Source organism: Rhipicephalus microplus, chromosome 7 (assembly GCF_043290135.1).
Source record: "Rhipicephalus microplus isolate Deutch F79 chromosome 7, USDA_Rmic, whole genome shotgun sequence".
NCBI classification, from domain to species: Eukaryota; Metazoa; Arthropoda; class Arachnida; order Ixodida; family Ixodidae; genus Rhipicephalus; species Rhipicephalus microplus.
Genome location: NC_134706.1, coordinates 35,868,813 through 35,940,901, shown reverse-complemented (window position 1 = coordinate 35,940,901; position 72,089 = coordinate 35,868,813). Strand labels below are relative to the sequence as shown.

At 47.0% G+C, this 72,089-nt stretch overlaps 2 protein-coding genes across 3 annotated transcripts in view; one reads left to right on the top strand and one right to left on the bottom strand.

Annotated features, from left to right (window-relative positions):
• The window catches only part of LOC142761682 (uncharacterized), a 17,560-nt gene extending 9,526 nt beyond the window's left edge, over window positions 1–8,034 (bottom strand). Inside the window, exon 1 of one of the 2 annotated variants that reach the window (XM_075869011.1) lies at window positions 7,878–8,034. In XM_075869011.1, coding sequence (XP_075725126.1) covers window positions 7,878–7,920 — 43 coding nt within the window. In that variant the 5' untranslated portion in view covers window positions 7,921–8,034. Of the gene's footprint in view, window positions 77–7,877 lie in introns of those variants that run through there. The other variant, XM_075869010.1, reaches the window with a different exon arrangement.
• A 16,614-nt stretch (window positions 8,035–24,648) lies between these two features.
• On the top strand, window positions 24,649–59,744 carry LOC142767745 (neprilysin-1-like). The gene is made up of 8 exons (XM_075869973.1): window positions 24,649–25,028; window positions 25,180–25,453; window positions 31,651–31,959; window positions 35,190–35,596; window positions 36,888–37,245; window positions 40,672–40,867; window positions 56,206–56,596; window positions 59,420–59,744. Exons 1-8 carry the CDS (start codon window positions 24,901–24,903, stop codon window positions 59,742–59,744), a joined length of 2,388 nt encoding a protein of 795 aa, XP_075726088.1. The 5' UTR covers window positions 24,649–24,900.
• The last annotated feature ends 12,345 nt before the right edge of the window (window positions 59,745–72,089 follow it).

The following is a 72,089-nucleotide window of genomic DNA, read 5'->3' as shown; positions in this document are numbered from 1 at the left end:
ATGGGTGCAGTGCACGATCCTATGCATACCCCCGTTTTCTGTAGATAAAAAGCGTTGTCCCATTTAATAAAAGTTGACACGACATAAAATTGTAAAAGCTCTGAAAAATATCAACTATATATCAGGGCGTCATTCAGGAACCTTATGGCACCATATTCATCAATGGACTGTTCGACTACTTCGAGCAGGTCTTTATAAGGAATCGATTAAAAAAAATCTTTATTGTCAATGGAAAATGCTTGGCAACCTTTATCAGCCTTAGTTTCTAAAAAAAGTGATTATTTCATTCGAGTTCCTTATCAGGAAGAGGTCTTTAATGGATAAACACTTAAGCTTGACTTGTAACAACAGTGCTGCCGGCTTCTGCCAGGAGTCGTATTCTGACACAATAATCCTTAGAGGAATGTCAACTTTATGGGCTTTTGCACTGAATTTAACCTATAGGTGGTTCAGTTTGCTATTTCGTGATGACTTCTCTGATTTACCAAAGTTGAGGTTCTTGCATAGCTAAATAGCTGAGGACTTTACTTTGTTTAGTGACATGCCATCGCACCGCTTGAAGACTTTGGCAACGGCACTGCTGGCTTTTTCACGAAACACCCCCGTAGGAAGCACACAGAAGCCACCTTTCTTATCAGCTGGTAGCACACATAGAGAATTGTCCGTCAGCGACGCGCTTAACCGAGAGTTTTGAACGTGCTACCTTAGAGCGGGAAACCACGTCAACACCCTCAGAAATGAGACGTGGAACTGCTTCTTCTGTTGCACACTTTGACACTTGCCTCACGAAAGTCAACAGTTCTTCGGGTCTTCTCCTGGTTTCCACTGCGAACTTGAGACCCAACGACAGAGCGTCATGAATGTAGCCCGGAAGGTTAACCTGCTCTGTCACGTGCACACGGTTGTGGCGTTCGGGAGCTTTCCTAAGGAGACGGCTCTGGAGCTGTCTCAAGCAGACCTGCCACTGAACGTCTGTCTTCTGGGTGATCAGACGGGAAAACGTGCGCAGGTTCTTGTCCAACAACGAGGGATTCGTTTATATTGCCACCCAGAGTTGTGAGCCGGCAAGCCCTGTCGAGCCAAAAAGGGAAAAGAGAACGAAGAAGTGTGGTTAGCGCCTCGTTTGAAGATACACGTTCGTGTCTTTCTGCCCAGCTGTTGCTGTCTTGTCTTCACGGCTCTTGGTGCGTGACAATATATACGCGTAACCGGGTGAAGACAAGTTGCTTGCTCGAAAGCATGCTCGTTGCCGTCTATGTGATGAATGCTCTTCTCGTTTGCGCCACAATCACAAAAACATTTCCGAGTGGCAGGCAGTCCCTTTAAGCATAGAGTTTCCTAACATCAACTAGAGAGGATTCTGTCGCTGCGATCGTTCAGCGACCGTGGGAATGATGGGTAGTACACACATTTGCCTAGTCTTCGTACTTGCGGGTGGTGAATCGTACTTGAGGCTTCGTTTATTGCGGTGCTTTGGTTTTGTTTTGAAAAAGAAAAATTCAAGCCTTTTGAGCTTCGTGACCCGATTTGGAAAGGTGAGTCTAAAAGAGCAAGGTGGTGAAGCACATTACCTGAACATTTGCTAATTTTTGTTTCGTGAGAAAACAGCACCAAGCCACACGAACACACCCGGAGCCAAAATCAGGCCGGAAGTACGAAGATTAGACAAGTGTGTGTACTACCCATCACTCCCATGCTCACCGAAGCGCCGTGTGTTGCAGCTCCCATAGACACTAGCCCCAGAGTTCCCTCTAGTGTATATTAGGAAACACTATGCCTTTAAGTGTCCGCTATGCCGTAAGTATTTCTTTTGCGAGTCAGCAACGAGCCCACTACACGTGCACTCACACAGCTGCTGTCTTTGTTTATGGTTGTGTATACAAAATGCGTGAGTCTCTAAAACACCCAATGTTTGCTAAATTCACAGATTTTGACATCCGGCGTGAATCTAAACTTCTGCCACGCAATATATGATGCCCGGGGAAGATACCTTTCCCTAGGTGACATTCATATGTGCTTTTACAAAGCAGTTTCAACAAATATTTAGGCTTGCTGGTCGAATACTGTTTATCACGCAGATTCGTCTTGAGTTCGATCCTCACTCGGACCATGAAATTTTTATTATTTATTTTATTTGCATCATTCTTGTTTATTGAGTCAGGGAGAAGATGATTTCTCGCTGGAAACCAACGACGCCGACGCCGGAATTGCTGTGAAACGATCTCGTTAATGCTGTTGCGTTAATATTGCCGCGCTCGAAACAGAGAACGAAGACGATGTGCGTGCGAACATTTTCGTGAAAAGGGACACTGAAAAAGACGACGTGCTTCTGTTTAGGTCTCTTGCTCTTGGCTCCTGCATAAAAACACACGCCGTCGGTTCTAGGACTCAACGTCTCGGTGATCTGCTTACGTTGAACCGCGACAATATTCTACTACGGAGCTATACTGGTGCTTGAAACTGCTTTGGGGAAAAAAGAAAACCCACTCTGTGCACTCTAGGCTCGAGATACCCAGTGCGCCGTGTGTCATGCCTATTGCCATATAGGCTTCATGTTAGGCACAGTAGCACGTTAACTGACGCAGTATAGTGCGTTAGAAGAGTTTAATAACACCAGGTTTCACACAATGCGATTTGGCTTGAACTTTGAAAAACTGCCCACCCACTCAAAAAGCTCAGCCATAATTCTTTATCGTCATTGATCACATTATCTCTCTATATCAGCCACAGCATCAAAAAAGGCAATATATATATATATATATATATATATATATATATATATATATATATATATATATATATATATATGTTGTAGGCGGTGTGTATCACACACATAGAGGATGTGCTTGCTCTCTGCAACCGTTTCAGCACATCCATGTCTGAATCGGAGAGAATTCGTCATCTATTGAAAGGGTTCGGCACGGACGCGTTCAATGACTTGGTCATACAAAACCCGACCACAGTCACTGACGTTGTTGCCACGTGCCAACGCCTAGAGGAACTTGAGTCCCAAGGCTTACCGCCGGACAGCGCTGAAAATACCACCACGACTGATGTCTCATTGCGTGCTAAGATCCGGGCGATTATACGGAAAGAGCTGCAATCTTTCGGCCTCTCAACGACACCAAGTCCACCACCCCCCTCCAACACTTCTTTGCGCGACGTTATCAAAGAGGAGTTGGCGTCCTTGACCGGGCCAGCGTATGTGTACTCTCCGCTACCTCGACTCCAGCCGACGTACGGGCAAGTCCTCGCTGGTTCACCACCCGTCGTACAACCGATGCCCGCACACTCGACGCCTGTCCCACTGGCTTCGTTAACTACAAGTGCGCCTAGCCAGCCTTTCCACCCACCATGGCGGCCATCTCGTCCGATCTGTCATTACTGTGGCTTCCGGGGCCACATTGCACGCTTCTGTCGGAAGCGTCAGCAGGACGAGCGTCGTGGATTCGACCCCTACGGGCGGGATGATGAGACAAGCGGCTCCGCTTTCCAACGTCATCCTTATGATCCGCCGCTACGTCGCTCACCGTCTCCAACTGCGACATCTGAGCCAACCCCTTCGTAACGCTCTACTAGACACCGCTCACCATCACCCCTCCGCCGCTCCACGTCTCCATTGCGACCTGTCTCGCAATTCACCAACCAACGCCCGGAAAACTAACCTCTGCAGCTCTTGAAAGAAAAGCTGCATCGAACGAAAAGACAGAAATTCCTCCAGGGCGTCCATACAATACGATATCTGTTTTAATAGAAGGTGTGTACGTGGACGCTTTAATAGACACTGGTGCTTGTTTGTCTATGATTGATCGTTCCTTGTGCTCACGTCTGTGAAAAGTCACCACCCCTTATGATGAACCTACACTGCTCGCTGCTCAAGGGGATGCCATTAGACCTGCCGCTATGTGCACCGCTTTTGTTTTCATAGCTGGTCTTCTCCATTTTGTGCTATTTGCCGTGCTGAATTCGTGTGCCCACCAACTTATATTAAACTGGGATTTTCTGTCTACGGCGAACGCTTCCATCTGCTGCCGAGAAAATGTTGTTCATATGATGGAAACTGACTATGCCCTTTATGCGGATGACAAGCCCGTTCGCTTGCTCGCTGCGGAAGATACCGAGCTACCACCTGATCATCAGCGAATAGTTACCATCACTTCTAATGTGATCGACTTTGGTGCCGTGTTTGCCGAACGCTGTCTCGCAAGAGGTATAGCCTTTGCTTCAGGTCTAGCGCGGTTCCACAATGGCTCCGGATTTCTCTATGCTACACACCAGACGTCTGAGAAAATTCTCATTCCTAAAGGCACCACAATGGCTTGCGTTACCGAATCCCGATTTGTCTTTGTTTCCCCGCTTATGCCAGCGTGTTCTGACTTTCCTTCTATTGGACGTTCATCAAGCGTTTCTGTTCTTGCTGCAGCTATTAGTCCAGAGCTGACCTCTTCACAGACAGATGAGTTGTTTGCCTTGCTACAAAAGCATAGGAGATTGTTTGATGCCCATTCCTCCTCTCTGGGACAGACGTCCTTTATTAGGCATCGAATCCAGACCGATGGCACTTCCATCGTACGCCGTGGACCATATCGCGTCTCTTCATCCGAGTGTGAGGTCACTGAACAAAATGTAGCCTATATGCTGCTACGGAACATTATACGTCTCTCGACGAGTCCTTGGTCATCCCCTGTTGTTATAGCAAAAAAAAAAGATGACTCCGTGCGATTTTTCGTGGACTATAGAGCACTTAATAAGATTACCCACAAGGATGTTTACCCCACGCCGCGCATAGACGATTCCTTGGATTCACTGCAAGGTGCCAAGTACTTCTCAAGCCTAGACCTGCTTTCGGGTTACTGGCAAATACCCATGCACGAGGATGACAAAGAAAAGACAGCGTTTTCAACACTAGATGGGCTGTACGAATTCAATGTCGTGCCGATCGGCCTTCGCAATGCTCAAACAACATTCGAGCAGATGATCGACACAGTCTTACGAGGCTTGAAATGGAAAACTTGCTTGTGCTATTTAGACGATAACGTTATTTTCTCGTCAACCTTCTCTCAGCACTTGCAACGACTGGACGAAGTTCTCACGTGCCTTGCAAACGCAGGCCTTCAGCTGAACACCAAAAAGTGCCGTTTTGCGAGCAAGACCATGAAAGTGTTAAGCCACATCGTAAGCAAGGACGGTATTCGTCCTGATCCAGACAAGATTTCTGCTGTCCAACACTTCCCGCGTCCTGAAAAAGCCAAAGATTTGCGCAGTTTCCTCGGCCTCGCTTCTTATTTTCGCCGATTCATTCGACACTTTGCCTCAATAGCTTCACCATTGCACAAGTTGTTCGGATCAGGCGTCACCTTTGTGTGGTCTCCTGAATGTGAAGCGGTGTTTGCGTAACTGAAGTGTGCACTCACATTCGAACCAGTCCTCTGCCATTTCGACACAACCGCGCTCCTGCATACAGACACTAGTGGTCAAGGCATTGGTGGAATTCTCCTACAGCGAGACAAATCTTCACGTGAGAAGGTCCTCGCATACGCGAGCCGTGCACGGACCCCTGCAGAAAGGATTATACCGTCACCGAACAGGAGTGCCTAGCGGTCGTATGGTCGATACAAAAGTTTCAACCTTATCTTCACGGCCGCCACTTTACTGTGGTTACGAACCATCACGCCTTGTGCTGGCTCTCGACAATCAAGAACTTGTCCGGCCGCCTTGGTCGCCGCATTCTTCGCTTACAAGAATACGACTTCACAATTACATACAAGTCGGGAAACAAACATCAAGACGCCGACGCACTTTCGCGTTGCCCGCTCTCTTCGGGGCCACTTAACGAATCCGCCACTGCCGCACTCGAGGAGCTTTCGGCCATCTCTTCCCTACATGTTTCGTCTTTAGCTACTGTGGAGCCAACTTCTCCGAGCGAGTGTGGTTTGTTCTTATCTCCCCAACGTGCTGACCCTTACTGTCGCTGCATCATAGACCGTCTTGACGGGACTTGCCGGCCCCCTAATGTCCGTCTTCGCCGACAGCTGACGCAGTTCAAGCTCAACAACCACGTCATGTACCGTCATATCTACCACCCTGATGGTCAACGCTGGGTGCCCGTTCTACCTCGCTCTCTTCGGGCTCAAGTCTTCAAGACATATCATGACGACATGTCTGCTGGACACATGGGCTTCCAGAAAACGTATGACCGCATAAGATGTCACTACTACTGGTCGGGCTTCCACCTGTGTCGCGAAGTACGTTGCCTCATGCGCCCTTTGTCATCTTCGCAAGCTGCTGACATCAACTCGATGTGGACAATTACAACCACTCCCGTATCCCCTGCAACCATTTGAGGTAGTTGGCGTTGACCTGTATGGTCCGCTTCCTATGACTGTCACGGGCAATCGATGAATAGTTACAGCTGTCGACCACCTGACCAGCTACGCCGAAACAGCTCCCGTGCCTTCTGAATCAGCTTCGGAAGTGGCTGACTTCATCCTTCGAGCAATAATCCTTCGTCACGGAGCTTCTTCTGTAATTCTGAGCGACCGTGGAAGAGTATTTCTTTCACAACTCGTCGAAGAAGTGCTCAAGGCATCCGGCACTACACACAAAACAAGCTCCAGTTACCATCCTCAGACGAACGGCCTGACTGAGCGCTTTCATCGTACACTATCAGATATGATAGCGATATATATCGAACCGGACCACAGAAACTGGGACACCATTTTGTCATTTCTCACTTTTGCGCACAACCGGTTACTCACCATTCTACCTCGTCCACGGTCGCTTCCCCTCTTCTTTCCTCGATGTTTCGTTCTTCTCTGCGCCTGTTAAACCATGTTCATCTTCAAGTGAAGAATACGTGTCTCGTCTACTTCATTGCCGCCAGCTGGCTCGCGCCAACACTGAAACCAAGCAATAGGATCGCAAGCTTGAATGTGATGCCTCTCATTGTGCCGTGTCCTTCAGCCCTGGCGACAAAGTCCTCCTTCTTACACCCATTCCCACTACCGGCCTGTGCGAGAAGTTTCAATTACGTTTTATTGGCCCCTACACTGTCTTAGAGCAAACGTCTCCTGTCAATTATAGCGTGGCACCCACTCTTCTTCCAACGGACCACCACTGGCGGCCAGCATAAATAGTCCACGTATACCACATGAAGCCTTTCATACGGCGTTCCTCTTCGCTTCAAACTGCGGCCAAGAACTGCGGTCAGGATGACTGCTTTCACGGGGGGGGGGGGGGGGGGGGGGTTAGTGTAGGCATTCATTAAGCACATCTGCTATCTTTACACATGTTCATCATCATAAGTGGTCGCCATCTTCATCTGCTGTGAGGACTTGGCTTGCCTGAGTTCTGTGCCTTGGGTGTGGTCGCTTCGTCGTGTCTTCTGGGCCTAGTAAAGGTCGCCTTCACCGTTGCTTCGCAAGATATATGTACACACACACACACACACACACACACACACACACACACACACACACACACACACACACACACACACACACACACACACACACACACACACACACACACACACACACATATATATATATATATATATATATATATATATATATATATATATATATATATATATATATATATATATATATATATATATATATATATATTGAACGAAATTTCTCAGTTGAATGAGGAATGGTGACATAGCGCATGTTCCCCTAGTCCTTAAAACTCTAATTCTACCACTCTATCACGGTTGTCATTATTGATGACGTAGGGTACCTTTCAACTGTACGTGTGATGGGCGCCCCAAGGGAGTTTACAAGGGGCTGTTGTGAGGCCGGTCCTCTTGCTCTCATTGTGACTGTGCTGCGCGTTCCGCGCAGGTCTGACATTTTTACACATAAGACACTTACCTGTGGACACAGCGCTGACAAGTGCCATCCGTAAAGGATCCATGACTTAGATCGCGAAGGATTTTTTGTGTAGCCAAACGATTTCGCTGTTCGAGCTTTATATTGGCCTACACGCTCCTTGCCCTCTCAGAATCTACCAGGGACTGGAAAGATATTTGCAATTCATATTTATCCTCATACCTTGCAAAAATTTTTTCCACGACATTGTTTCCGAGTTAATTTACTGACGTGTAGTAAACCTGCCATACGATACCAAATTTATTTCAAGCGTTATCTTTTCGTGTCGGGAGAAGTGGTGAGTGTCAATGGAGAACGCTCTTCAAAAAGTTCACGGCAGTGCGAGTCTTCACTAACTCAAATCGACTAACCGATACAACGTGTACGAAAGTCTTTTGAACTGCTCTAAGTTTAGTTTGTGGTGTCAAACTGTATGTGTTCTACGGTGACATGTATGCACGGATAAAAATCTGTTTTAACTCAGAGTTTAACTCCCAGTTGACATTTTAAACGCGAAGCATTTTTAGCGAGCTTCGGCGACTTTGACCGCATCTATCTATCTATCTATCTATCTATCTATCTATCTATCTATCTATCTATCTATCTATCTATCTATCTATCTATCTATCTATCTATCTATCTATCTATCTATCTATCTATCTATCTATCTATCTATCTATCTATCTGTCTGTCTGTCTGTCTGTCTGTCTGTCTGTCTGTCTGTCTGTCTGTCTGTCTGTCTGTCTGTCTGTCTGTCTGTCTGTCTGTCTAGCCACCTACGAATTTTAGCTCTCCTGGTCGTTTCGATAATGGGATCTGTACCAAAATTGGTATGTCATTACATGACTGCATGGAGAACGTAAAGGACAGGCCCCAACGTGGAAATCATGACATGCATGTCATGTAAGTTATGACTGCACGCCACGCTCATGGAGAGCTCGCGGTCGTTTCGCTAGCTTCACATATACCGAATTTGGTGTTACGTGACGTGAATGAGTGACGAACATGGTGTATGACTGGTGCAAACATCATAATTATGACATGCGTGTCATGTAAGACATGACTACATGCTACGCTCATAGTGCGCTCGCGTCCGTTTCGCTAGCTCGACAAATACCAAATTTGGTATCTTTTGTCGTGAATAGACGACGAAAGTAAATGACAAGTTGAAACATGATAATCATGACATGAAAGTGATCTACGGCATAATTTACGTTTGCCTCGTAACATTGTGCTGATTTTAAAGTGACATATCAACGTTCCTCATTTGTGCTTCGCATATTATAGATGGCCTCTGTTCGTGTGATCTGACAAATGTTTTGTTTTGTTTTTGCATACAAAAGTACTATATCGTAAGGTGACATGTGTTAGTGGATGACTCCATAATGATTAAGATCACCTAATTCAGTCAGTGGAGATTTCTCGTGTTTACGTGGGCTTCGGCGCGCTCGACGTATTGTTCGTCAATTTAGGTATACTTTTTCACCTTATGTGGCCGGTTATACTACGGCCTTACTTTGTGCACTCATTCAATATTCTGCCCTCACTACAAACGCTCACCGTGATAGACGTAGTTACGAATTTCATAAAAGCTGCAGGTTTGTTGAGTGGAACCTGTGAAATTTAACACCACGAACTAAATTTCGAGCACTCCAAAAGACTTCCGTACACGTTCTATCGGTTGATCGATTTGAGTAAGGGAAGACTCACACTGCCGTGAACTTTTTAAAGAGCGTTCTCCATTGACTTTCACACCTACTCCCGAGCAGAAAAGATAACATTTGAAATAAATTCGGTATCGTATGGCAGGTTTACTTCATATAGAGGTCAATTAACGCGGAAAAAATGTGGCAGGATAAAATTTTGCAAGGTATGAGGCCGTTCTAATGAACCCGGATGTACAAGTAGGTACACGTGCCTAAAAACGGGTTTCTGTGCTGGTAACCTACAAGGTGATACGTTCCTTCTGACTTGATCTCAATATTATCTAATAGACAGAGACCCGTTACAACATCATCCGTTGCATGAACATCAGCCATTACAGAACACCGAGTGGAAAAACACCTATGGTACCAATCAAAAACAATAGTTGTGACCGCTTCCTTGAGGCGTCTTTCAGGGAGGGCTGTTCTCGTGATTTCAGGGCCGAAAATGTTTGCTTGTCCTCATGGCTATAGCATAAACTTTTTGGATGACCTAATGATGCAGCACATTTACCATTTACGCAAACAACTTCGAAATGTCGATCATAAACGCACGTGCGTGTAATCGGTTTTGTCCATCATGTGTAACACTCCAGAGCGTAGCGAGTATTTTTGCAGAGGTGCGTTCACACTACTTTGATGAGAAGCAGCTCTTTGACTAGCCCGTGTAAGGCTGTCCTTCCGCGCGTCCGTACGAACGCCCCATAACGCGCTCTCCTCGCCACAGGTGTTGGAGTGGTACCAAGTAAGTGACGCCGCAACTACGCGTTGACGTCACGCTTCCCTTGCAGTGCGCGCTGACGTCACTCTCTTCCTCGCCTGCCGCGCGCTCGCCGCAGCGCCCGCAGCTGCCACCTCGTACGTTCGCCCGGCCGCAACACCTGCCGCTACCGCGGCAAGTGCTGTGGTTGTGGCTTATTGTTGATTGATTGATTTGTGGGGTTTAACGTCCCAAAACCACTATTTGATTATGAGAGACGCCGTAGTGGAGGGCTCCGGAAATTTTGACCACCTGGGGTTCTTTAACGTGCACCCAAATCTGCGTACACGGGCCTACAACATTTCCGCCTCCATCGGAAATGCAACCGCCGCAGCCGGGAATCGAACCCGCGACCTGCGGGTCAGCAGCCGAGTACCTTAGCCACCAGACCACCGTGGCGGGGCGTGGCTTATTGTTGTTTGTGTGTGAAAGCTTCATGCAGCTACCATGCATGGCACTGCACAACTACTTTAGGGCGCTATAAAGTGGCACCAGCAATGGCGCACAGGTTTTAAACACAAGTTATTTTGAGCCTTCAGCTAGCCCACCACTTCGTCTGCTACGTGGCCTTATATGGAGGGCAAACAGTGGTGCGTCGAGTTTGATCTCAGCTTACAAACCTCTTTTTGCTGACATGCGGTGCGCACAACCGAGTGAAGGAAAGAAGGAACAGGGGGGAAAGAAAGAGCAGAGATGTTACCAGTCTAGGACTGGTATGCTGCCCTACGCAGGGAAAATGGGGGGCCGATGTTTTCCTTGCGGTCATAGGCGTGCGGCGTTCTGCTCTTAGGGGCCGAATGTTCATTGCAGCCCCCTCCCCCTATCAGTCAAACATTGGGCAGCCTTAGAGCCCCTCTCCTTGCCAGTGCGTATACTTGCAGTCATTGCAAAAAAAAGCGCAAAATGAATTTTGTGAAAAATAGCTCTTCGAGTTAGGTATTAACGGAAGCGTTGGTGAAAGGGGGCATTCTGTACAGTGCTCCTCGTTCGGGATCCAGGCGTGGAGGTTGGCCTCAATTTGTATTGCAAACGCGAAGCCGTGCTGGATCACAACGGCGGGAGTGGGGAGCCATGGTGTGGCTTGTGGAAGGCGAGTGCCCGTTTTGTTACATTTTGTTGCCGATGACCATGGAGATAGGTCTTTCGGCCGAGCGTTGATGAGTATAGGGAATCCCTGAACACTGTCGTTATTTGCAACCATTGCTTCATTACAATTTCAGATGAACTCATGTGCGACGTACTTCAAAGGTGACAAGGCGTCTCACTCTTTGTTTCCAATTTCGTGCTAAATAATGTGCCGATTAAGTTTTATATTGAAGAAAGTGCATGTCCTGTAGTACAGAAGTAGTGTCGTAACTACAATGGAAAGGTTCAGTGCCCTTTCTACATATAAAACGTCAGCGCGATGTAGTCTAGCACTAGATGGGAAAGGTGAATGCTCTTTCCTAACATCTGTAGCTCTTTGCTTAATCTTTTATGAATTTTATTGGTTCGTGAAACGATCTTTATCTTTGTGAATGAACGTGCGTGCGGACTTCAGGGAAATCAGTGGCCGCGGCTCTGTACTCCACTTCAAACGTCATGCGAAACGCCATGGAAGCTAGCGAAACTTTTTGCAGCGGCTGCTTTCGCACCAACCCCGCCGCAGTGGTCTAGTGGCTGAGGTACTCGGCTGCTGACCCACAGGTCGCGGGATCAAATCCTGGCTGCGGTGGCTGCATTGTCGATGAAAGCGGAAACGTTGTAGGCCCATGTGCTCAGATTTGGGTGCACGTTAAAGAACCCCAGGTGGTCGAAATTTCCCGAGCCCTTCACTACGGCGTCTCTCATAATCATATGGTGGTTTTGGGACGTTAAACTCCACATATCAATCAATCAATGCTTTCGCACCAATAACAAGCTCAATAATTTCAACATTAGCGTTAATTGTTCCGTTCTTTCTTTGTTTTACTTTAGAAGAAGAATGTGGCAGGTCTTATGTAGCGTGGGAATCGATGTTATTGAGGGCATGCAGCGGGAAGGTGAAGGTGGCGTATGTTTCTATTGTGTGAAACATTACGCAAGGATGCTAAGGATATGTACAACTGCTATGCACACACACACATATATTGAAGAGTCGGATATGTGTTATAATAAACAGTTGTTTACAGTTGCACCTAAGGAGTCAAGCTGTTGCAGTGGCGGTGGCTCTAGCTGATTACTATAATCTAACGCTGCCATAGCCTGTCGCACCTTTGCCAGAGCCTGGCTCAAGGCAAAGGCCAGTGAAAGCGAAACACTTACTTGTCTGCGACAATCCAGCCGACAAATGGCACAGAAGGCCGTCCTCACTACTATGGACAACCCACTAGGGGTATACGTAGAGGCAGCGGTCGGTAAGTGCGTTCTTTACACCAGTCTCGTATGCCCCGCGCTACCGGAAACATAACATACATGTTCATATGTTACACAGGCACCGCTCTCGTCCTACGCAGGACGAGAGCGGTATTGTATTGATGGAGTTCGGTGGAAAGTGAGACGGGTTAACAGTCATGATACTCGAGGTAGTTGTTTATAAATCCGTAGATTTCTTGTCGCTTGGGTAAGACGCTGAGAACGACGTTATATAGACAACATATACAACTTTCGCTGTAAAAAGTTTAATGTTGCGTAATGATGCTCACATGAACATGGCTATTACCAGCAACAGAAGCGGATGATGAGTAGTACTTATACTTGTCCGTTATGATGGAGAACGCACGCACGTTTCATGAACAACTGTGCATGTGTGGAAGGGGTAATTGACCGTTCTTGAACAAGGTTATCAGGACCGTTGTCAGGGTCTTTCATCAGCTTGATACGTGTTGTTATCCAATCTATTTGTAATCTCTGAGACGATGCTCGGTGTGTAGTGGAATATTATGTTTAGTGTAGCTGTGTAAAATTAGGGATGTCTTTTATCAAATAAATGGTCTATGATGTCTCCTGTCCTGGACGCGGGAATGAGGTTTTGCCATGACCGTGTCGTAAGCGCCTGGAATATACTGCAAAAACCAGGTGTCGTTGGGGTCGCATAAATTTATGTCGAAGTCCAATGCAATGATGAGGGGCGTGGTCCTTTCTCCAGAGTTACTTGAAAGCACTGAGGTCATTTTTTGTGTAAATAAGAAGGTACGTCGATAAGAACAGTTGTAACTTTTAAGTGTTTTTAGCACCCGTAATGTGACATTTTTTTCGCATTTGGATGGAGATAAACAATATAACAGCTGCATCTTGCCGGTAAACTTACCACGAAGCAGAGCCTGGCGACTTACAAAGAGCGTTCAGCTTAGATTAAGGACGACGCAGCGAGCGATGGAAGGAAAAATGATGGGTGTAAGCTTAAATTACAAGAAGAGAGCAGGGTGGGTCAAAGAACAAACGGAGGTTAATGATATCACAGTTGCGATTAATTAATTGATTGATTGATTGATTAATTGAATAAATAATTGAATAATTGATTGATTGATTGATTGATTCATTGATTCATTCATTCATTGGTGGATGCATGGATGGATGGATGGATGGATGGATGGATGGATGGATGGATGGATGGATAAATGGATGGATGGATGGATGGATGGATGGATGGATGGATGGATGGATGGATGGTTGGATGGATGGATGGATGGATGGATGGATGGATGGATGGATGGATGGATGGATGGATGGACAGACGGACAGACGGACGGACGGACTTTATTTTATCCTTCGGAACGCGCTTTAGCACGTTGCGAAGCCAATACCACGTCGGAACAGAAAGACCAAGCCTCTCTGCTGCATGGCGGGCCTGATGAACTGCCCATAGCTGTTGTTCAACTCCGGAGTTTGCAATAGCACCCTCCCATTTGGACGGCGTGATGACTTCCCGACAGTGTAACGCAGGTCACCGCGAGAGCACATGTTTCAAAGTAGCTATACTGTGGCAGTAGCAACATGTATTAGTTGGCTGTATTTCGAGATAAATTTTGTTCGAAAGCGCGGGATTAGGGTACGCCCCGACCTGAAGAATCACGAGTGTCAGAGCCTGAGGTCTGCTTAGTTTTCTGTGCGGTGGAGGGTATTGTCTCCGTGGCATGTAAAAAATGGGGCACCCTTAAGCTCCGCCTTTAAGAGTTGAACGCGATAGCGAAATACGGCCCCTAGTGCACCATTCAACCGCTTAGTGCATGCTTATAATGTGTTTTGTTACGCACACATGCACGCACACAAACACGCACACAGTATATTGGATGAGCGTGCACTATTATCGCCGAATGGGCTCGTTTTCGTCGTGACACCTGTTGATCAAAACGCGTTAAAGGGGCCCTGAAACAATTTTTCAAGTAACCATGGAATGAGTTCACTAGAAGAGCTTATTACCTCATGAATTCAATGCCACAAAAAATTTTAAGAATTCGTCCAGTACGAATGTAGCTACAAAGGTTTGTCGCATGCTGCAATTGCATTGTGTGTTATCTCGTCCCGACAAAAGCAGTGGAAGCTAAGAAGGAAGGGGTGTCAGTGCAATTCTTGTTGTTATCATCGAACTGTTAAGGCACGAATTCTTGGCTGAAATGCCATAGTGGGCAAGTGCCATACCACTAAGGAAACAGGGAAACCCGCTCAAGCTGTTCCTCGAGCTCGAGCAATAGTGAACGTGCCAGAAGAAGAAGATTCTCGATCGCGTATGGTCGCGATCGCCTCAGGGCACTCCGTCCTGCGAGAAGACACGTCCAGCGTGCACACAGATAAATCCGAGCATTCTTGTTAGCTCGTGCTCGTGCCACGCTTGCTTGCTCTGGGGGTTTGGCTGAAATCTGAGTAGCCTCTACTGAATTTCTTCTTGGATAGGCGTATCTAAAGCCTTAGCATTGATTAGCTAGTACCCTTCTGGCTAGTCAATCCAGACAGATGCCGCTTTCTTCGCCTGGACCAGGGACTTATCTCTGGTCTGCTTCTCTTTCACCGCAGGAGCTACCAGTGGACCAGTTCCTACGCAATGGCGTCGCTTCCGTTCCTGTGGCCCTAGTCCCAAGCAACGACGGAGTCATTAAGATGAAAAACCCTAAAGTGATCCAGTCGGAACTCAAAGCAGCGACAACTCACTATCACACCATCACAGAGGTCCGGCAGTTTGGCAAGGGAGGCATTGTCTGCTTTTCTCCTGACCAGCTCTGTGTCAAAGACTTACTTAAATGCTCGATGTTCGCTACCAATCCGGTGAGCGCCTTCATTCCTCCTCACTTAGCATGCGTCAGAGGTATTGTCCGAGGCGTAGACATCAACATGACTCCAGCTGAGGTCCTAGAGATGTTCTCTGAGGCAGGTGCTATTGCAGTTTATAGATGCTCACGAGTTGTAGAACAGACAAAGATCCCTACTGAGTCTGTAATTGTCACATTTGCCGGGTCGATTCGCCCCACTGAAATCAAGGCGTGGCCTTTAATATTCAGAGTCGAACAACTGTCACCTCGTCCCCTCCAGTGTCAGAAATGTTGGCGCTATGGACACACTTTAAAAGGATGTAGGTCAGCTCCCAGATGCCGAAAATGTGGTGAGGCACATACTGCAAATGAATGCAATTGTACTGAAGAAAAGTGTTGTCTTTGTCATGAGCAGCACTGCGCAGATAACGCTAATTGCTCAGCCAAAGCGCGGGAGACTCAAATTATGGAAATTGTTGATCGCAGACGCTGTTCACGAAAGGACGCCATCGCTGAAATTCAGGCAAGAACCCAGGGATATGCTGGTGTTGCAGCCCGACATAATGCAACTTTAGAAGCTTCTCTTTCAGTGTCCATTGCAGACATGATTGAAAAAGCGATGGAGAAAGCTATAGATCGCCTGGCCACCACCCTTTGTGACTCCTTATCTCATATTGTAGCCACTCAGTTGCCGCAAATATATGGGACACCAAGAGATATGAAGGATACTTCCCAAGACAACGTAACTCTCCCACCAAGTGAAGCAGACGCAGAGTCATCTCCTTCAGGGGTACAGGCTGCAGGGCCCTCTTGTACAGACAACCAGAGGATAGGTGAAGACATACTAGAGGATGGTCAGGATTATGATGATATGGACATGGACATCAAATCACTAAAGCGCACTCGATCCCCTGTCTCCAAAAATACTGGCTCTTCAAAACATTCAAAAAACAAAAAATACCAGAAGGAGAACCTATCGAAGAGCGATTTTCTTAAAGACAGCATTTTAGATAAGGTAGTTGCCGAAACAATTCTGTCAAAATGATAGGTTCTATCAAAATTCTTCATTGGAACTGCCGATCTATTCATTCAGCTAGTACAGATTTATTGTATTTATCTTGTAAATTCAATCCAGACATTATTGCACTGCAAGAAACGTGGCTGTCAGCACATAATTCGTTTTACCTACCTAATTTCCGGTCTTTTCGCCTGGATCGCCCATCCAAAGGTGGAGGTTTAGCGTTCTTTGTCAATAATAAAATTAGTTCAAAGATCAAAACTTCGTACAAAAGTATATCCCCCGAATGTGAAATTTTCGCTTTAGACATCACTTTGCCTGGATGCTCTCCCTTCTCTCTGGTAAATCTTTACTTTCCTCTGGGTGTACAAGACACGCGATGTTTAGACATGGCTGTTAATTCGTGGTGCACAAAAAAAATTATGGTTGGAGATTTTAATTCTCACCACACTAGTTGGGGTTTTAGGACTGATCAATGTGGACAACGCTTGTGGGACTGGTCTATAGACCATAATTTATCATGCCTCAACGCTAGAACTCCCACATTTATCCGAGACCGATCCCGCTCTGCCTTAGATTTGAGTTTTATAAGCTCGGGTATTTCTAGCGTATCTTGGACTACTCTAGACTGCGCCACCAACAGTGACCACTTACCAGTACTGTTTGAAATTTCTTGCCCCATTATTCCATCTTACTCCCAAGCTCGAACCTTTATCAATTATTCCAAATTTAAAAATGAACTAGAAGTTGCTTTGACTACCACCACTGAAGACAACGATGAAAATAAAGCCATGAAATTAAGTGCGGTAATTAAAAGAACGTTCAAAAAAGCAGAATTTTCTATTGAGTCTGATACGAGAAAGCCTTGTAGTCAGTGGTGGAATTCTGAGTGCTCTCGTGATCATAGACGACGACAAGCGGCTTGGAAGCAGCTAATTCATAATCAGTCCCCCAAAAATTGGGCAGATTACAAGTTTATTGCTGCTACATTTAAGCGCACCGTGGCTAAAGCTAAAGAAGACTATGACAAAAAACATTTCGACTTTCTTTCCAAACCTAGAAATAAGAAAGCGTTATTCCGATATATGAGATCGCGCAAAATTCTGCCGTCTCTAGCTAACTCTGATTATGACAGGTTATCGACGGAAGAAATGACTAATTCGTTAGAGGCAATCGGAAGAGGTTTAGCTAACAGATTTTCGTCGACTTTGACAATCAACTGGCAAAAGTCCTCTATAAAGACTGACTACGAAAAAGTGACATTGTCCGAAATGTCAAGCGTAATTAGAAACTTACCCTCTTCGGCTCCTGGTCCTGACGGTATAACAGTTCCTATGATTAAAATTTTATTCCAGATATCACCCGGCGACGTCCTCAACCTTATAAACTATTCCTTAAGCAATGCCTGGATACCACATGACTGGAAAATAGCTAGAGTGATTCCCATATTAAAAAAACAAGGGTCAGGTTTTAACATTGACAACATCAGACCAATCTCTCTAACATCTCACCTGATCAAAATTATAGAGAGAGTTCTCAATAATAGATTAAAAGTTTGGATGGCTGACAAGCTAATATTGAAACCATTTCAAATAGGTTTTCGTAGCGAATGCTCAATTTGGTGTGCTCATGCCGACTTAGAGAGCCGAATACAGCTTGCCCGAAAAAGACGACAATACGCGGTACTAGTAACACTAGACATAGCTAAAGCTTATGATAGCGTTGAGCACTCAATTTTATTGAATTCTTTACACGAATGTGACTTTCCGCGATATATTGTTGATTGGGTAGCAGAGTTTCTAAAATCGAGAGAATTTTATTGTGCAAAGGATGGATGTCACTCATCTAAATTCAAACAGCAACGTGGAGTACCTCAAGGGGCGGTCCTATCTCCGCTGTTATTCAATGTGTTGATGAGCTCAATTCCCATTGAACGAGATATCACTGTCTACATTTATGCAGACGACATTGCATTTTTCGTTGCAGACAGTGACATTTATTCTTTGCATCAAAAATTGCAAAAGTACATGTATTCTCTTGAAATTTGGCTGCATTCAATTTCATTGTCTCTAAACATCAGTAAAAGTGCGCTCCTGGTGTTCCCTATAGCAGATTCTATTCAAATTTCAGTACTTTATAATCAGGAACCGATTCCACAAGTAGAGTCTATCAAATATTTGGGCATTATTTATAACGAGAAACTTAACTGGAGCCCTCACATAGACTATATCGTGGCAAAGGCACAACGAGCTTCAGGTTTATTGCGAAGGTTGAGCAACAGAAAATATGGGTTACGTAGACACACCTTATTAATGATATATAAAATGTACATGCGCCCAATACTCGAATTTGGGTGTATATTATTTTCGGGTGGCCCTACGTACAAAATTAAACCGTTAGTTCTATTAGAGCGAGAAGCGTTACGGTTGTGTTTGCGACTCCCCAGGTATGTCGCTATTAATGTACTATATCAGGAAGCTCGCATACCAACTATTCTTTGCCGATTCCGTATCTTAACAGTACAAACATACTTGAAATTTTATGGCTTATCAGCGAGACGGTCTGCATATGCCTTTATTAGTGACCCCGACGCCTTCTTCCTCGCTCACTGGCCACGCTTTCGTACTCCCCAGATTATTTTTGTACAAAAGAAACTTGAAAGCATAAAGGTGGATATCAGATCGGTAATTGGAACCAAAGCATTAAATCACAATATTACGATAGAATGTGATGAAATTTTTCCCCCACTATCTAAGTTTCAATCTTCGAGTTACTTAAATGACAGGTTAGAAGACTACATAGCTCATGCGGAAATAAAGAACATAATAGCCACAGACGCTTCTGTGAATAAAGAAAAGGCAGCAGTAGGAATCGTCTCAGATTACCTCGGTTGGTCATTCTCGGTAAGACTACCAGACTTCACTCCGGTTTTCGAAGCTGAGCTCCTGGCTATTATTTTAGCGCTACGAAAACTTCCTTCAAACGAAGAGAGTGCAATGATAATTACTGATTCTCTTTCGCTGTGTACTACTCTCACAGCTTCAGAACAATCAAGAGCTCTAGCGACATTACAAACATTAGTTCCACCTCATGTGAAGTTCCTGAAGTTAGTCTGGGTCCCGGGACACTGTGGCATACGGTTGAATGAAATAGCCGATTCACTATCTCGAGCCACACTTGATGGCCCTGTGATCTCGGTACTACCAGAATCGGAACACATAGTGTCGATCAGATATAGAAAATGGGCTATTTATACGGATATTATGGAAAATATTACTAAATATACGGACTATCAGCACCTAACATACCCCTGGAAACCTCAGTGGAGTCAATCTAAAAAGTTAGAAGTTATTTTAACCAAATTTCGATGCCGTGTCCCTCCATTAAACTTTTACTTGCACAGAGCTGGTCTGGCGATATCCCCCCTGTGTCCATTCTGTGAAGAAACGGAAACAATAGAGCATTACTTTATAACATGTAAAAACTATTCATTAATTAGGAAAAGACTTTTAATTGTTCCTTTTCAAGCAGTAGGTTTAAATTTAACTGCAGATAATGTTCTAAGTTTCGGTGCCTTTAGCTTGGGACATTGCCACAGGAGCGTATTCGATGCTGTATGCAATTTCATTCGAGAATCAAAGCGCATGTCATAATAATGCCTGCTTAAATATATTTCTGACGACACTTGTCTAATTTTGAATGAAATTTGCATATTCATTTGATTGTGACCGGGTGAGATAAGCTCGATTGTCTGGTCTACTCAAAATTTCTGTCTTCCACTGTAGTATTACCTCACCTTTTCTCTTCTTGATTCAATCTTTAATTATTTGTTTAGTTTAATATTCCTTTTTAGTTAATTATTATTTTCTATTACATCATTAGTTTTTTTTGATTAAGGATAAACCTTTTAATATATATCATTTAGGATACTTCTAGATTTCATGGCCAATCCCCCATAGTGGGTATGTGCCAGTGCGAAGGGGCAACAACAACAACAACAACAACATATGGTCGCGCATTTTGCGAGCTCTCTTGTTCCTGCGTCCGTGGTACGCTTGGCAGTCATGCACTACTTGCCAAACCTCAGGAAGATTCTCACCGCAAAGAAGAAAGAAAAGCCGGCGGTGAGTACGGAGCTTTGCTCTCCGCTCTCGTATTAATCCCTTCAGCGACATGGTGTAATCCCGAAGCCGTGACCAAGTTTTCTTTGCTATAGGAGCACTTTTGTCGCACTTTTGATTTTGAATATCACTATGTTAGCCCACTACCCAAGGCAGGCGCTCTGTCCATGTATTTGTATTCTTGAACACACAGTGATGCCTCCAGTAGATGGTGGAAGTGTTCTACCTTTGTTCGAACTGGTGTAGTAAGCTGTAGTTCGTATGTGTGGTACGCCTAGAAGGTGGGAGAGAGCCCGAAAGACGGACGATTCTAATTGTCGTCCGTTATGATGTGTGGCACGCCATAGTCCAGGTGCGCACGAGAGAGTGCGCTGCAATATGAAAACACTAAAGCTATAGTTGATCGTCTGTAGCAGTGCTGCCATTGATGGTCTTAGTTCATACCTTGCTTTTTTTACAAGAAGCTCACTTTCATAGCACGAAAGGAGTCTAAGAAACATGACAGCAGTTGTCGTCCTCAAGGATCGGCAGCTTATGTAGTCTATAACCACTAACACGATGTTCTTTGGGCTACAATGTACGGAACAAACAACAGTACCTGGACAGGGCTCGATGCAAGGGCATACTACTGTCCTTGGTATAAAAAGAAGTAATCGTTCAACTTTTTCAGAGACATGGTACAAATTTCGGTCGAGGCCGCAACGATCACATTTTGATGGAAGCGAAATGGTACAGGCCCGTGTATAGTATGATGTCTGTGCACGTCAAATAGTACCATATGGCCAAGATTTTCGGAGCCCTCCACTACGACGTCACTAATAGTCATAGGATTGTAGAACTTAAAACCCCAGATATTCTTGTATTAGATACTTGGTACAGAACTGACTTCTTGGGGCTCTCACATGCTAACACTAGCACGTTGGAAGGAGAAATTTCGTCTTCGAATTTAAAGCTATGAACAGTGGAGTTCATGAGCAAGGGCTGCTAAGTGAAGGTATGAACAGCCTTTTGTCATTGCAAATACGCATGCTAAGGAACACGGCAGGTCAACGCAGAAATTGCAGACGAACAGCATTAGATGTTTAACCTCAGTACTTCTTACCGTTCACGTGAAAAAAGTGTCACCGATTTCTAAGCTTCAACCATGGCACATTTTACTCAGTTATTAAATCAGGCAAGCTACGATACTGCTAAAGGCAACCGTTCATGTTCTTGGAGGCTAGATTAGGTCTCTGCTAACAATAATCGTTCCAACACAGCAGCAATATAGACATATTGACATAGTAGACATATTGACATAGTGATTAAAAATACTATAGGTGTACGAGTACATGATGGATTTTACAGCACCTAAACATAAGAAAGAAATGGGACAGAGTATAGAAAAGGGCGCTCATTTCTATTCTGTCCCATTTTTTTCTTATGTTTTTGCACTGTAAAACTTGCCGTCATACACCCAGGCCAACTATAGCCCAAGCTTCTACACTTGTAGGGTACGACAGCCTCTCATCCCATGCCTTTATCTCGTCGTATTCACTTCCACCGACGCAGCGGGTCAAGCTGCATCAACCCCTGGATTTCCACTCACACACGGGCAGGTCATCTGGTACTGCCGTCGCCGCCGAGCCACCGAACCCTCACGCGCACCCCAGCAACCAGCTCAGACCCCAGCCACCCCAGCTGATACGCCAACGCACAAGCACCGTGGTTGCCACGGACCAGGGTCAGCGCGGTTGGGTGCAAGGCATCCCCTGGCGTCGTACGATGTGCGTGGCGCTCCCTGCGGCTCTGATTCTCGGCACCTGTGCGCTCTCGCTTTTCCTGGCCTGGCACGGAGAGGTCATGAAGCCCGTCTGCGACGAGACCTGCATGGAATACACCACGGTACGCAGTCTGTCGGTTCACTTGAGGGCGTATTTGGGCCAGTTTCACTTCATCAGGGCGCATATAGTTGTTACAGAATGGGGTTGGTCATACAAAAACAGAAAAGAAGTCAGTCTTGGCCCAAGACCCAAGCAATGAGTGCGATAGCAACACATCGGGCTGTTATACGAAGTAAGTCTTGAAGATTTAGGAAGTACCATCAGCATCAAAATCATGAGTCAAGAGCCAGGCAACCGAAGAGCCGTGGTCAAGCACGTGCTTTGCATCCTAGAACGCCAGTGGCTTAAAGCGGTGCCCCCACGGGTTTGACGCGAGTAGGTTGCTGCTTCGGGACGTCCGAGCACGCTAGAGTCTTTCATTAATTCCCCTACCTCTGCCCCCTTTATGCCGGATTGTCCATAAAGTTGTTTCACTCACTCATTCAGGAACCATACGAAATGTAGCAAACGTGGTCGATTGTTCCCGAGTGGACAGTAATGCAGTAACGACAGTAATAAACACGCGTTGTGAATAGTTGACTGTATCACGTCTGACAGGAGGCGAAGTCGAAGTTTGGTTCCAAGAAACGTGACAAGCCAATGGTTTTCACGTCAAAGTTCACTAACGTAAGTCTCTGGTGACTGTCACCGGCGCATCCTGTAGGTACGCCGCAGGGAAGTTGTGCAGCAAGAATTTCATGATGGTAGTCCGCAAGGTTCCCGGTGAAATGCGACGAGTGTTGCTACGACAAAGCCGTGTGATGTTTTAACGGCGCTACAGTCACCACAGCTCATAGGGGGCAGTGAGTCGAGCTTGTCCATCTAATGTGCGTATATCGATGGGAACCGAATCCGCAGGCACGACGGGACCAGCATTTTCCTGAATGGTCCTGGACTTGACGAGAGCGATTTTTCCTGCTGCTTCAGAGTGAAAGTGAAGCCAGGCACGTTTTGGAATGCCCCTGTCATCCAACAGTATGTGCTTCAGTGAAACCACCCCTCCGTTGATCGAGCCATCGGACACGTCATGTCTAGGGAAAGCATTAATGGCTTGTCCAAGCAAAGTACATGCTTTGTTTAAGAATGTTTCTTTTCAAGTTCACGCACAGTAAGCCAGTGGCTAATGGTGTATATGCATAGCTCGCAGTTAGTGATATGGAGGGTGGGCGGCCAAGCCGTTAAATCTGTAGAGCGCCCTGCTCACCGAAAACTTCATTTGCCGTGGCATACAGGGCACAATATGACTCTGGACCACATCTGCCTGCCCGGTACCCACTACCAGTTAAAGAGGTGCTCCCTCCCCCTCCCTAGAAAAAATTCTGCCTACGCCCGTGCTCACGTGACCCTCGTTTTTGGTGTTGCGCCCAATGTTTGTTTGCCCGTCACTGTGGTCAAATGGTTAGGGCGTTTTTCTGTTGACTCAGAGGTTGTGGGATCGAAACTCGGCTGCGGGAGCCTCATTTTGATGGAAACGAAGGGCGATTGAATCGAAGCTAAAGGGCAGTGCACTTAGGTATAGCTGCAGGTTAAACAGTGCCAACTGGTCACAAACTCACGAGCCCTCCACTACGTCATCTAAGTTTATCATATCGTGCTTTGGGGGCGCAAATGCCGACAATCGTTTTTAGTTTGTAATGGACCAAGTTTAGTGCAATGTTTCGCAACAAAAATAGCAGCGCTTTCTTTTTGTAACCACTGGCGTTGATCGCTGATGTGGGCATTGTTGAGCGATGTCAAAAATGTTTGAGCAGACGTGTTTTCTTTGTTCGGTAATTGTTCAAGCTTTTGATTGTCTCGTTAAAAACCAATGTATTTCACTGTGACCTCTTCGGGTTTTTCATCACGTGCCCTTCAGTGCACGCATAGTTGACCACGTGTGCCTGCATATTGTTACGGGATCATGGCGTTGACAAAGGCAGCAGTGACGAGACGCTTTATTTCGCTGTACTTGGGGCCCGTAAACGGAAGGGTAAACTACAGCAAGCAATCCACCCTGTGCACTGATATCGGCAATCAGAGCATCTGCCGTCGATCAAACTTATCATCGTTGAGATGCGCCTTCTTTTTTACATAACGCATTAGACTTCCCAGCCTTATTTCTGGTGGTCGCGGAAGCGCTGGAATAGGCTGGATTGTTCGCGTCCTGTGCTCAACAAACTGCATGGTCTACTACAATCGCGAAGCATTTGAAACTTGGTCTGCGCCGAGCATTGCTTACATAGTTGTGGGTGTGTGCGAAATTGAAACAAGAAACGCGCGTGCACTGCGGCGATATCGATCAGTCGTGTAAAAAACATTCCACCCGTACGCCTCGCTTAGGACTGACATTCTGTTCGCGTGCAGCTGCTTGGCGAATCCATGGACTGGTCGGTGGGTCCGTGTCAAGACTTTTACCGCTTCGTGTGCGGCAGGGCAGCGAGCAACCGGACGTCGGTGCGCAATCGTATCAACGAGCGCTTTCTCGCTACCGTCATCGAAACCGCCAGGTATGGGTCCTTCTACAGCAAGGCTGTCTACCCCGTGGTGTCGCGGCATCTAGTATCATGGCGGTGCGCACATGAAGGCTCCCCATAGTTTGGCACGTGCTCGCGTGGTTCGCGAACTTTTGCGGTTTACCGTTCATACTTTTTTCGGCAGGAACGAGGAGATCCCGGCTGAAAGCCAGACTGTGGCGCAGAAGGCGGCGCGTCTCTTCAAGACCTGCGACGACGTCTTGACCCAAGACACGGACTACGTGCCTCGCATCCGCGGCCACCTGCGCGAGGTCAACCTGCACTGGCCTCAACACCCGGCCAATCGCGACGCCGCCTCGGTGGACGTGGTGAGCACCATGCTTGAGCTGAACGACAATTGGGGCTGGCCGTGCTTCTTCGAGTTTGAAGCCGAGAAAGTCGGCGATTATTCGTTTGAGGTACGTGGAGGCCGTTACCAGCGAGAAAGAGTGAGACGGAACGACTTTGTTATAAAACACGCCATATAGCCACAGTGAAAGCTGGAGAAGCAGCATTTCCACAGGCTATTTGACATGGGTGCCGCCATCTTGGGCTGTGAAGTCAATGATTTCTTGTTTGGTGTATTGCGGCGTGAATAAATGAGGCCATGAAACGCCGTATGCACCGACCAAGCTGCTTTCATGTGTATGCGTCTACTGCAACACTGTTCAATTATTTGTTAAGGACGCGAAACACAAAGGCGAACAGCAAAGCATGGCAGCACTAAAACACCTCGGTAGAATAGTCTATAGAGCCCATCGTAAATACGGCTGTGGAGCTATGGCTGTGCATTTCGTAATGAGCTGGAAGCATTGGACGATCCACTCATTGAGCATTTCGCATTGTGTGAGGCCTGCTTGGTGTTTTACTCTTTTCCCACGATAAATTACACGTGTTTGTGTGATTCCTTGCCCGATATGACACCTGTATAGGATATTTTTGTGAAAGATTTTCAAACACTGACGCAGCTCTACGGTATAATACTCGACTGCCACAAATAAGGTTATGGTGCAATTTCCGTGTGATCTTAAAAGTTCTATGGGAACAACTTAGGCATCAAGACCAGTTGCTGTTGTGATCCTGCAGCAGCTTTCTCTGTGAAATAAACCAACCCCAGACCTCGTCTCCTGAAAGAAGCAAGACCTAGTCATCAGACAGGCTTTAGAAGTTCAAATGTTCGAATAGTGTCTTCATGATGTATGGTGAAAAAAGTCCGTCAGCCATGCACTCCTCCAGGGCCGCAGGTCGATTGGTTGGTATGCGCCCTATGTAACAGTAGAGCGCACCCACTTGTTTTGTCAGTGAGTCTTGCTGAAACAGAATGTAAACACTGCGTGGGTTAAAAACACTGTTGCTATGAATGCGAGAATATTGACATGATGGATACGTTGTCCTGCGTACTGTGTACCGCAACAATCAAATCGTCAGCCTCCGTGCATTGTTACATTGGCTACGATGCTCGGCTTCTGACCCTAAAGTCATGCGTTACATCCCAACCGCGAATTCGATCGTATTTCGATGAAGATGGAATTCTAGAGACCCACAGAGTGTGTGCTGTCAGTGCACGCTCGATATCAGGTGGTTCAAAAGAATAGAGCCCTCTTTACTGCGGCATGCATCGTAATCGTATCCTTGTCCCCGCTCGTTCAAACCATGACGTTGTAATTATAATTAGGAGCTGATTATCAATTTTTTTAATTGGGACAGTTCTACAGTGGTACAACACCTCCATCGTGCCATTCCCAATCGCGCGCGCGCATTTACGTGTGTGTGAATGTGCGCGTGCGTCTGATTCAGTGTGTGTTTCAGATGGCGCTCAAAGGAACCAAGGTTGCGCTAAGAGAATGAAATGTTCGGAGCTGTAGCACGCAATAAAAAACTTTAGGCACAACTCTTCCTCTCTCGTTGTTTGGTAAACAACAATCCGTTGAATGTCGACGCGATCCATAACCGACCATCTTGAAAGAACGTGAAAGTCTATACGGTGGTGCACCATCTTAAACAAGGCACCATGGTGTGACCCTTGTGCAGCGCTGACTTCCCACGAATTATTCATTTCGCAAAGTAGCACAAGTAAACAGTGGCCGTGGTGGAGCTGTCACTGTTTTTGTCACCTCCATGAATTTCACCAATCTACCGGGCTACTCGGCCTCTCCTAAATAACCTGACGGTGGCGTTTGCGTCGTGAGTTAATAGACAACTTGGTAGACCTCCTTGGGATGCGTCATCCGAATCGAGGCACAATTGATCACTTTGGCCTGCGTGTCAACGACGGAAAGCACAGAAGGCTTGACTCCTCGGCACGCCGTTGTCGCAGCGGCTAGGCCCCTATCGAAGGCAGCTGTGACACTTCTATGCAGTGGATAGCGAGACGTAACTTAGATCAAGAGAAGTGCAGTGGCCATGCATGTGTGGCAGAGACGAAAGAGCAAGAACTTCGGCTGTGGTATGGTGCCTGTGCACAGCCACCATACGAAGAGCCAGGAGAATTAAGGCTCCTTGCTCGGACACCATGGTGTCCAGGCTGGCCGAGAGCCAAAAGCGTTCTATTTTTCAACCTCCCGCTTAATCCATGCGGCTCTTGTTGTTTTGGCAAAACTGAACGAACGTGTCTTCCTTTGCGCTCCGGTGGCTCAGTCATCGGGACGAGGTGGATGTTATGTAGCGGCTGTGGAATGACCATGCGAGTTATGGTTCTTTCGCCCTATCTTTAAACACAAACAGCGCAAAAGCCAGAGTTCTTCTACAAGAATAATATGTGTGACACCGTTGACGTTTGTAAGTGCATGAGTGATGCTATCTGTGTTCTTTTTAGGGAGATATGCCTTGAAGCCTCCTCAAATGCGAAATTCAACCATTGGTGTCTCGCCTCCCGCAATGTCGCGAACGAGTGTTGCAAAATATTGTTGAATAAATCACCACAAGTTTCACGTTACCATTGATGCCACGGCGGAATCAGAAGTAGCCGAAATTTGTGACATTGTCATGCCGTCATTATGACGTACGCAACAAGACATCATGGGGGTCATTGGACTCATTACACGGCGTCGTGGCTTTCAAAAAGTTGTCTAATCACGGAGCCAATGCAAAGCCAGGTGAACAATCTTGGACGTCATGCTCGGAGGCAGTTTTACGTTAAATGGAGAAGAAGAATAACAAAACTTTTTTGGAGGGGAAGGGGTACAAAATGTATTCAGGAGCATGCATGGTGGTTGGGGACCCAAGTCCAGGGCTCCGCTGGCTTGCGCCGCTCGCCTAACGTGACTCACAAGTTATAATTGCACCTCTGGGTCCGAACCGCAAGTAGCGCCTCCCACTGCTCCGATCTTCCTACAATGGTGTTGTCTAAAAAAAGAGTTCAGATTCTGTCGCTCTTGGTCTAAAGAGATGTGAAATAAAGTTGACGAACCGTCGCACCACGGGCAAGCGTTACGGTACAACGTAGGATATATGTTGCTGAGCCCCGATGGATTCAAAAGACTTCCGTCTGCACCTTGTGGAGATTCGTAGAGTCTTCCCCTTCAAAAGTTTTCGAAGAGTGGCAGGTGCACTCGACATATCTTAAGTATGTGCTCCCTCTACATCATATCTAAAGGTACCATATACAGTAACTGCAGATACATCGACAAAGGAAAACAGCTTTTAACCGCGAGTCGCCTTAAAGGTCCCCTCACCAGGTGAAATAATGAATAATTAATTTGTCAGGCACTGGAAGTTGTTGCCCATTCAATATAGAGCATTGCTCTGGCTGCTAACAGCTTTATAGGCAGTCTGGCAGAACTTTAGCTGACCGGGAGTTAGGTATATCCCACGCGGAGACTTCTAGGCCTTGCACGCGAAGGCTCAGTGCCTGCTGGAAGACCCTGCCTTCTAGCAGGCACAGGTCATCCTCAGTTAATTTTATCGTGTGTATTTGCGCACTTCCACCTGTGGTGATTAGCTCGCGCAGCTCGCCGCCAGGACGTCTAGGGACGATCAATCTTGTATTGGCAGCTGGTGTCACGTAGCACGTAATATATCTAACGCGATAGCGTTACAGAGCTCGTTTCGCAGACATTCTGGTGACGGTGTCAAGGGTGGTGAGCGAACTTAAAGGACCTGCTTAGTGCCTGCTGGAAGGCTCTAGGCTGGTCGTTGGGGCTGCGCAAGGCAGCGGCCCACCGCTGCGGAAGGGTTCCGGAGTTAGCACCTTCCGAGTTTTTGATACATTGCCAGAGCTTGTGGGTTAGTGTGGCGACGTCAATACACCTGACCTTCCATATATATGTAGCATGTGCATTCGGGTAGTCTGCTACACAGTGAGAGCTTAGGGTACGTTCACATGTGCAGTTCGCCTGCGTCCTGTCCACCTTATCGCTGGGCGGACTGAAGGTTCGGCGGACCAGGTAGACTGCCACAAGAATTTTTCAAACTGTTTCATTAGAAGCTGAGAAAGACAGTGTTTTGAAGCGCCGCGAAACCATGCATGATGTGAAGTGGCACGCTTGAAGCCCTTCTGTTCGTCCCGTGTAGTCTTCGCAAGCATATTCCCTCCCCTGCTCTTTTCGGCACTTGAGCGGGAGAATGGTATGGCTCATACGCATGGGCACGCTATGTTCAAACAAGGTATACTGTGCCCGAACCAGCCCGCACCCCCAAGACGCGAGAGGTGCTGCGGCGTGAAGCTTATTGAGGCGGCGTTCCCAGCGCCGCGCATCATCTTTCGAGTTAAGCCGACTGTGTCTTCGCCGATCGCTTGGCTTTCAATCCCAACATGTAAGGTGTGACACTTGTATAGACGTGAGACTAGCGGTATTATCAGCCAGGGCTGCATGCTTGAACATTTAGATAAACGTGGGAGGACAGATGAGCCTGATGAGTGCTGGAACGCGGTAGAAAACGTAGTTTCATTGCAAGGGGTTGCCTCTTCACGATGCGCAAAGCGCCTGAATATGAACGCATGTGAAGCGGAGGCAGAATAGGCTCTCTGCGATTTGCAGTAAAAATTAAAAAAACGCACATGTTTCGTCTGTGTGCTTTAATATTGCTCTCAAGTTTTAGTCATTTATCCGAGCAACAAATTAAAAAAAATGGCAGCATATCCACAGAGTGAATGATGGAGAGTGGAGCGAAGCATCCGTTCGTCCATTCGTTCTTGCTTCCGTCCGTCCATGCGTCCGTCTGTGTGACCGTCCGCGCGTCCATTCACCCGTCCGCGCGTGCGTCTGTTCATGCGTCCGCACGTCCATCTGTGCGTCCATCCCTGCGTTCGTCCATGCATCCGCCCCTGCGTCCGTCCATGCGTCCATCCGTCGGTGCAGCCATCCGTGAGTTCGTCCATGCATTTGTCTGTGTGTCCGTTCGTCCACCTATTCAACACTCCAAGTACTACCATGTCGCATCGTTTCATCATATATTCCTCATATAGAAGCACCGCTATCCAGCGGACATTCCAAGGACTGAACGAGAGGAGGTACACGCACACTTTCTTTCGGCTTGCGCTTCGTGTCTACTTCCCACCATTAACCACCTCGAGTTCATTGGTATATACTAGTTCACTGTATTCATGGAACTGCGGCCCAACGCTTACTCAACCTTTCTAAAACCAAGGAGGTTACGCCCAGCGAGTACAACGTAGCAACCTTTTCTTGTCGGATAGTGCTCAATGTACATGCCAATGGCTGCTAAGGGGGAATGAGAGATGGGAGAATTTGGTTTTTAGTTAACGTGCACGCTGCGAATTTTTTATTGTTCAACAACGCACGAAGAAATCTTTCAGCGGCACCACCTTGGAGGTCAAAATGTAAGACTGGTTACACTCTACGACTACTACTACGACTACGAGGGATGAACAGGTGCCGCTATAAGGAGCTTCGCCACTAAAAAAAACTGCGCATGTGCCAAATAATCATTGAAGTGTTACGGGCTACGGTTGGCGACGTCAGAGCAGATACATCTACATAGAGGACGGACCTGCATCCCGTCCTGTACGTCTCCTCTTCATATGTGGGTGTGCGTCCGCAAGGAGGCCAAGCAGCGTTAAACTTAAAATTTGATCCATTTACGCAGGGGCGTAGGTTTGAAAAATTTTGCAGACGTGGTCATGAACGCCCTGTGTGTGCACTCCGCTCGTCAGATCAATATGGTGAAACCTGCCCTTCATGTGAATGCATAAGCGACTTCGTGAGCTTTCCTATAGGCACCCGACAGTAGACGAGAGGTCGCGACGAAGCTCTTCGGGCCGCCTCGGCATTGTTGGTACCGACCACCAGGGATACTAAAGAACGGAACGCTCACTGAACACAGTGACACGCTGAAGTGTCAGTGCCCTTTTTGGCACGTTTTTAAAGAACGCTTCCTGGGCGCTTAACCAGCCGTGACCTCCTTGCTCGCAACTAAAAAAAGAAAATGATATGCACGTGCAAGTTTGGTTTTGCTGCGTCTACTCGCTAGGCTACGCATTGGAAGGCTCGCTTTTGCTGCGCCTACTCGCTTGGCTGTGTGTTTTGGCGCTACAATCAGATCTCGTAAACTGCATTTTCGGGTGCCTATACTAGTGCTTTGTATTTCGGGCTGTTCCTATTTCTCGTCCATCGTACCTCGTCGACCAAGCATCCACTTTCTCTCTATTTTGCAGATCGTTGTGAAACCTACTCGAGGCCTCGACCTCTTCAAGATGACGGTTCTAAGGCTCGTGCCGGGGTCGCCGGCCCACCGACACTACTTCGAGACGCTGTACACGCACTACGGTGCCGGCGTAACAGACGGCGTCACCTTCGAAGATATGCTTGGGTTCGAGGCCGAGGTCTTGGAACCACTTCTCCAGATGTATAGCGTGGCGCGTCGAGCGTACGTGTTCGAAAGAAGCCCCTACGACACATCCGGAACGTGGGAACGGTGGACCACTACCATCGCGAGGCACTACGACCTCACCGGAAGCGAAGAGGTGCGGGGACGTGTTTACACAGAGGCGCGCTGCGCCTTTAGAAGAAATATTGATACTTACAACCTGCAGTTAGCACATGTCACAAAAAAATGTATGGACCAACTCCCCGATGGGAACCCTGATAGACCCCTTGCAAAAACGACGGCAACACTGGGCGGTGGCGTCCATGGTAAAGGAAGAAACAACCACGAAAAGCGTGCGTCCGCTGGGCTACGGGTTCTTTTCTATTCAGCCTTCGTTATGCAAGTGGCGTTACATGCAACTGTTTTCCCCACGGCCGGGTGAGACATTGATATGTTTTTCCTTCTGCCTCTAAATGCAGACAGGATAGTTGAGTTTTACATAATCAAGTCGACGACAGAGCGTTCCTGTGACCGCAGCTACAACTTCAGCGTAGAATTGCGTGGGATGCCGCTGCCATAACGAAGGCGGAATATAAAAGAACGGAGCCCGGTGGATGCACGCTTTTGTGGTAGTTTCTTCCTTTACCATGAACGCCACCGCCAAGTGTTGCTGTCGTTTTGACAAGGGTTCTATTGAATGCGAAGGAGCAGCGGTGCGCACGGCGTTCACCCGGCTAAAAAGGACGTCGACACGGGTGCTAGAAGAACGGTTTGAAGCGAAACACGGTGTAGCGTTTAAGGCCAAACCTCATAAACGCGAAAATGCACGTGACAGCGACGAGCGATGCTATGAGCGACGAAACAGGGCGTTCGCGCGACGTGTCGCGTGGTAGTTTTCGCGCGATCACTCGGTTCTCCAGATTTGGAAACCATCGCCCATCGCCCGGAAGTGCTGTGCTCAAAGCACCGGAACAGGATGTACATGACTGACGTACTGCCGGTTCTCTTCATGTGCTGCGAAATCGCCACCTCCTCTCACTCACCTCTCCACCCGAGTCACGCGTGCACAACGAAGAAATAACGTAGTGTTTGTGCACGTGCACATAAAAAAGGGCTGCAAGGCAATAATAAACACTTTCCGTTCTATTACGCCACAATATATCTTATTTTTAAATTGCATACCGCTCACTACGCGATTTTCTTGGTACAAGTAGACGGCCTCGTGCAAGCAAAGGTGGAATTCGCTCGCCGAAGCCATCGCGTGAATGAGGTTTGTCTGCTCTAGCGACTGTTCGCGCGAAGGCAATCTACGTCGCGTCGCTCCTCGCTGTCGCATGAATTTTCGCGTTTGTGAGTTTTTACCTTTACTTGGTGAGCGTTTCTTTAAAACTCAAGGACACGGGAGGCGGGTTGGGTTTCGTGTACGTTTCATCGCAGATAAATGAACCGAAAGAGTGTTTTTTTATTGGACGTTCGGTCGAGCTTTGAAAGAGGTGGAGAGGGTGAAGCGAGATTGAAGGGTGTTGCGGGTGGAGGAGCCGGCAGCTAGCTGCAGTTTCGGGTGCTGCGGCGAGCGTGCTGCGGGGGAGGGAGAGAGTGATGTCACGGCGCACCTGCGAGGGGAGCGTGACGGTAACACGCAGCTGTGCCGGGACCTGTACTTGGTACCACTACAACCTCTGCGGTGAGGGGAACGCGTTGCGGTACGTTCGTACGGACGCACGTACGTGCGGCGTTACACACGTGAGGAAAAGTGCATCTTCTCATCTAGTATTCAATAGCTATGTAGCAAGCGAAAGTAGAAGCTGTCAAATTAGAAACTTTACTACCGTAATAGCGATTATATAGTTACACTTATCACTTATCCGGAAGTAGTGATACGTTTGTAGCTTTACTATTCAGATATGCTGCAATTAAAATGTTATCCTGCATAATGTCCGCATATGATTACCTTGCACACCACAATGACACCCTCCGATAACATCGTGTGCACATCGAACACGCATGCATATAGGCGAGCACAGACCAATGGATTAACGGATACAACTTATTTGAAACACTATAAGCAAACGTAGCTGGGCTCCTAGATGTCCGGTAGCCCCTTGGCTGACCTCCCTATAGGGAGGTCCAGTCCACCAGTTGCAGCACACAATGTCGTAGCTTCTACGCGACACGAGCAACTGAAAACAATATACTTTATAACCCTTCACCGGCGTAGCATACGTTGTGTATTTGAGCTAACGATGAACGCAGACTTCGATTTGATGCTACGGACACTTATTTTCATGATTCGCTATACTTTATTCGTGTAGACGTTCAGCCGTTCACCTTTAAAGATTTTAACGCGACATTTCTTTCGGCAGCTTTCGCGGAGTGTAGCCTGCTGCTCATTATATCCCGGAGTTGATAGACAGTTTGTTTCTGCGCGTGTATCTTGCACGAAATAGTGTAGCCTAGCTGTGACAGCGGAAGAGATAGGAAGAAACAGAGAGCGAGAGAGAGCGAGAGAGACAGAGAGAAATCACAACATAGCCTTCTATAGTATTGCGCGAGAATGCTAATTAAAACCGAGCATGAGGAGGACTGATGTGATAGTGAGGAAGAAGGAAGTGAGCGGCACAGCGTATCATTGCATAGTGAAGTGTGGCATGGAAGGGGCATAGGTAAGCTAGGGTGAGGAGGAGGAAATGAAAAGGATGCCACTGGGTTCCCTGTTTTCTCGGGATTTGCGCCAGCTGTGCGAAGCTGACCAATATTTAGGAGCGAAGTACCTTAACTCCGCACAATGTCCCTCCGTCCATAAACCACCGCCGGCTCTCTACAACGAACGTAGAAACCGGATCATCTGTGAAGAACAAAAAATTATCAAAAGGCTGTTAACCGGAACATACAAAATATAACCCCGCAAATACATCGACATTTACACTCATCACTCAAATCACATGACAGAACACAAATTTAACAACATCAAAATAAAAGGCTGTTAACCAGAACAAAACAGAAGGCCATAATACCTAATCTGATGCATACTGCTTCGCACCATCATCAGAATTTATTTCATGGATATGCGTGGGCGTTTTTTACATAACCAAGACCTACGGCACGGCTTTATGTTCTTCCATAGTAGAGTAGCTCTTACTCTAAATCGTTAAAAACTTTTTTCTAAACACACATTACTGCAACAGCTTCAGCCAGAGAGGCTTTATCTAACAGTTCACGGGCCTAGTGCTATAAGCACTAGGCCAACGGGACAGACTAGTGCGCTCCCATAGTAGAGTACCAAGTACTATCAATCATTAACCAGTTATTCTAAACACATGCGGATTGTCCAACAGTCAACTCACCTAAAGGCAACAAAGACCCTTCTTTCGTGTGCTACACATCCAGATCACGATCTCGACGAGCCACCGGGAGTATTTCCTGGTGGCGCTGCAGCTGATCGCGCAGAAGGAGACCGTCGTAGAGCTCGTCATCGGCTGGCTGTGTGTCCAGTTCACCTCGTGGTTCGCCAACCGACAACTGATCGCAAACTACCACGGCTACGGCGAGCATGTCGCGGCGCAACACCAGCGCGCGTGCCTGTCCTTCACCTTAGCGACCATGGGAGTGGCCCTGTTCGTGCCGTTCGTGGCGAGCGTATACACAGAACCGGTGCGCGCCGACGCTGCACGCATCGCCAGGGCCGTGCGTCGCACCGTGTACCAGAGCCTCGACAGGGCCACCTACCCTTGGTTTGAGATGGACGTAGTCTTCAGCATCATGAACATCGCCAGTGCGCATGACCTCGAGGCCAGGTTAGAAAGATCTCGCATATTCCCTCTGCATTGACGCGAGACAACTCGAAAGCGGTAACCGTCGTCTTCGTCATCTTAGTGGATGCATTGATACGCGGGAGCGGGGTTCCTCTTCACGAGGGGGGGGGGAGGTGGTGATGGTTCGTCGCAGTTCCCCCTTTCTATCATGTCAATGTATGGAGCTGTTTCTGCGCCTCCCTTCTTAACCACATGTGCACGCCTGTGGATGTATTGATCTTAAAAGGAACAAGTTTTGACCGTGTTCATTGGTGCTCGCTCAAGTATAATACAAAGCGCAGAACCTTACATAGAATAAGACAATAATGGGGCATGCACAAGGAGCCTTCATTATCAAAGGGCCTACAATTGCGGTGTAGGTCTCGCGTGGTACTTCGGCATTTTTTTCTGCAGCCTGTAATACTCTTCTTTTTGCAGTTCTAGGCACTGTGCGTACGTACCAGCACTATCTGCGATGGGGGAGTGTTGTAAGTTAGGACTATTCTTGTTCTACGTTCGGGTCTGCGCTATGCGGTCCGCTTAAGAAGGGATTTATTCCCGCCTCCCCAACCTCCCTCTGTGCCTAATATGCAATGGCAGTGCCTGCAGTATCGATGCGACTAAAAGCTACGTGTGCACCTCACCTGATTTCGTGTCAACTCATGAATTGGCACAAACTGGGACCATCGTATGGAGTTCACATGATTTAACCTCACGCGATCACCTGCAACGACGTCGTCGTGTCAATGCCTCCAGGATTTGAGGCGCTGCAAACCTTTCTCACCTCACCTCGTCTTGCACTGCTTACATGATCGACCCAACTTTCACAAAGCGGGGATGTGACGTGACTACGACGTCATAACGTGACGTTAAGTCATGTGAACTACGAAATTTTCATTTTCCGTAATGTCATGATCACCGTCATGGGTGGCGCCTTCAAGAGGTGATGATATTCAGTATCCCTCGTGTTGACAACGATGAAAAGTTTTCGTTTTGTTGAGGAACTGAAGGCTTACGAAGTCATCAAACACTGTCGTCATCATCATCATCATCATCATCATCATTTAATTACCCTTAAAGGCCCTTTTCAGAGTATTACATGAAGGGGGTGGGGGGTACAAAAGCATGACGAGCAGCATGTTATTCGGTCTGCACTGTACGATCCTTTCGAGAAATTTCCGGTTCTGTAGGCACCGAACTACCATAGTGGAAACAGCGTGCCAAAAAAATAGAAGCAATTCTGTACCTTTCACACTGTTTCTGAAGTTGTCGGTGCTTCGATTGCTGGTCACAGGTTCTCCCGTTTTCCGGACATGGAGGTGAGCTTCGTGAGGAACGTGCGAGACGCTGCTAACGCCCTCCGTCAGACAGACGCGGACGCCATCGGTACGCAGATTCATACGTGGATGCTGCGGGACCAACTGTACGCGTTCTTCGCCTATCCCGACCGGCTAGACTACACCCTCAAGCCTTCCGTACTAGCGCCACCCGTGTACCACGTGTCCGCGCCAGCGCCGGTGCGCCTGGGCACGTTCGGCGTCGAAGTGGCCAAGGCCACCATTTTCAGCTACGTCGACCTTCGTCACGAGGGCCACAGCACCGATTCCCTAGATATCTTCCGAAGCTGCTTCTACGCGGCAATGTACGAAGACGTAAGTCGAGCGAGCTCTAGGGGCGAAGCTCCTGAGAGATTTGGCCATAAGAGGGAAAAGAAGAGAAAAATGAGCCCCGTTACTGTCTGCATCAGTGTGCGACACCTCAGCAGTAGCTCACGAGAGATGGGGGTGATGAGGGATTAAAAGAATAGCAATAAAGGTGTAGAGAGAGAGAGAGAGAGAGATGCACTGGGACAGCGAGCGAGGACATATCAAGGGGGTAGGAGAGATAGAAAAGATAGAAACCCGGTCACAGGAGTCCAAGGACAGGGCACCACTTGCGAGAGCTCGTGTCGGCGTCAGGAGATGACGTAGGGCAAGTCCAGTAGCTCAGAGCTGCGCTGTCGTCGGAGATCGGCGTCAGGAGATGACGTAGGGCCAGCCCAGTAGGTCAGAGATACGCTGACGTCGGAGATCGCGAGGGCACAACTGGTCAGCACGGAATCCAGCAAGCGAGTCCTCACCCCATAGCTCCCCAGGTTCCCTGTTTGAGGTCGTTGGTGCTGACCTGCTCGGTCCTTTTCCGCGATCAACGAACGGCAAGCGATGGATTTTAGTGGCCCTTGACCAGCTGACATGCCACACTTAAACAGTGGAAATTTCTGCGGCAAAGGTCACTCAATAAGAAAACGATTAAAGAGGATAAAATATGCGGACGCTGTTTGTTGTAAAAGGGATCAGATATCAGATTAAATTCATGGTTTTTATAGTTTAAAAGGAAGTGTAGTCCAGCGAGCGGCTCCAAGCTCCTGAGGACCTTGCCTTGTCTTCCATAGTGATCCCGGTATTGAACCGTTGCTATAGTCGAAACGTATGTGAGGCACAAAGAAATGTATCACAATAGACTTCAACCTAGACATGGGCGTAAAGTGAGAGATCGCTATTTCCGGCGAAAATAAACCATAGAGAAGGGCACTGATGAGGTGATCGCTACTAAAATGCGCCTTGATGTCTGTTAGATCTGATTATTATTGTGTCTAACAAGGAAAACGAGCCCTTAAATGTATACTTTATTTCTTCAGGGAAACCCGTAACACAATGGGACATTTCGAGCACTCTATCCCAACAAATCACCCTTATTGAAATGGTATGTCTCGCCACCGGTATAAGGTGGTCGGTGCTTGGATTCACTTTAGAGGCATATCCTCCAATGCGCCAATTTTTAAATTCTTCTTGAATCGCCTAAGACGACAGCAAAGGGAAAAATAATTAAAATTTTTATCTCTATATACACTCAATGCCACTAACTTTACAATATGTGGGGCAACAGTCGGGTAACGTGTGGTTACTTACCGATACGATACGCTCAGCGTTGCCCACTTTTCATGATTCACTTCGTAGGGATACGTGATTTTTTTTTACTGCTGAACGACCAACTCAGGGCCGTCCGGCGGGGCGGGGATGCCAACCCAGTCCAGGGACTTCGAGCCGTCACCTAAAGCTACCGAGACCAAATGGCCAGCCCATTGTGTTCCATCAAGTCTTTTCTCACTCCCTCTGCCACGAAACAGGGCAGCGAGAGGCACTGGCTAAAACTACCGGGGATTAGGCCTAAGCACACATAAATACTCTACAAAGCAGACAAGCGAGCACCCCCCCCCCCCCCCGCAGTCGTAATTCAATTCACAGAACATCGGGTTTGGTGATTCGAAGGTTGGCATCCCGCCGATGGTAGGGGTAATTTTTCATTCGGATAAATGGCGACATCTGTAGGGCCTAGATAAAACGGGCAAGTATGGAGTACGCGCTACCGAAACCTAGGTCATGGTATTTATATGCTGGTGTACCTTCTCCACAGTGACTTATTAAGGAGTTAGTTGCCTTTTAAAACGTGGTTTTTTATTTTGATTAAGTAAATTAGACGAAATTGAACGTGACTTTAATTGAGGTTACACGGAGAGGCATAGCATATCGCTACCTATGTTGGGAACCCGGTATTTTTTAGCGTAGTCCTTAAACGCCAGTCGCGGTCGGTGGCGTAACCGATAGACATAAAAAAAAACTAATCGATAGACACAGACATGAAAAAGCAGTCGCAAAAGTATACGCAGCATCAAATAGGATTCGAACACGTGCTACCTGCATTCTGGTAGTTTTCGACCTACACCGATGCTGGTGCTTGAATCTCATTGGCAAAAGTACTCCATACAGGCGTCGCATCGGGCAAGGACCCAAATGGTCGAAATGTCCGGAGCCCACTACTACGGCGTTTCTCACAATCGTATGGTGGTTTTGGGACGTTAAACCCCACAGATCAATCAAATAAATCAACATCGGGCAAGGAATGCCGTCAATCTGTGGTGTATAGCGAGGAAGAAGAGTAAAATAACAACCACTCATCCCGTGACGCTGATTACGCAACGAGTGTGTGATTTTATGCTTCCCACGTACTGCAACGTGCTTAGCTATACAAGTCGTCGTCATCAGCCACATGCAGGATCAGAATTGTGCACGTAATACCTTACAGACGCATAGCGGGTGCGTTCGGTATTCAGTGTCGGCGTCGTTGGTTGTAAGCGAGAAAATATTCCAAGAAAGTGAATAACAAAAATTTCTGGGCTTGAGTGGGAATCGAACCCAGGGCGTCAGCGTTGGCACACAGGCAATCTATCAGAGCGACAATGTTTGTTCGAAGTGGTTTGGGAATGAAACACTATATGAATGTTATTAAGCGGCATAAGTCTCCTTAACGCGTCGTGTATAGCGTGGCGCGAGCGCTTCGCGCCAGGTGGCGAAAGATGTGAACTGGGCAACGATTCAGTGTTTTGATGGCCCGCCGATTACAAAGTGATCAGACATACTTAATTGTAACCGGCAGCAGAACCATAAACAATTGTGAACAGCTGCGTGGATTCGCGTGTTGCCCTACGGACGCGCGTCGGACGTTTCGCTGATTCGGAACGGGAATAAATGTGGCCCAGTGGCCCCCTAAGTGCGCTTGCACAAGGCATTCAGTGGTACCATGAAATCACCAGTGTTACGCGCACAGTCGTTCGTTCCCTAACGGCATGGTTTAGGCATGAACCGATATTGATATGTGGGGTTTAACGTCCCAAAACCACCTTATTTATGAGAGATGCCGTAGCGGAGGGCTGCGGAAATGTCGATCACCTGGGGTTCTTTAACGTGCAACCAAATCTGAGCCCACGGGCCTTCAACATTTCCGTTTCCATCGGAAATGCAGCCGCCACAGCGGGGATTTGATCCCGCGACCTGCGGGTCAGCAGCCGAGTACTTCAGCCACTAGACCACCGCGGCGGGGCGGCGTGAATCGAAGCATCGGAAGCTAATTCGCACCAGGCCAGATTACGCCATCTCTATCAAATCTTGAAGGCGAAGCTTCAGACGTCCTACTATTTTCTCGCGATGTAAAGATAAGCTTACGGCACGATCAGTCCCATTATGGGTCGCACTTTGTTTCAGCGACCGAGGGAGACCGACGCCGAATGGGAGCGAAGAGTGGGCCTCCACATGGCGTCCGGCGCCGCAATAGACGTCGCGCTGGCGGTGCTCAGGACGGAGGCGTCCTTCGACGAACAGAGGCTGCCCGGCGTGCCCCTGTCGGGACGCCAGCTGTTCTACGTGATGCTGTGCTACATGCAGTGCGGGGCGCAACACGGTGCGGCGCTGTGCAACGAGCCCCTCAAACACAAGGAAGATTTCAGCGACGCCTTTTCGTGCCCTCCGAGAAGCAAAATGCGATCGAGGCACCAATGCAAGAGCTTCGTTTAGCGTATAACGCCGTGCACCGTATATCGCGCGAAACGACTGTAGCGTTCGCACGGTATACAGTGCACTATGTGTATGTTTATTAAATGTGCGTGTCGAATCGCTTTAACTTAAACAAGCGAAAAAAATGCACGCATCTTCACTGAGTGAATTGTGACGAGTGGGCGAAGCACTGTCAATTGTTATTACTGTAGCGCCTATTTTTCTTGATGTGTGTGTCGTTTTTTCTCTTTTTTCATGTGTTCCGCGCTAATACAAGCTATGTCCGCTGGCTTACGTTTGCGCGAAGGAAGCGAGGGCGAGCGACGCCAGTGCACCTGCGCTTTTGGCTTCGCCCACCTCCGCATACAATTTATTAACAAACACTTACGCTGCCAAAACAACTACACATGCTGATCTGCAAGGGATACACTCTATCATATGTATGGAAGTGTGGACTTAACCCAGCAATGCCACATATCGCTGTGCTGGGTGCGAAACTGATGTTTAGGATGTGCCTCTTCATCTACTAGGATGTGCGTCTTCATCTACACACCATGAAAGCGGGTGGAGGCCCAACTGACAACTTCACGCCTTGAAGGCAGGCGACGTCTGGTGAAGAAAGCCAAGCTGTCACCTCGGGTCCATGGTATCCTGGGATAGAGAGACGCCAGCTATTTTTTGCGACTCTGTCGTCCGCTAAAGTTTACAGCGAGGGGACAAGCATTGCATTGTGATTATCAATTTCGCCGGTGTAGTAAAAGCGTTATTCGAATAGAGATCTTCAGAGCGCATTGCAACTCGCTGCTGTAATTTATCAGCTAACGAGTTGTGCCACTGTGCTTGTGGTCGTGAGTTGGATTCTCGGCCAGAATGGGCGCATTTGAATGGGTATAGAGCACCCAGCCACTAGGTTTAAGGTGGAGATTAAATAACCTGAGGTCTTCAAGATTATTCTGGAGACCTGTGCGATAGACCATGCCTCATAACCATATCGTGGTTTTGCGGCGACAACTGCAGAGCAAATTGTAAGCGTAAAAAGAGTTCTGTGGTGTTTGTGATGCACCTGTCAACAGTTGTGAGCACGTGTTAACACTACTACATTCTGCTGCTACTACTGATACTAAAGCTATTTCGATGGTGGTTTACCTTCTTGGTTGGGTGGCTACGTTTCTCGCCTTTTGAGCCGAATGTGATGGCATTGATATTGGTCGGGCTGAGCGCCCTTCAATGGAGGTGGTCACAGCCCTGCAATATTGTGTGTCACATATAACCAAATCGCGAGTTTAATTGGCAAGTAAAACCACAGAACACTAAAGGGACTATCTACCACCCGCAAAAAATTTTTCTGATTGTGGCGCAAATGAGCAGACCATTCTTCACATCGGCAGAAACGAGCATGCGTGTGTCCCATAAGAAAGTAATTATAATTTTGACCTGATGTTAAAGCCTACAAAGGATGACCGCTAGCGTCACCCAACAGGGATGTGGCCAATCTACGGGGAGGACAAGAAATCACGGCAGGTTGACTATTTTGTCTAATGACAGACATGTATAACCAAGTTGTATTGTATACGCGCTTGAGGAAGTTTTAGGTTGTGCCAGAGGCTGCTGCTGCCGGCGGTATTAGGGAGGAAACGTTCTAGCCTCTGCAGCGGTATCTTCGCTCGCCTGCATGCCAGCCTGCAAACGGCAGAGAAACGCGAGCACGGCGTGTGCTGCCGCCCACAAGGACAACAAAAAACTGTGCGCGTGCATTAAACGACCATCAAGGTATTTGTTTTATTAATAATCAAAATTTCATGAATTCAACAAAAACCACACACATGCAGTTTTAGTTTTCAACTTTCACTGACAGTACAGCTGTCATCACATCGATCGACCAGTGTTGGGGGCATTCTTTCCAGCGATTGAAGGAGACCAAACGCAGATATAAAAATTGTTTTAAAAAATTCCGCGCACTTTCCAAGGAAACCGCTGCAAGGTTGGACGCTTCAGGTGTTACGCTTTTTATTGCGACAGAAAACAAAAAAAGCAGTGAAACACGGTGCGCAGTTCCTTTACCCACCTTTACCACTATTACTGCAGCGGCTTCTACCATCACTGTCAGAACGTTTTTTATGCGTTCGCCTCACTCGAAAAAGCAGGCCACCTTTTTCTTCTCGCACCCAATGGGTTTATCCTCTCCCGCCTCCACCCGAAAGTAATCTGCACCTACCGTGGCCTTGCACTGCCAATAGTTTCGGAGCATGGTGTAAGAAACCTTAGTTCGAGAAATTGCAATCTTTCTGTATACCTGCCCTGATTTTTCGGTGCCTTTGTGATCAGCCAAACTTTAACCAAGAGACGATGTTCTGTGATGCCATCAAAGAGATTACAGCATACAGGTCCAATGAAACTCATGGACTACAGAAATTTTGCCGATCTGAGAAGTCATCATGTGATGATGATTTCTTGCATCACTCGTATTGACGGCGTCGACACCGATAGTTGATTTCCGCGTTTCGTGAGACCTCTGAGGCTTTCGTTTTACAACAACAAGGACATATCGACGGCACATGATTGTTTTCCTCCGCATAAAAGTGGCAGATATCCCTTACAAAAATGATTGTTGATTTTTCATTGTCAGACTATGATTCCGCAATATTCATTTGCTTGCTTCAATACTTTGTCGACAATATTCCTGTTGAGCAATTCGCAATAGAAATCTCATTGACTAATTTCTATTGAAATACCATTGAGGAAGTTTTTTTTCAATATTATCTATAGTGAGTTCATCGATGGCTTTTCAATTGAAAGTCGTCGGCCAATTTTTAATCTTGGTCAGCAGTTTCCTCAGCGGCAATTAAATTAAACCGTCATGTATTTTCAATGCCGCCTGTTCTCATTGCTCAATAACTTCACTTCGTTTTGTTTCAATAGGAATTTTTGTAAGGAATGCCTGCCTCTATCTTAACGTCTGTCATCATTATTATCATCGAAAACACGGTAACGTAGACTTCGAGAAAACGCAAGAAAGAATGCAATGAAGAAGAAGCGTCTCTTTGTTTCGAACGGCCGTGCTTTCGACGAGCTCCTTCTTGCTTTGAAGAATTTTGTCTCCTTGACGACACTGCGAGGACCAGAGGTGAAGACTCCGTCTCGAAATCTCCTTGACTCTGTAAGTCAACAAGAGAAAAAAAAAGCCGTAATGCTTTATACTACATTACTGCTAGGGCTAGTTAAGGGACGCGAGAATGGGTGGAAAGCGTCGTACTCAAGGAGGTGGGGTCAGCCTCGGGGGCCCAGGAGTCAAGGTGCTCGGATGCTGACGCCAAAGTTGCGGAATCGATGCCACCCCCAGTGGCCACAATCGGTGCCGGCGTAATTCTAGCGCAGTGTCTATTCTACCGGCAACCGGGATAATTGTTCAAATAAATTTCTCCCGGATGTCGCCTCCCATTGGCTTTCATATGTGACGTGACTAACTGCCGGGGGGTGGGGGGAGGAAAAACTGGCTGCTGCGGGACAGACTGGACAGATGTGGCTTAGCGTGCGTTAAGTTAGGTAAGGTCAAGTTCTCCTGGTGGCCGGGAGAATATTACAAGAAAAATTCACCCGGCAGTTAGTCACGTGATATATGAAAACCATTGGGAGGTGACCACCACGAGAAATTATTTTTTTTAACAATCATCGCGGTTGCCGGGAGGTCCGTATAGGCTTATATTTAGGTGCACGATAAATTTAGATTTATGTGCTTATATTTAGGTGCACGTTTAGGTACAGCAGGAATCGGATTTGGCTACTTCGGGTCATCTGTCGAGCACTAACCACAAGATCACCGCTGCGAGTATATATATAGGCGCCTCATTACGGCTGGTCGTTGGTATGCGTTAGTTTTGCCAAAAACCGCCTGCGGTATAGCGGAATTTTCTAAACACCACGATGTGGATGGTGCAGATAACGGTGTTTGTTTTATGCGCGTGCTATTCTGAGGACCCGTTTCGAGTATAGAGCGTATATGATTTATAGTCATATTATGGTTTTGCTGATATATTGAGCCTCTACGATCTCACTAACCCCTTGAAGGCTCCGCAAGTATATATAAAACTCATTTGTGAAAGCTACAATACGACTGGAGGATTGGTGGCACAACGAAGCCTTAACAAGTAATGAAGACAAGTCCGTACAGTGCGCAAAGTAACTCGGTGTACACAGACATTCACCAAAAAATATTAAGGAATGACCTCTGTGGCATATCACTCCACCCCAACTTTAGAGGCTAGCTCGTACTTTTACCTGAATGAGATGCAATCTGTATTCTATTTTCGTGTCGTTAATTATGGAACCCTCCGTAATATATATATATATATATATATATATATATATATATATATATATATATATATATATATATATATATATATATATATATATATATATATATATATTGAAATAACTTGAAGATAGCACATAAGAAAAGGATCGTATTTGCTAACGTTTCGGCCGTGGCACGGCCTTCGTCAGAGTAAGTAGGTATGATACAATGAAGCCGCTTTTATAAGCTCACGTGATGAACTCTCGGTATTGCAGCTAGGACAATCAAAGTAAAAAATGGTAATCTGTCAGGACCTTGTGTTGACATGACTGACATGTGACGGGTGCATGATTATAAAATTTCAAATTTCATTGCGCATCGACACGTGGGGCACAGTATGGTTGGCAGGACATGTAAAAGAGCTCAGAAGTAAAGAAACCACGGTTGACTAATATACAATTTAATATACACTAAAATATTTTACTAATCTAAGAAGTCGTGTTGTTATAGTGCGAGGCAGGTGAGCTTTCCTACGTTTTCATTGATACCTGAACGAATGGTGTTAAATTTGTGTATCAAGAAGGATTCCCTCACTTCCCTATCGTGATTTGTCTTAAAACCGGACTGAATAATCGTGGCCCTAATTTTGTCGAAACCGTGGCCAGGCATACTGACGTGCTTCGACAGCGGTAGGTTAGGGAGGCTTACGGCATGTGCACGGTGATTATTAAAACGAATTCTGAAACTTGTCTCTGTTTGACCTATGTACTGAGCACCGCAAGTTGAACACTCGAGAAGATAGATGACGTTGATACTATCACACGTGTAGTTCCCATTTATATTTAAAGAAAAACTGGACGATGTACTTGAAACTGTTTTAGATGTCGTCATGTGCGCGCACACTTTGCAACGTGGTTTGTTGCAGGGATGACAGCCTTCATGATGTGAACACGTGGTTTTAGATGAGGTTAGTAAATCACGAAGGTTCCGCGATCGTCGGTAGACCACGCGTGGTTGTTCTGCAAAGATTCCTTTGAGCCGCTCGCTCTGTATTAAAATGTTAAAATGTTTCTTTAAGATATGGTTCACATTTGGAGCTGAGGCCGCATGTGTCAAAATTAGATTAGTCCGCGAACAATCTTTGGGTCTTTTGTTAGTACTCAGCAGGTCTGAACGGTCAAGCTCTTCTGCACGTTTGATGGCGTCTGTGATTATGCTGGCCGGATAGCTCTGTTTTTCGAGCGCGCTCCGAAGTTGTTCGCAGTGGCGGGAAAATTCGCTGCTATCAGAGCATATTCTTTTAAAACGGACTGCTTGGCTGTAGGGAATACTAGTTTTGTTGTGTTTCACGTGACTACTACTAAAGTGAAGATATTGCTGCCTATCCGTGGGTTTCCTGTAAAGATTAGTTGTCAGCTTCCCGTTACGTAGAGTGACCATGACATCAAGGAAGCTTATGTTCAAAGGTGAATATGAGTGCGAAAAAGAAATCGCCGGATGAGCGTTGTTAAGATCTGCTATGAAAGAAAGAAGTTGCGATTCACTATGGTGCCAGATTAGGAAAATGTCGTCGATGAACCGCTTATAGTAAAATGGCTTATATTCACAATTTGCAAGAAATTTGTTTTCAAGGAGCCCCATAAATATGTTTGCGTAATTTGGTCCGATTCTTGTGCCCATAGATGTACCGCTAACTTGAACATAATGTGTCCCATCAAATTCGAAATTGTTAAGTTCAAGAATGAGCTTAAGCAACGTAGCTAACGTAGATGCGGAAACTAGTTTGTTGGCGTGGCAATCGTTGTACGCGCAGATAACTGCCTCGATGCCATCTGAGTGAGGGATATTAGTATACAGTGACGTGACATCTAACGTAACGAGAAACGAATTTTGAGGAACCTGTAGGTCAACAATATCTGATAGAAAGTGATTGGTATCTTTAATGTAAGAAGAAAAGCTGGACGGAATGGTGTTGATGAGGCTATCTACATAACGGGAAAGGTTCTCAGTCACTGTTCCAATTCCAGAAATTATCGGTCTACCGGGATTATCTCTCTTATGAATTTTGGGAAGAAGGTAAAACCTGCCAGCTACTGGGCTCAACGGTATGAGGGATTTCAGAGTGCCATAGCTTCTTTCTTTATCATTAAAGAGCGCAGTCAAGGTATCACGAACAATATCTTTGAACTCGTTTGTTGGGTCATGATCTTTCCGCTTGTAATATGATGCATCACTGAGCTGCCTATGGCCTTCGCTGATATATTTGCTTCTGTCCATTACAACAATGGCGCCTCCTTTATCTGCAGGTTTTATAATTATGTCATTACGACCAGCGAGGGATTCAATTGCTTGTTGCTCTCTGTCAGTAAGGTTGCGGTGCAATTGTGTACGTTCTTTATATGCCTGCATGACATCGCGTTGTACAGCTCTGATATAAAGGTCCAGACATTTGTCTCTTTGGGAGGGGGGTGTCCAATGCTTGTAAGATGGCAATGATGAGCTATCGGTATTGTGAGCCGAGGACCGATCATAAAAGTACTCACGGAGGCGCATGTTACGTTCGAAATTGTGAAGATCCTTCACCAACTGAAATTCACTATAGCCTCCTGTTGCAGGGCAAAAATTAAGTCCTCGAGATAACACACTGCGTTCCTCAATTGATAGATCGTAACATGACAAATTTACAATGTTATCCTGTCCAGAAGATTTACTTTCCAGCTCGGGCTGGCGCATTTCAGCTGTAGTTAGAATGTTTCCTCGTCGGGAGCATTCCTTTTTTTCTAAGTTGTCACGCGCGACCTTCTTTGACTTTTTAGCATCCAGCTCGGCTAACTTCTGTGACCGATATAATTCGAGAGTTTTTAATTCTTCAGTCGTAAACTGACTACTGGACTATATATATATATATATATATATATATATATATATATATATATATATATATACATATATATATATATATAGTCCAGTAGATCCTCCGTGAGCGGTCACAACCTGGTTTATTTCGACGTTTCGGCCTAGAGTCTGGCCTTCATCAGGAATAAGCATACAGTTTGTCGGTGCTCAGCTTTATACAATCTCAAATCAGAGGGCAAGGAAAGATGAAAAAAAGACAGAAAAGAAAAAAAGGAGAAAAAAAGAAACAAAAAGAAGAAAAAGAGAAGAAGAAGAAGAGAAAAAAATTATACGGTGGACGCCCCTCGGGCGCCCCCCTTCCACTCTTCCTTCCTCCTCCCTCCACCTCCCCCTTCATCTCTCTCCCCCTTCTCCCCTTCAGCTTTCTGATGTCAGCGGTCTGTGTATGTTTCCGTTCACTAACGCATTCCTCCCGATCAGACGGCCCCTCCTGGAACTGGCGGTACGGTGTGGGGCAAAAAGGAGCTTTTCAGGAAGTCCTAAGCCTTTAACTACTCGGAGTCCCGTAAACAATTCGTCGTAGAAGGAGGGGTGCCACGTATTGTGGCAGAGGCTGGTAAGCGGGCATTTTAGGAAGTTCTAAGCCTTTAACTACTCCGCGCCCTGTCAACATTTCGTCGTAAAAAGAGGGTTGCCCCGTATTGCGGTAGGCTGTGCAAGCGGGTGCAATGCGAATTCCTTGCCCACTTGTGGATTGCGCGTGTAGTGAAGGCCTCCCGGCTGTGCACAGGGTTGCTGTTGGGCATGTCATGCATGAAACAATTGGTTAGGTAGTAAAATAAACAGAAAACAGACGACAGTTGTACTTAGGAAGAGTAGCTACACTTGGAATTGTTTTGAGTTGTCCAGTGCCCTTCACAGCTGCAGTGCCGTGAACTCAGTTACTATTTTCATTATTGTCTTTATTGTTTTCTAATGCTTTAATTCTGCAAGTGTACCAGGATTCTCATTTATTCCGCTATCGAGGGTGTTAAGTTGGTGGATAAGGTATGACTCTCGTTGTTGACGTTCTGGGTTTGATTTAAATCCCGTCTCCAAGAGCGTTACTGAGAGTTTGTCGAATGCATGGTCGGGAAGAATAACATGTTTTCATAGGGGTACATTTGGGGCTGATTTCGCATGGGCTCTGTGATTATTGAAGCGAATACTAAATGGTGTTTCTGTTTGTCTGATGTACTGCATACTACACACGTTGCATTCGAGTATGTATACCACAATAGAGGAATGGCATGTTAGGTTTCCTTGTTTGTTATTCAAAATCTTGGATTGTGTGCTGGTTGCTTTGTGTGTTTCTCGCATCGCCTTACATACAAGACATCATGGCTTTAAACAAGGTCGGCATGAATTATTGGGGGGGGGGGGGGGGGTGATGTGTTAATTTGAGAGTGGACAAGTGTGTCTTTGAGGTTACGTGGTCGTCGGTAAACGACGCCTGGAGTGGATCGGAATGCGCGTTTCAGACGTTCACTTTGTTCCAGAATGTTGTAATGTCGTTTAAGGATTTTGTTTACATCGGGGAAGATTGTGCTGTAAGTCAAGCAGAGGTTTGTTCGTTTTGGGTCTTCTTGCAGTGGTCGCTTCATAAGTAAGTCGTCACGCTTCAGTTTGCACGCTCTTTGAACAGCGTCATCAATTACATGTGGGTGGTATTTTGGTTTCTCGAGCATAAGTTTTAGCCTCTGTGAGCTCGTGTCAAAATCAGCGTCTCTTGAGCAGATTTGCTTAAACCGGTGAGCCTGGCTGTATGGAATACTGTGTTTACAGTGGCGCGGGTGATGGCTTTGGTAATGGAGGTATTGTTGTCGATCCGTTGGTTCGCGATATAGAGTTGTAGAGAGCTTGTCCTCTTCTATCGTTATGGGCACATCAAGAAAATTTACGGTTACTTGCGAGTATGTGTGTGTGAAGTGTATGTTCGTATGTACAGCAATGTAAGTGTCGATAAAGCTGAGAAGTTTGTCCTCGCTGTGGGTCCAAAAAGGGAACATGTCGTCTATGTTTCTTCTGTAAAGCAGTGGTTTTAAGGAACTTTGTGCAAGAAATTCTGATTCTAGCTTTCCCATAAATATGTTGGCATAATTGGGTGCCATTTTGGTGCCCACAGTAGTCCCGCTGATTTGTCAAAAATACACTTGGTTAAACTCGAATGAATTTAATTGGAGGACCATCCTCGTCAAAGTTGCGATGGCAGAGAAATCTGAGGTGTTAGATTGTCTATGGTTTGTGTACAGGTTTTGCAATGCAGCTATGCCGTCATCGTGAGGAATATTTGTATACAATGAAGAGACATCAAAAGTAACCAAGTACGAGTTTTTCGGCGCACACAGACCTGCAATGTCTCGAAGAAAATGTGTGGTGTCTTTTATGTACGACGCGAGTGTGCATGGAATGTGGCTTATTAGTTGGTCCACGTACCCTGATATGGGTTCAGTTATCGTACCGATGCCTAATATGATTGGTCGACCTGGGTTACCGGGTTTATGAATTTTTGGGAGGATGTAGAAGCGACCTGGACGAGGGTATGCTGCACACATAAGTTTGTGGTCAGGGTTGGTTATCTTTTCTGCATCCAACAGCTTCTTCAGTTCTGTTGATACGATACGTTTGTATTCGTCTGTCGGATCACCTGGGAGGCGTTCGTAAAATCTTGAGTCGTCTAGTTGGCGGTATGTTTCTTGTATGTAGTTGGTTGTATTAAGGACTACAATTGATCCTCCTTTGTCAGCGGGTTTTATTGTTATGTCTGTCGTAGATGCCAAATTTCTCATACTTATTTTTTCAGATTTTGTCAGGTTTTTTTCGGTTTCCTTTCTGTCTGTGGTATTCGTGTACTATATATTTCTGTACTGCGGTGATATAAAGGTTCAAGCACTTATCTCGATTACTGTTCGGTGTCCAATCATTTGATTTACGATGGTGAATTGATTTGTGGTTAAAAGGCCTGTCCAAGAAATTTTCGCGCAACCTTAAGCTTCGAGCGAAGCTTTCGAGGTCTCGGAGCAAGTGGGATTCATCGAAAAATTTTGTGGTCGGGCAGAAGCTTAGTCCCTTAGATAGCAGTTTTTCTTCGTCAGGTGACAAGCTCGTGTCCGATAGGTTTACAACCACAGTGTCACAGGGTGTGTTCCTAGATGGTGCTCGTTTGTACCATTAGTGATTTCCTGGGTGGTGGTGTTGTAGTGATAAGGAACTATATCAGGGAACGCGAGTTCGGGCACATGATCTCTTTTGAATTTATGAACTTTTGTGGTCATGTTGGCTTGGTGTTTATTCTGTTTAAATTCTGTTAATCGGGTGATTTCTTCGTTCGATAAAGTGTTGTGGCGGAGAATGGTGTTGGTCATAGCGACCAATTTTTTTACCTGCTTATCACTGTGATTAAGAGCGATTTCTGTTAATTTAAGAGATGCTTCAAGGAGGACGTTTTTTCATGTTATTTGGTCGTGTTCATCTAGATTTGTAGCGGCTGGTGTGAGGGAGAGTGTCATACCCTTGGGGGCTATTCTAGCACGAAAGTACACTTGCAATATTGATTTATGCATTTCATGTCTAATTCGTTTGTCAGCAAGTTTTCGTACTTTAAGAAAAGTGGCACTGCAGCTGGGAAGCGATGAGCTGAACTTACATTTCAGAAGTCAACCTTCTTTTGGGTGCGGGATGGCACTGATGAGGTGCGCTGGTTGTAGTTATGTCCGGCAGGCCTTCGTCGTTGTAGGGAGGATATCGGCATTGCGCTCCCAGCGAACGTGTTCGTAAGTAGTTCCGGGGTGCGCGATAGAGGGACGCGGTTTCGTAGTTCGGAAGGCTTCCCTTTGAGGAGTGGTGTAGTGGTGCTGTCGTGTAGTGCTTTTGGTCTCGACATCCGCAATAGAGGGACGCGTGTTGGCTGTTCAGCAGACTTCCCCCCTAGTAGTGGTGCGCTGTTGATGATGGTGAGGGAGTGCTTGTGGCTCGCGGGAGTCACAGTTTCGCCGATCGTCGGGAACACGTCTGTGATGTTGGGTGGGTGTGGGGCTCCTGGAATATGTTGATATGCGGAGTTCTTGTCGTGGGTGTCTTGTTGTGTTGAACGAATATTGATGGGAGCTGCTGGTTTAGTCGACCACCCCGTGGTAGCTTCGAAGTCTCTGCGACCGAGTGCACTCTTGAGGGCTTCGACATTCAAAGCGACAGCCATAAAACTTGGATGAAGCCCATCCGCAGCAAGAAAGCGTCTTGGTGGCAGCTGCTCGAATTGGTAGTCGATGTATGACACCTTGTTGGGCCTTCAGCAGTAGGCCTTGACTGTCTCGTTGAATTGACGAGCGTCCCAGTTGAAGCGGTGCACGAATTGTTCGTTCGATCGTTCCAGGTGTAGGTTGAGGTAACGGGGCAGCACGCATGAAACAACGAGCCTCTCGAGTTCCTGGCAAGTCCGAAGCGTTTTGTTTACTAGGCGGTGAAGGCGGCGTAGCGAATCTTCTAGTCCGTACGACGCCAGCTCGCTCGTACCGACGTGAAAAACGAGCGTGGTCACAGATCGTGGTGGTATGCCGGCAAGCTCTTTCTCGATGTCGAATATGGAGGCTCCGCGGATGGAAATGATTGCAGGTGTCGTCTTCTTATGCCGGTTAAAATGCGAATGTAAATACCTTGTTTGCGAGTTTCCCATGATGGCTGATGTTGGTGCATGTTTAGGGAACTTCCTTGAGACCTGCTCGACTGGAGGTGCGCCTCTGGCCGGTCTTGTGTAGGCAGGCATGGTGGTTGAGTGGCCCAAGCATTGCATACAGTCCAGTAGATCCTCCATGAGCGGTCACAACGTGGTTTATTTCGACGTTTCGGTCTAGAGTCTGGCCTTCATCCGGATTAAAGGTACAGTTTGTTGGTGCTCAGCTTTATGCAATCTCAAATCAGAAGGAGAGGAAAGAGGAAAACGACAGAAAAAAAGAAAAGAAAGGAAAATGCAGTAATGCAGTTCAACCACCACGCGGATTTTTTTTATCTGGTTGGGAACTGCTCGGCACCGGGACATGAGCCACGGACCTTTTGCATGCAAGGCGGATGCTCTAACCACTACGCCATCGCTGCGAGTCACATGTCAAGCTACGCAAATGCACAAGTCTCGCCTAGCGCTTGCGCACTGCTGTACCACGTATTGTGCCGCTGAAACCACTTGTTTGCGTTTCCGCGTAAGCGTTCAGTATTTGACTGGAAGCAGAGCCTTGAAATGCCTGTGCTCCCAGTAACGTGCTCTCTACGTGACTGGTTTTCGCACGCTTGAATCCAGGCCCTGTTGCTGCGTACTCGGCAGGAAGTCTTGCAAGTGGCGAGGACCGCTGCAGAAGCTCGTGGGACACATTCTCGGCACGCACGACTTTGTTCCGAAATTACAAGGTGGAGTATCGCATAGACTGTACGCACAATTACAGCGCCAAACAGATAACCTGGCTCGTATTCATTTATGAAAACCAACCACGCCGCATTTCACGAGACGGACAGCTTTTGCAAGCTTTACAGGTCTCCGTGCTTACGAAGCGCTGCAGGGTAAGCAAAAATACCCCCACCTCTCCGAAGGGAATGATGAGCAAATGCGAATGCATTTCTTGCGCCGAAAGATTGTACCGTTGCCGTTAGACATTCGCCCTCACCGACTTCTGCCATCGTCTTGACAGGCACCGAGCGAGCGAATGGTCTAGAGTGAGGCGCAAGCGGACGGAAGAGTGGGGTGCAGTGAGGAGCAAAAGCGATTAGCAAGAGAAGCACTGCACGTACCTTCTCCTACACTCTCTCCCAGCACATGCTCTGGTTGCTAGGGGCGATGATAAGCGCGCGCGCCCGCAGCTGTTGCTATGGGAGAAGGAGTGAGAGCGGAGAGACAACACCTGCCGGCACGCGGACCCTGCCATGGACAACGTCGGATGTGGGACATAGTCTGACTAAGGAATGCATTGGCATAAAAAACAAGGAGGACAGGTAGTACGAGCAAGTGAGTGAGTGAAACAACTTTAGAGATCTGGCTAGTTAGTCTAGGACCACTTAGATGGAGGACGGAAGACATTGTCATCTAGTAGCATCCCAGACATTCTGGATAGGGCAGGATTGGTTCTGTACATCGTAGCTCAGCAGAGTTTTCCGCCATCGCTCTCACATAAGTTCTGTGAGGTCAGCTGTTTGGGCACCCTCTTAGTATGCGACTTAAGGAGTCCTCTTCGGCTTGCAAAGCATACTTTACGTTTATGTATCTTGCATGTGACGCCATGGATGCAGCTGCTGGAAGTACTCGTACTCCACCACGGCGCCTTTCGCTTCAAACAAGTTGCGGTTATTCGGCTTGAATGTGATGATGACGTGAAAGGGTTGCCCGTGTGCCTAAATAACAAAAAACCTGGCACGTAACGTTTGGATAAGATAAATGTGTCTTTGCAAACGTCGCGTCTCCCATGCCGGTTTCGCAATAGCGCTGTGTCAGTGGCTCCAAGGGAAGCCATCTTTATAGCATGGGCCACACTGTACGAATTATTCTGGGTAGTGTTACGAAAACCTCATATGTAGCTGAGTAGGAGTAGGATAGGATTTATTTTGCAAATTTGGCCACTCTTCGGCCTGTTTCCTATCTAGCTCAGGTTGGCGTGAATGATATACTCCAGAATTTACAGACACGTGCAAAATTTACGTCACAAGACATTCTCGGAGACGACTTTCTTTTACATCCGTAGAGTTATCGGAAATTTAGCGTGTCTGTCATCTGTTAACATGGACATGGATATCTTTACAGTGTATACCTTCTTGATGATGTAAACGAGTAGAAACGACGGCAGAAATCCGAGGTATTTGAGGTGGCAGGAGCACCAGGCGGTTAGCACAGGAAAACATGGGAAGAGAAACAGACGCTGGCGTTTTTTTTTGGATACTCTCTCGTGTCAATGCGTGCGCACTTCACTTTTTTATACGACTATATTTCTGGAAGGTATGCAGTGAGCCTCGCTGAAGCTGGCGAAGATTACGTAATTCGATGTCTTTGCATACTTCATTCTTCCCTACCCGTTAAAGAAATTGCATGGTACAGTCCCGTCCCTCAATACGCATAGCCGTTCACTTGATAGCATTAACTAACCCTGGGCACCATGCGTTCTATCCAACGTTCCATAATGAACAGAGTGTATGGCCAGTGTTATCGGACGAAACCTACGAACTATCGAACCCAATCTCCCCTAACCCGACCGAAAGTAAACTGCAGACGATCTGACCAACTAATCAACGGAGGATTAGGCGATCCGTGAATCTATCTGATAGGTGGAAAGACGTGCCAGTAGTCCGATGACCAGCCGACCGTGGACTAATGATCAATTGGTCAGGCAGGGGCGTCATGTGACCATCGACGATTTCAGCTAGGAAAGCGGCGAGGACCGCCCAACTAACAAACGACTAGTGTATAGACCCTTCATGCGCACGTAGTGGAAAAGCTTGTCGCGGCCAACTCAATGACTGGGCAGTAACCGGGGTCGGTGATGTCCCTCATACCAACGAACAGACGAACAAAGTCGCTGAGAACCAACAGACAAAATTTCGGATGGACGCAATGTCAATCGAACCGATAGACGGACTAACGAACAAACGACTGAATGACTGGCCGAGTGACCGTTTGTCTGCGGCTGGTCAAACTGCCAGACAGACCATTCAATGGGCAATCGACTTGATTAAGGGACATCAGTACGTCAGCCTTTTCTCGGAAAGGTGGCGGGCTTAGTTGTGACAAATTGACTAATCAACCGACGATAATTCAACCGATTAACCGGTGTACTAAGCAATATACGAGCTAATAAAGCCAACCAGGCCACACTTGCAGCCAAGCCAATCAAGCCTAAACCCAAACCAAGTCCTAGTTGAAGTCGATCTAATCAATATAGGATCTGCCAAACGGCCAGGCTTGCAGATTAGGTTGGTATTTATATGAAGACTTCGTTACTATACAAACAGGTAAACCAGGCCACATGTAGTCCGTGTACACACGCCCTTTAATTAAGTGCTCGTTTTCCACGCAAATTAACGTACAGGTGAGAACGTGGTCATGACGGCGACGAACTTCCGGCGCGTCGAGGCCTTCTGCTGGGTGGCGCTGCAAACGTGCCTGGGCCGCGACTTCGTCGTTATGCTCAGGAAAAGGAACAACAGGGCCTCGAGGAACCGCTTCTTTGGCGTCGTACTGTTCGTCGGGTCGAGCGAGGAGGCGCGACGCTTCCTGTACCGGTTCGAACTGTGCGGAGCTGCACACCGGCTCTCGTGGTCAGCCAGGACCCGGAACCTGCGGTCGCAGACTGACACCAACTGGAGCGAAGACGGCCTGGTGTTGGCCATGAGCACGGCCGAGCGCCTCTGCAATGGCGCCGACCTCGTCATGGACGTCACCATCAGCGTCGCCCCGTCCTCGAGCGGTGATAACGTGCTGTAAGACGGTCGGAGCTATGCGGCCGCGAGCGAAAGGATTCGGGAGGCGAAATTGAAGAGAGGATGATAGTCGTGATTATTGGTTGAAATTTATTTTAGTATATGTATGTCTGTGTCGCTGTACTTAAATCTAGCAATTCATTGTGGGGCAGAGGTGTAGCCAAAGGTGGCACTTGGAGAACATGCCTCCCCTGCCCAGTGTCGTTCTCCTGCCGAGGGATGCAGATCACAAGACAATCATTTGGGCGTTTGGGCGAAGTCGATCGGTGCATATTTCTGAACTCAAAGTAACGCAAACGCGCAAGACGCCCCACACAGAACTACAATAACCTTCTATGACCCCTGGAATAATCAAGATCTTTCATACACTGCAGCCCTTGGCTGGTTTATTGCAGAAATGGAGAATATGTCTTGTTATAAGAAACAAATTGTTCTCAACGACAACGTAAAAGACCACAACCATAATGGTAGTATTTGCATAACAGTGCTTATATAAAATTTGACTGAGCCAATTTATGAACAGAATCGCGTAAATTGTTCCAGCTTTGAATAAACCTTGGGGGAAATAACTAAAGTCAAGAACATGGTTGAAAATAGAAAGATTGGGATAGCGTCTAGTTGAAAGAGGGTTTACACGTGATATATAATCATCCCAATACAGACAAGATGAATTATTCATTTATTTCTTTCGTTATTATTTATTGCCAACACTTCTTTGTTGCATTGCTCTAAAGAAAAAGGCTTCGTGCCTTTGTGATACATGACTTGGCATGACTTTGTGCTATTGGGGTTCGTTTCTGAGGCCCACATGCCGGCTTTTTGCTCTCGCTTAGTAGAGTACCAAGTACTCTAAATTTTTAAAAACTTTTCTATCCACCTTATGGTCCATAATTCGCAACAACTGTACGGACGTATTGTTCGGACGCAACAATTGTACAATGAGCAAGTTATTAGAATCAGAACAATTAAGACGCAGATGATGTCGATAACAACCTAATTATATAAGGAAGACAAAATAGTCACAGCATATCTATGGAGTGAATGATGATGATAGGGGTGAAGCGTCCGTCTGTCTGTCCGTGGTTCCATCCATCTGACCATTCGTCTGTCCATGCATCGTAGACGGACGCATGGACGGACGATAGAATGAATGGAGGCATGGAAGGACGAACGCACGGACGGGCGGAAGAAAGCACTAACAGACCGACGGACGGACGGACGAATTGACGGAAGCATGGACGAACACGTGGACGGATGGACGGACGCGTGGACGGACATACAGGCAGACGGACGGACGCAGACATGGACGGATGGACAAACATAAGCACGGAAGGATGGACGGAAGCAAGGACGGTGGACAGACGCATGGACAGACTCACGGAAGAGCAAACAGACGGACGAACGCATTGACGAACGGGCGATCGGACAGACGCGCGGACGGATGGATGGACGCTTCACCCACTCATCATCATTCGCTCCATGGATATGCTTCGAAAACCACTAACGTCATCTAGTTACATTATTCCCAAGGACATATACAAACAACTTCATCTATTGACCAACATACAACAACAACAACAACAACAACAACAACAACAACAACAAAAACAATGGTGGGAACGACCCACGGTATGGAGCGAATACTTCTTTCTGTTGTTTACCATCTGTTGTTTTACATACCGAAAAAACCATGATATGGTGGTCCCTTGAAGATTTCGGTAATTGATGATAGTAACATTATCTGTTGTTTTACCTCCCAAAACCCCCAATAAGGTGGTCTATCGAAGACGTCAGTAATTGATAATAATAATACTATATGTTGTCTTACGTCCCAAAACCACAATATGATTATAAGTGACGTGCACTGGTTATTGAATTGAAATTTATATTACATGATTTATGTTGGCAATACAGAAACGGTTGTTCAAACAATTTACAGTACCATCCATCTTAAGGGAACATTTGATGAGAACCTATTATATTGTGGGTCTCATGACTGCAAGTAAACGTATGAACATCTTTCACGCTCGGCACCAGTTTACAAACAGTCAGCCAGCTGTAGTCTTATTGAAATCTAAGCCCCCATCCTTTTGCCACAGAGTGAAATCCAGACATGCTGCGCACGAAAGTGTTGCCTTTAACTGTGAACCCGTCTTTAAACACGCTCTTCTTGCCCTGTTAAGTATGTGAGCTATGGGGGGCTACTTACGCCACGCGGACGTCGTTTCAAATATAACGAAGGCAACCGCAGCGAACAGCAGTACTATCTGCTCTTTATGGGCGCCACGTGACATGTGTGAACTTCGGTAACGATAAACATCGTTTTCGCAGGCTTGCACCATCTTTCTCAGACCATGTGCTGTTCGATTGTTCGGGAGAAGAAAAATGATCGCATTGTTGTAACAGACCAGCTGGGGACCTTTGCCTGCAGCATGTGTGCATGGTATTGTGTAAAAAGAGCGTTTTGTGCGTAAAAAAATTGCATCGTCCTAATATGGAAGCCGTAGAAAGTGCCTCTACGAATGGGACAATGAAAAGAAAAGCAATATCTTTTGCAACAATAAGTCATCTTACAATACCAAAATCACTGCTCTAGCAGCTTGAAGATTGCTTTGTAAGTGAAGTATTGTGTAAACAAAAAGTGGCTTTTCCAAGAGACAAAGATGCGTCTTTATTCACTCTCTCTCTATATATATTCTCTCTCTCTCTTTCTCTCTCCATGCAGTCTGCCGTGCGTTGTCTCACGGCAGACTGCATGGAGGAAGGTGGGCGACTGCACACCTTCACTAACCTGACTTTGAAACCTTTCACAAATTTTTACAGGTTCGCATGCAGTGGCTGGGTTCGCACTCACCCGTATCCATCAAACAGGAAGGAAGTTTCTGTGGACGATCTTGTTGTGCAGATTGCCGAAAAGAAAACGATGGAGTTCATCTACGAAATAGTTTTGGACCATGCTACGAACATGGACCCTCTTCTCCGCAACGTTGTCAGAATGTTTCAAGGCTGCAGCGATAAGAGTTTTCTTCTGAGAAATCCAGCCATGACATTGCAAGCAGCTCTGGACGACGATGTTCGCCTTACAGACTGGCCTTACGACGAAGAACCGTTGGATTTGGATGTTGCCGAAACGATCGCATTTGCGTGATGGACGTGAAGCCGTTCTTTGTTCTTTCGAAATAGACTCTACCACCGCGTCAGGATGGTGTTTGTGTTTGTGTTGTGTATCTCGCTCGTGATCCGCGACAAAAATATACAGGCGCTTGCCGAGTTTGTCTTCTGATGGTTGAAAAAAAACCGCCAGCTTACCGACCGCATCAGAGGCTCATACCCTAATCACATATGCATAACATGATATATATATATATATATATATATATATATATATATATATATATATATATATATATATATATATATATATATATATATATATATATAGCGATAAACGAGAGACAATTATAGAAGAAAACGTTGCTGACATGCTTAAACGGGAAGTCACCGGCACTTAGAAGTCGAACAAAGCGTGGCAGTACAGGAACGCAGCGCTGATCCATTAGGGTGATAGATATGGCGTTAGAGCGCCCCATTGTCCAGCTTAGAGTGCTGAAGTTGACGACAAAGTCGCGCGTTTGGTGGATGAGAAACTCCCGAAAGGTGGTCCATGATGCGTCTGCAGTATGAGTCGGACCGCTGGCGGGAGACAAATTTTGGCTCGTCGTCCGAAAAGGGTTGCCTTATTGATGCGAGCGTATGAACTTTGGTAGATGTGGCGGTTGTGTTTTCATCAGCGCTGATATGGGTAGTTGGAAGCGGGCCACTAGATAAAGCGTCGGAGTCTTGATGTTTTCTACCTGACTTGTAAGTTCTGTCAAAGTTGTACCCCTGCAAGCGTAGTATCCATCAACCCAAGCGTCCGGACAAGTTCTTCAGTGTAGAAAGCCAGCATAAGGCATGGTGGTCGGCAACGATTGTGAAGTGACGGCCGTGGAGACAGGGACGGAAGTTCTGCACGCACCAAACCACAGCCAAACACTCTACTCAGTTATCGTGTAGTTCTTTTCGACAGGAGTGAGTATGCGACTGGCATATGCAACAACTTTCTTTAGGGAAGACTTGTCGCTTTGTAGAAGAACTGCTTCTATACCAAGGCCGCTAGCATCGGTATGGAGGATAGTTGGTGCGGCTTCGTCAAAGTGGCAGAGGAGAGGTTCAGACGTGAGGGCCCGCCTCAACAGATTGAATGTCGTTTGACATTCTTGAGACCACAGAAAGGGGACGTTGCAAGCAAGTAGCTGGAGTAATTGAGCAACATTAGAAGCGAAGTTCTGCATAAACCGGCGAAAATAGGAGTAGAGGCCATGCAAACTGTGAAGCTCCTTTGGTTTTTCGGGACGCAGAAAGTGAAGGACTTTAGAAATCTTGTCAGGGTCGGGCAGGATGAAATCTTTGCTAACGACATGTCCTAAGACCTTGATAGATTTGCTGGCGAAAGAGCATTTCTTGGTGTTTATTTGGAGCCCGGGGCAAGCAAGGCACGTCAGAACATGATCCAATCGTTCTAGGTGCTTAGGAAACGTTCACGAAAAGGTAATGTCGTCCAGGTAGCAAAGGCAACTTTTCCATTTCAGGCCGCGCAGCATGGTATCTATTGCGCTCAAAAGTCACGGCTGCGTTTCACAGCCTGAAAGGCATCACGTTGAATTCATATAGCCCGTCGGGGGTCGCGAACGCCGTTTCCTCCTTATCGTCTTCACGCATAGGAATCTGCCAGCACCCAGAACGCAAGTTAATGCTTGAAAAGAATTCCGCGCCTTGCAAGAAATCAAGGGCATCGTCAATGCGTGGCATAGGGTACACGTGTGTGTGATTTTATTGAGCGCCCGGTAGTCCACGCAAAAACGCACTGAGCCACCTTTTCTACGGACCAAAAACAGTAGGAGACGACCAAGGGCTAGATGAAGGACGGATGACTTCCTGTTTAAGCATGTCAGCAACGTTTTTTTCTATAATTTTTCTTTCAGCTAGAGGCACGCGGTAGAGTCGGCGGTGTACGATAGATGTCCCAACTGTTTGAGTTCGATGTGCTACAGTGTAGCATTAGTTAGACCCAGCTTAGGCGAGCAAATATTGAAATAATTTGCGTGTTTCTGCAACAATGCGAGCAGCTGCTGCCTCCCTGAATGATTCAAGTCGCTGCTAGAGCGGTGGTAAAGGTGGAGGAAGAAACATAAAGGATCTTTGCATGCGATGACCTGAAGTGGCATGACAAATACAGGCTCGAAGTCGGCAACACGGGCCACAGTAGTGCCCTGTGGCAGTACGATCTTCTCCGCTGTAGAGTTTACAGCGGTCACAAGTTAAGAGCCCTTGCAAAAACGAACGACACCGGGCGGAAGAAGTATGCCTTTATGAACGCAAAGTGGTGACGGTGAGACCAATACATCACCCTGATAGATTTCTTTGAAAGTAATGCTGACAATTTGTCCTTGTAGTGGTGGCAGTTCGAAGTCTTTCGCAGCTACCAGACGAAGAGCCTTCTGATTGTCATCGTCAAGCGTGTAATCGGTGTCAGTGAGGTGAACGACGCGTTGTCCACAACAAATCGCCACAGAAGCAGATGATAGAAAATTCCACCCTAAACATAGTTGGTGAGAGCAGCGGGACAGGACAGCAAGCTGGACATGATGGCGGATGCCGCCGACAAAAACATGCGCAGTAAAAAACGCCGAAGGGCGAATGACGTTCCCCTAGGCAGCAACTAACGTGGGGCCATCGAAAGACGTCATTACTTTCCTTAAACATTAACACAAATCAGCATGTATCACAGACAATGTCGCACCTGTGTCCACCAAAGCATCGACTCGCACTCCTTCCACTTCCACAGAAACCATGTTACACGGGCCTGATAAAGGAATTTCAGTTCTAATTCCAAATGCAGTTTTTTCTCCACAAACTGCATCATTTAGTTTTCCGAATGAATATCAGCGAAGAATGAGGTGAGCCGAAGTGCAGAAGAGGAACGGCGGAAGGGCGAAGGCGAGTGGCGTCTCGTGTTTCGGCTGTACCGTGGTGTATTCGATGCCGGAGGAGATGGAGACCGGGGTGGTGGAGACGAATAACGCCGACTTTGATAAGACCCCCAGTGTACAAATCCCGTTCGCGCATGTCGTTCCGACGCTCATCTTGCTGGCGCTTTCGGCAGAAACGAGGAGATATGTGACCGCGATAGCCATTGAAGTAGCTGACAGGCCGGGACGAGTGCCACGGTGGGTAGTAGAAGGCGTTTGGGGCACCTGGAGATAGCCCGGTCAGGTGGGCCGAATAAGGGTAAGGAGCATGGTATGGTAGTTCACCGGGGGAGCGGCAGCAACTGCCGCGTAGGATGACAGCGGCAATGTCCCGTGTGCGTCGCTGGGAGGCACGGTAGCAATTTGAGGGTAGGTGGATATGGGGCGAGAAGCAGGTGGCTGTACGGGCGCAGAGGCGGTCAGAGATGTATGTTCCTTTCTGATGATGTCACGCAAGGGCACTCATGAAGACTGTGTAGGACGTTGTGTAGGTGGTGTGAAGCCCATAGACCGCAATTCTTCGCGTATAATATCCTGGATGAGGTCACGCAGATGGCCATGAGGCGTGGAGTGGTGGTCGCCAATGTCTGGTTGAAGACGAACGCAGTCCAGCGAATCAAGGCGCTGGAATGTCGCCACAACATCAGCGATGGTAGCTGGGTTTTGCGCAGCTAGGGCATTGAAGGCAACAGGCCCAATGCCTTTCAATATGTGGCGCACTTTGTCCGATTCTGGCATAGATTGATTGACAAGCTGGCACAGCGCGAGGCCATCCTCGATGTATGAAGTGTACAATTCGCCGGGATGTTGTCGGCGAGTATCGAATGTCCTCTTCGCGATGGTGGATCGAATGTCCGGTGTCCCAAAAACGTGTCGCACCTGCTGCCGGAAGGTAGCTCAGTCGGGTAAGCCAACGACGTGGTTGAAATACCATGTCTTCGCGACTCTGGTCAGATAAAAATGGACGTAACAGAGTTTGGCGGCCTCGTTTTACCTATTAGCAGCACTTACGCAGTCGTAGTCATCGAGCCAGTCTTCTACGTCTCCTTCACGAAGACCAGCGAAGAGCGGGGGTTCCCGCTGAGTTCCATGTTTGTAATTAGAGGGGCAGCTTGCGGCGGTGCGTGGTTGATGACACAAGCGCTGGCAGGCTCGGTCTGAGACATGCTGCCTGTCAGTGGTGCAAGCAGCGGCCTGAACGAAATTCCCGTGGGTAGAGCGGGCTGCCGGAGGTCAGAGGACTGGAAATCCAACTCCACCACGCATGAAGTCTTGGAAGTCTTGGTTGAGTCAGCGTTGATTCGATGAAAGACATCGCAAATTGAACGCGCAGAGCCAGTACACATACGATGACGATGGTGATGACACAGAGTGGCGATGAGGACAAAGAGACATGCGGATGATGGTGATTCTGATCGTGCAGGGATGAGAACGATGTAAGTAACAAACGCCCACATTAAATATTTATACCGGGTGTTCAAAATTAAGCTTTATGATTTTTTTAAAATTAGGCGCTCGAAGGCACGTGAGAACCACTTGTGCAAATAAGTTAAGCGGCCAGGGGGACAGAAAGTTAGATGATAATTATCGCTGTCAGCAGCCCAATTAACTAAAATTTAATAATTAACTTTTTACTGGCTGCGGTAAGTTGGCATGTTTATATTGAAAAAATGTAGGCAGTGGTGTTTGTACACAGTTTCAGTTGGAAGATTTTTTCTAGCACGCCTGTGTTCCGAGATATCCGGCTCCAAAGTTTAATTGTCTTTCGCACGATTACGCATGCAAGAGGGTGAGGGTCCGCGCAAAGCTCCTCCCTAAAGTGACGCATCTGTTGCGTGTGGTGTTTAGTGTGTGAAGAGGGTGGAAGCGTAGGCATAGGTGATAGCAATTACCCTTGCCCTCTTCGGCCGTCGAAATCAAAAATCGAAGAACGCTTGCAACCAGTGTCGTAACACGCAACTGCAGAGCCTCTAACGATAGTGGCAGATACCATGCCGAGATAATGGTGCGAGCGGAGAATCTGGATGCCAGTGCGCGTGCGTAATAATCACTAGAGAAGCATGCGTGGTCGTTGCCTGGGCTACGCGAATAGCGTGACTGCTGATGTCCGAGTACTGTAACTTTTATTGAAACAAGAGCAACAACTCCACCAATAATAACTGAAACAGTTTTATCCTTGCTAACGCATATTTCCTGCTGCTACATAAGCATATTTCGGTCATGCACAAATCTCATCGAAACTCTTCACCTCTCAAGACGTCAATGCCCCAAAAAGTGTTCAAAATGCCTGCCTTCGGCAGCAACGCAAAGCATGAACCGCTGTCGCGTCGACTCGATGACTCGGCGCAGTACTTCTGCAGGAATACTCGCACAGGCAGATGTTATCCTGTCCTTCATGTCATTAACATCGCTGGGCTCTGTTACGTAAACTCGATCTTTAACGTAGCCCCAAAGGAAAAAGTCGAGCGGAGAAAGGTCAGGTGATCTTGGTGGCCAAAACATCGCTCCTGCGCGCCCAATCCACTGTTGTGGAAAACGTCTGTCCAACCAGTTCTTCGCCCTGGTAGAAAAATGTGGTGGTGCTCCATCGTGCTGAAACCATACTTGGCGCAGGTCATTCAGGGAAAGACTGCAGACAAGATCATCAATGACAACACCTAATATTTCTTCTGTGTACATCTTTCCGTTCAAGTTGTCCTCAAAAAAGTGAGGTCCGATGATCCTGTCCCCGAGTATGCCGCACCACACATTCACACTCCAGCGAACTTGATGCTTGTGCTGCCTCAGCCAGTGTGGGTTTTCTTGTGCCCAATAATGGGCGTTGTGAAGATTAACACTTCCATTTCGGCAAAACCGAGCTTCATCAGTCCAAATTATTCTGTGCAAAAAGTCATTTTCTTGATCAGTTTTGATGAGGCCCCAATTGCAGAAGTCAACTCGCCTTTCAAAGTCCGCCTCATTTAGGTCCTGATGAAGGTAAACGTGATATGGATGGAACTTGTGCTTTCTTAAAACATTTGTGACTGTTCCGATGCTGCGACCGCACTGATCGGCAATCTGTCGGATGCTGAGCTCTGGCATCGAGGTTACGCACGCGACAACGTCGATTTCAAAGTCTTCATCGACGATTGCCTTCCTGGTCCGTCTCGGAAGGTGGACAGAGCCTGTTGTGCAGAAGCGTCGAAACAGGTTTGTGAAAGTGGGCCTTGTTGGAAGGGGACGGTGTGGGTGGCGAGACGCGTAAAGCTCCATTGCTAACGAAGCGTTGCCATTCATTTCAGCCATTGCAAGCACCACGTCTACTTTTACTTTGGTAGAATACCTCACGCCAGAAGCAGCCATATTAGCTCGAAAGGACTCCACGTGGATTTCCTTGGTAGACCTTCAATGCAGAGACGCTGTGCTCTAACCGGAGGCACCCTAGTGCAGGACGGTCCTGCTAACGCGTTCACAAGAAGATGTCTCAGTGTGATCTAAAGTCACGAAAAAACGTCGCGAAAAATGGTCTCCTGTTATCGCGTTCATCAGGATCATGCGTAAGGCTCATGGCGCACCGCGCTGTCACATTTTGATTTCGCCGGCCGAAGAGGGCAAGGGTAATTGCTATCACCTATGCCTACGCTTCCACCCTCTTCACACACTAAACACCACACGCAACAGATGCGTCACTTTAGGGAGGAGCTTTGCGCGGACCCTCACCCTCTTGCATGCGTAATCGTGCGAAAGACAATTAAACTTTGGAGCCGGATATCTCGGAACACAGGCGTGCTAGAAAAAATCTTCCAACTGAAACTGTGTACAAACACCACTGCCTACATTTTTTCAATATAAACATGCCAACTTACCGCAGCCAGTAAAAAGTTAATTATTAAATTTTAGTTAATTGGGCTGCTGACAGCGATAATTATCATCTAACTTTCTGTCCCCCTGGCCGCTTAACTTATTTGCACAAGTGGTTCTCACGTGCCTTCGAGCGCCTAATTTTAAAAAAATCATAAAGCTTAATTTTGAACACCCGGTATAAAACCAGGCGTTACGTATCCTGCGCAATGCGGACCCGAGTGCCCTGAAGCACCACACTGTCATCTCGTTCCCCGTCCATCTCGGCCAGGTGCCGGGTGCCCTATCCAACCTCAACGAGATCGCCCATGATGCAGCGCGCGCACTTACCGACCGCACTGCCACAGGGCAACCTCATCTTGCTGGGTTGGATACCAATCGGGATGCACCAATTACGTACAATGAAATTACAAAGCACTTTTACTTGGAACGCCGCATTTTTCCACCCCCACATCCGAAACTTAACCGACCGCAGGAATTAACCCTACGCCTATTACAGGCACACACGTACCCAAACCTTGCCACGCTTCACGTTTATTATCCCGATGCATACCCCAGCGACACATGCCCATCATGTGGACACACAGCGACACTCGAACACATGCTCTGGGAGTGTAGAACAACTCCTCCCGACTCTACCTCAAGCAAGTGGGAGAGGTCCCTCAGGAGCTCACTTCTCGCCGACCAGCGATGGGCCGTCCAGCAGGCCCACGAAGCGGCCGCCAGGTACTCCCTGTCGGTCCCTACGTGGGAGACGCCCGCTACGCGCTAAGCGCGTCCTGCAGGACCGAAATAAAGTTTTTTCATTCCATTCCATTAACATATAAGGCAGACTGTGTATATACGCCCCGCCGCGGTGGTCTAGTGGCTAAGGTACTCGGCTGCTGACCCGCAGGTCGCGGGTTCGATTCCCGGCTGCGGCGGCTGCATTTCCGATGGAGGCGGAAATGTTGTAGGCCCGTGTGCTCAGATTTGGGTGCACGTAAAGGACCCCAAGTGGTCGAAACTTCCGGAGCCCTCCACTACGGCGTCTCTCATAATCATATGGTGGTTTCGGGACGTTAAACCCCACAAATCAATCAAAAATGCGTACACTTAAGGCTCCTTCTCCCGTGTTTTGACAGAATAATAATGTAATGTAATTGACAATAATGCCAAGGAAAGTAAAGGGGAAATAATTAAACTAAACTATGATGGAAATGTGAAGAAAGAAATGTGGGTGAAAATATACCATGCCGTAGGCAGGAAGTGATGTATATCGGTGCTCAAGCGAAGTGGACGAGCGAACGAAGATGTCGCAGCTTTGCCGCAAAGGCGAAGCAATGAATGGGATAGCAACAAATTGTAAAATGACGCGCAGAATGGCAAGCAGATCACAACATGCCCCGTGTTTCTCACGCACAAATAACAGACAAAACGTACTCACAGGTATAAAAGAACGCGAATATGGGTCTCAGTTGTCAGTTACTTCGCTGTGTCTGAAAAGCGGGCTCTTTTCGCAAACAGAGGCTGTGCAACGAGTGCAGGGACCTTTTTGCGCCCGGTGACTGCAACAGAATCGTTGCGGTGAACGCCAAAGGTCAGCCAAGACGTACGATCCTCCCCACCGCGAGATAGGGGCGCGGGAGAGAGCGTCCACCCCTGCCCCCTCACCGCGGAGCAAAGTACGCGTGGTAGATGAGAGCGCGTGCCGCCGCGTCATGAAAATGTGGCGACGCGCGCTCATTGCGCCGTCTTGCTGGTAATGCTGAAACCACGATAGTGCCCCCCGCCACCGAGATTCCCATTACCAGCACTAAGGGGTAGATATAAATAGGTTGCCGTTTGAACGTTGAAGGACGTGCGTCATGGACACCATCATCAGCGTCGCCTCGGGTCAGTGTTTTCACTTCACCTATAATAAGTGAATTTTGCTCCTCTCTCTCTTTTTTGCCGAGACGCTTGTAGAGTTTAGTATTGGCGGGTCGCCTTCTTAGGCTTATTTACATTTTCCAACAAACAGAGTGCTTTAATTGGTGGTCACGTTCACCAATAGCGTGTTTGTTGATGTCAGTGATTATTTGAGTCTTAAAGAAATGCTGGAGGAGTCAACAATCAACGTTAACCATGCAATTATAAACTTCGTATAGAATTTATAGAATTGTATAGAATTGTTCGAGATTTCTTAATGATTCGTATATGAACCAGAACTTGACAGAACTGCAAATTGGGCGAGATGGGTAGGATCAACTGTGGGCGTCCTTTTTCCCGTCTGGGTTTGTTGCGCTACGCCAACAACGAATGAGAACTAACAAGCAATGCTCTCAAGGAAGGTATAGGGGACATTATTAGAAGTAATTGCAATTTAATTGTGAAGAAAAAAAAAGTCATACGTTAGCCACAAAGGCGAAGCCATGAACGGGATAGAAACAAATTAGAAGGTGACGTGTAGAATTGCAAGCAGATCGAAACGTGCCCCGCTTTTATCGTGCACAAATTACGCATGGGACGCACTCACGGGTACAGATAAATGCGAATAAGCATCTCAGTTGATCCTTCGTTGTGCCTCTTTGAACATGGCTTAGTCTGGCGTCCGGCCCATACGGGTCAGGGTGGCAATAAACTTGTTCATTGCCAAGCTTGAGTTCTCAGTGGCCGAGTACCACTACCACCCGCTGCTGAAGAGGATACAGATGAAGAAGTTACACGGCTTGGAATCTTAGAGAGAAACAAAGATTAGATCACCGCACTAGATCACCTCCCCGGAAGGACCTCAATAGACATCAAGCTTGGGACAGGCGCCGCCTTTAGAATAATACATTCCCAAATCTGCATAAGCTTCACTTGGTGTACCTGGCAAGATATCGCAACGCATGTGCGTCGTGCGCAGATACTCCTACACTAACGCATATTACCTACAGCTGTCCAAAGCAACCTGTCACAGTCGACATTAGGCATACGCACCCAATACATACGTGGTCGTGGGAGGCGCCACTCGCTGAGCGGACACTGGGAAGCCGACTATCGACCTTTGGTCTGGCCCGCCGAGCCGATATAGCCAGCGGAGCCTTAGAAGAAGGGCCCCACTCGTGATGAACCACTTTTCAAAAAATAAATGTTGTTTTTCTCTCTCGCTGTGTCTTAAAAGCACGCCTTTTTCGCAAAGGGAGACTGTGCGACGATTGCAGTGACGTTTGTGCGCCCGGTAACTCCAACAGAACCGTTGGTGTGGAAGTCCAGAGCCAGCCAAGACGTACGTGCCTGCCGCGAGATAAGCGCATGCGTGAGCGTCCACCCTCTTCCCTCACCGCGGGGCAAAGTACGCGTGGGAGATGAGATCGCGCGCCGCCGCGTTGTGACGATGTGGCCACGCGCGCTCAATGCGTCATGTGGTGGTAATGCTAAAAACACGGTAGTTCCCCTCGAGATGCCCGTCACCAGCGGTAAGTGCTAGATATAATTAGCTTGCCACTTTAACGGTGAAGGAGGTGTTTCTTCGTGGCTCAGGTGCTAACGCGTCCAACTCACAAGAGGTCCAACGTTCGATTACGCGCGCTGGAGTCTGTTAGTTCTGGGTAACTTTTCTTTCTTGCATTTCGTATATATAGATGTGTATACATATACAGTGAGGGACAGTGACGTCGACGTTGGTGGCAAAATACAGCCAAGACTGTCCATATATTGGCTATCGCAATAAATGGGGACAAAACGATAACTTGCCGTGGGCAGGAACTGAACCTGCGAACTTCGAATAACGTGTCCGATGAGTTTCCCGACAGAGCTTCCACGGCAGCTGTCCCATTGTGTACTCTAAGGCGTACATATGTGCATTTAAACGTGGGATTTGCGCATCAGTCAGCGCCGTCAGAAACCTTGACGGCGAGTGTGGAAACACTCCTCGTTCGGTTCTTCCAGTGGAAATTAATTTTTTCTTCAATATTTTCGTTCGGTCTTTGCCCCTTCAGCTCCTTGGTATGATCCGCTGGCCCGCTGAGGCACTTAACTATTATTCACTAGGGTTGGTCAATTTTCTTTCATCAATATCTCAAGCGCATAATACATGGCAATGTAGTTTGTTCACCTAAGCGGACGTATGGTATTTTACAAGGCAAAACGGTTCTGAAATCTGGGTTGGGCTTAATGTATGTAGGATGTACGAACTGGTGATATCTCGCAAGAAGCCGTCAATTATCACCAGCAGATAAATTGCTTATCTTTTGCATGTTGTCGCTATCGCCCGGTAAAGGCGATGGAGATGACAGTAGTAATGATGACTGCAATATCACAGAACAAATTGAAAGCACACAACCAGTGGTTGTCTAGTTTATTCAGTGGTGCACTTTCGGCACAATTGATTCACTCCTTTTGTCACCATAGAACATCACGCTGATGCATTTTGCAGCTATTCGCTCAAAAATGTTCCGTCGGCATAAGTAGAGGATTATTAATAACGTACTACGCACTACTTATTTAACTGCGCATGTCTTCACGAACACAATCGGGGCAGCCACCAGGTTACTTTCTGAAGAAGCCATTTCCGCATACACATCTCACACCACTTTTCTCGCATGTTGATCGCCGATGCGTATCACCGTTGAAACTGTCACGGCCACAGTATTTCTCGTCGGTATCACGCGCTCCTTTTGTCTTGGTTACCTCCTGACTGTTCTTTTCACAACTGGAAGAAGGCTACACTGCACGAAAGGATTAAAAAAAAAACATGGCCCTATTTGCAATAGTAAAGATGAGAAACGTATGTTTCGATCACCTTGTCACCCCCAAAAACGATTATGGAGTCTAATGTCACTAAACCTTACTTGAAGTAATTCCGGGGCTCTCAAACTCACATCATCCACCGGGCCGAAGCCGTGTAATTTAGGCCGTCCAAAAACTGGGCAGTAAAAAAGCGGTATGAGCAGGATGTCAGCTAACGTTACGATTTCATATGCTAAGCTTTTCCATATGTCAGTGATTGGGCCAGTTCTCGTATATAAGTTAGAACTGTGGTGTAAGATCTTAGACCGTGGTCATACAAGACGAGGTGACCACATTGGGTGCTTTACGAAATAATGTGTATAAGACCGGTCACCACTAAGTAGCTCACGCGATCAGCTGTTGTACTTTAACGTGGCTTCAGCTTTCGCATCACACCAGGAACACGTGCGCCGATTTGTATGACGTGGAATGCAATAAAACTGATGTGCGAGAAAGCAAGCGCAGAGAGAGAGAGAACGTAAGAGAATGAAACGAGAAACAAATAGGTGACATGGCTCAGGTGGCCTTTTACGCATGCGTTGCCGTTTGCTGTGTGGTTCCATATAGTTTTTGCAACGCCGCAGATGCAGTGCTGTCAGTAGAGCTAATGACATTTCTGTGAAAGCCCACACACATAAAATGTTAACAGAAAATATAACAACATGCAACAATAACAGTACTCAAACAAAATATTAGTACGATATGGTACAAACAAACAGGTACGAAAGGCGTAATACACATGTCACAATCTCGCCACAATGAAAACAAAGCCCCATTATCCCCATAGTTTCCTACCTCTTCATGAGTTTCATTCCACTCTCTAATTGTTATTTAAAAGAAGGTGTGGG

Coding starts and splice junctions, on each gene's coding strand:
- LOC142767745 (XM_075869973.1), top strand. CDS start 24,901: ATGGACTGGTCGGTGGGTCCGTGTCAAGACTTTTACCGCTTCGTGTGC. Junction 25,454..31,650: donor TCGGCGATTATTCGTTTGAG/GTACGTGGAGGC, acceptor TCTATTTTGCAG/ATCGTTGTGAAACCTACTCG. Junction 37,246..40,671: donor ACGCGGCAATGTACGAAGAC/GTAAGTCGAGCG, acceptor ACTTTGTTTCAG/CGACCGAGGGAGACCGACGC.